A 72,089-nucleotide genomic window follows, 5' to 3' on the forward strand; every position below is an offset into this window, starting at 1 on the left:
AAAATGACACAGACCGTGAACACTACATCAGAGAGTATCATGACAGAGAGGGGGTACACTTGGACCATTACAACATTACTAAGAATCCGGCCAAAAGACAGATTTCAAAACTGTTTTTGAATTCTTTATGGGGAAAATTTGGACAACGACCAGATTTACAAAACACCAGTATTGTGAGAGACCCCAACGAATTATTTAAATACGTGTTTGCCCCATACCACGAGGTCCCGTCTTGTGATTTTATTGATGATGACGATGATTTTATGTGCCTGTGTCACCTGGAAACGGGGAAAAGAGCACTACACACAGCTTTCAAATGTAAATATTTGTATTGCCAGTTTCACCACCGCCTATGCTAGGTTAGAACTGTACTCTCTTCTGGATTCATTACAAGGTCGTTGTTTGTATTATGACACTGATTCAATCATTTATGTAAGCAGGCCAGGACAGTGGGACCCCAAGTTAGGAGATTATCTGGGTCAATTGACAAGTGAGCTGCCTCCGGATCAGCACATTACAGAGTTTGTTGCAACAGCACCTAAATCCTATGGATATAAGCTCTCAGGAGGGAAAGCCTGTATCAAGGTAAAGGGTATCACATTAAACGTGGCTAATAGTGAGAAAATTAATTTCGATAGCCTAAAAGATTTGATACTTGACTATGCGGATAAGTAGGCTGGTGCAAATGGTGAAATAAAAGACATTGCACTGCGGCAACCGGGGATAGTACGTGTTAAACGTGACTGGCACTTTGAGATGAGAACACTGCAAAAGACCGAGAGATAAATTACAGATTACAACGTTAGCTCGACAGATGTATCCAGGCAAATCTCAATATTTTTTGGAAGCTTTTGAAGATGCCACCAAGAAGTATTTTGGATACTTATTTGTCGATGTCATGTCAAAGACCCCTGATGAATACCGTTTAAGGACGGGTCTTTTCCCCCCTGACATCCCGGTGGTTTATGTGTTTAAAAAACAAAGAAAGTAAAAGCCGCTGGTTTTCCAGCGTTGAGCACATTTGCTGTCTGTGACTCTGGCTGTCAGTATGTCACTGCGTATGAAGAGAAAACTGGCTCTCCTGCAGCTGCTGGTTAAAGCCAAGCCGCAACAAGGCCATTCTGTGCGCCGCTGGAAGCGACCTGGTACAGGCCGTGTCAGAAATCGCTCTAAATACACTGAAAGGAAACATCCGCTTGAGCGCTAAACAATTTCAGAAACTCAAGAAAAGTGGCCACATTATAAAAACACTTAGTAAAAAGACAGTGTCTGTTAAGAGAAAGAGAAATCTATTGAATCAGTCTGGGGGGGTTATCAGTAATTTGCTAAGTATTGCCATTCCCCTCATTACCGGCTTACTGACCAGATGAAAATGCAATTCAATGAGAAAATGTATCTAGTACCTCAGAAACAGATGGGCCAAATTAAAGAGGACTTTCCAGTTGAACACGACATCAGAAAAATAGCCACATATAAATTGGATGGTGAAATGAAAGATATTCTGCAAAGCTCTCAATTGGGTGAATATGACAAAGCGCTGCAGAGGTACTTGGCCCTGACGTGGCAGGCAGAATCTGAAAAAGCCACTTTGACTTTGCAGATGCCTGACACCGATACCCCGGCCGAAAAACCGCACACAGAGCCTGTTTTCGATTATATTTTAGACGCTATCCCACAAAGGCAAAATAAAAATGCCGAAATGGTGTCCAACAATTCTATAGCTAGCTGGAATGAGAATGGGGAATTTGTGTACAAGGGGGGCCCTGTTCGTGGGTCTCATGTGATTGATCTGGTTAGGGCTGTCACACAGCCGCACACGCTGGCCACAGGAAGAGCCCCCAAAGGCTGGGGCAGTTTTATGATGGCGATGGCGGAGATTAACATCCCCGGTTCGGTACTGTCTAACAGAATAAACAGGGAGGTGTTGGAGAAACTGAAAACAACACCTACTAGAAACAGTTCTATGTCTATACAGAGAAATCCTATTTCTCCTGAACCAGACTTTGATATTTCGATGGAGGGGGCGGCTGCCCCACCCGAAACACCACAAAGAGACCAGCCAGCTAAAAAGCATCGGCTGTTTGGGAAATTACCATGGCTGTCTCTGTAAAGCGGGTCCTCATGGTTTTATTTTTTGTATTATTATTTTGGTTGTTGTTTGTTTATATATAGGCTATAGAAATACATACATTGATGTTATCTGTAAAATGTTAAATCCTTGTGTGATTCTGATAATAAAAAAAGTATTATTATTATTATTATTATTATTATTATTGTGTTTGTATGTCAAAGAACATTATCAGTGGTGTTTCACTGTTTTAGTTTATTTGGTTTTTGTGTGTGCTGAATAAAAAATGTAACGCGTGATAAACTATGGTGTTTGTATGTATGGATTTATTAACTACATATAAACATAATTCATGTGTATATAATATTTTATTATCAGGTTAGCAGGCGTTACATATATGAGAATGCCACGTCATTAAGCTTAAACGCACACACACAAACATACACACAAGCATTATTCTATCATTCTATAGTGTCTATAGTGTTATTCATACACTGTTCTAACATTGTTTATTTCTGTTCATGACTGATTTAGCAATTATGACAGATCCTAAAATCATGCATTCGGTTACACATCTGACAATTCTCATTTACATGAAGCTTAAACAGATACATAGGTCTCGTTCTCCTGTTATAAATTTTCACAAACTGCATTACTAATTAAATCTTCAGAATACAAATCCAATATCTGATTTTAAGCTAGCTCCTTACAACGCTGTTGTAAAAAATACACACAGTGGTTTCCACATGTTGTGGATAAAGCATCCTGCAACTGTCTGGAGTTAACACTGTTAACACTGAGTTTGTGTTTAAAAAACACATGATTGATTTAGGGAAAAAAGGAGCATTGGGGGGGAATCCGTAAGAATCAAAGAATTCGGCCTTCCCATCTCCTCCTAGATAGATAGCAAGCCAGTGCTCCCCGGGTCGGTCATGCGGATGTGTGTTGATGACGAAACAGGCCGGCCTGTGGACTCCTGACCGTTTGGGGAGCTTGTCAGATGGAAACACACCCAGAAAATAGTCTGTTGTGTAACTGTCCTTAGTCATGATGGCCCCAATCTGTTGCGTATTCATGACCAGAGTATTGAAAGCCACAAGGCAATCGTTTTTCAACTGTAGTCGTAAAGGACTTATCTTAATAATGATTAATGTTAATTTCAACAATGTTGTCAAAAACAGCATACACTATCATGTTCACGGTGGTTGGTAATGGCTGGGCAAAACTAATTTCTGCTCTCAGGTTCCCTGTTTTTATGAGCGAATAGTGCCCAGTGCACTCTTGATCCGGGCTGAGGTTAAATGCAAACAGTGTGTAACCTCTGGCAAACTCCTTACAGTCCACTACCAGAGGCTTGTCTTTGAGGTGCTTTCCGGCTGTTTCCACCAGGTTAAAGTTATCATTTGCGAAATCCGGTTGTAGCGGTTTAGTAGGGATCTGCTCCCCATCTACTTACAGGGCCAGGAAATTAATATCACAATGTTTAAAGTAGAAGGGGTTTATCCACAAAACCAATTGCTATTATTTTAGCCAATTGTCCCAGAAACACATTTTCCTGGTTGCAGACCCTGCTTCCTCTGGCCAGACTGAACACTTTCATATGAACCCGATCTACAGGGTATTTTGCATTAGCCACCTGCAGCACATCGGCATGACCCAGCCTGACAGCGGGGGCCACCCGGACCCTCTTCACAAACACAGCTGCTGAGAGAACCGACAGTTTGAAATCCTCAGCGTTGCTCATGAGACAGAACGCTTCTCTGTTACGGGTGAGTTGAATTTTTATATCAACGCCGTTCAGCACTAATTTGTCTTGAAAAAACATGTCTGCATGAATACAACCCAACAATTCTAGTTTTCGGCTTCCTGCTGTATAGGCCGCTCTATTTCTGAACCCCAGGTTTGTCCCGTTCAGTGCGGTTACTTCATGCTGGCCGGCTGTGTCCTTGACAAAAAGGCCTGCTGAGTACTATGTGTTCAAAGTGCTTTCACTGTAGTTGAGAATGGATTCTATTATAGCCCTGTATGGATAACAGTTGTTGCTCTGGCTAATAAGTCTGTCACCGATTGTGATGTCGACCTGGCTGAAAAGGGAGGCCACGGGGTAATTTACCAGGCCCACCCGATCATCCTGGGCCAGATCAGTGCCATCATGCTTAGTAATTTTACAAGTCAGGTAGATGATCGTGTTGTTCAGATCTAGATAGTCCTCTCCGTTTCCAGTGATGTAGAATTCCAGTGGGGCATTGTCAGAGAGCGCTGTGAGGGGGGGCACCTACACATAGAAACTCTTCTCAATGCTGGTCTGTGTGGGCACCAGCTGAAAAAGGTCCAGTTCAGATTTGGTGCACTCCTCAGAACTGCAGTGAACGAAAGCCATGTTTAAAATATATCCCCGCGATGTTGTTGCCTGGAGCTCCTCTTCTTACCAGCCCCGTTTCTCTTATGATTGTGTTTCTTCTGTATAGTCCTTTTAACAGGGGCCGGCGGTCCTGTGAGCCCCAGTGGTGTCGTTCTTTTCCTTTTAATGCCTCTCCTGACCTTTCGGAGCATGAATTCTACTGGCCACCGCACTTGTAACCTGCCCGACCACATCTTTAGCTATGTTTCTGGCAGCCAATTTGACGTGTGGTTTGACAATTTCTAATCCGCGTCTCAGAAAAGGCATAGCTACCAGCTACCCCCGCACCGTATTGTACTGGCATCCCGGCGAAACCGGGGAGGCCGTTACCCGCCTGATACTTGTAGTAGTTCCTATACATGTGCGGGTCTCCATAGTTTTTAACAATCACCATGATTTAAAAGTGGTTGTATCTAACAGGTTGGAAATGCAACTTCACTATCACCTTGCCGTATGCGAATGTCACATGTCCGTTCTGGTCAGTCTTTATTTCAGTGCTGATGGTGTCGAATTCATCCATGCTCAGGGGGACATAGTGGGGCTTATCATATAACAGCGTAACAAACTTGCCTTCTTCCCCTTTTTTAGGTATACAGCGCAGAAGCGGGGCATACATGTCACCCACTAGTTGGTGTTCAATTATATCGGTATAAACATACATGTGGTTAAAACCCGCTGTAATATCCGCAGGCTGGGGCGATTCCCCCCCCCCCCCCCTTCTCGGGAATGAACCCCAAGACATGTGCTAGCTGGCCCGTGGTAAAAAACAATAAAGTCGAATCCCTGAAAAGCCTCACGCTTCTAATATAGTTGTATTGAAAGTATACCTTGGGCAATGTGGGGACGGCCTTGACAGCATTATTCATGGCTGTTAACAATACATCAATGTTTTTATAGTAGCCTTGTGATATTTCATAATACCAGTTTGTATCGGTTGTCTCAGAATGCAATTCAAAGCTCTGTTTCCTGTCAAACGTATTGATGGTCATGGGGTAGTGCATCTCCACCATCCCTACCTCCCATTTACCTGGTAGATCGATGGATTTGGCTAGATGGTCAGTGAAGTTGGAGCTCTTGTTGTTAGGAAATAGTGTCTCCGAGGCATTACTGGTAAAAGTCAGGTAAAATCCATTTTCACTTATTTTTTATCCTCTCACAACCCCCGGGGCTATGTCTTTCACCTCTGAAGCTTTGATCCAACTATTAAATTTAACTCCCCAACTCAGCCATTTGACTAAAACTTGTTTACCACGGCCACGGCCTCTGGAGTCTAAAATTTTCTGTATTCGATAGACTCTGTCACCATTTGGGTTTATCTTTTGTAACTCTTCGGTGTAAAACTGACCTTTTATGTCGTCACCAGCATAATCTTTTAGTTTGTAAATAGGCCTTAATCCAGGCACACATTTTTTAACTATGAATATTTCATCTGTGAATGTTTGCTCATACCCCTTTTCAAATTTCCCTTTTATTCTCGACACCCTCACATGATCACCTTCTTTAAACTTAAATTTTGAAGGTTTGCTTTTTACAAATGACCCATACACAGTCCTCCACACCCTCAGGGCATTGTCATGGGTGACATCTACTGGTCGTTCCTTGACAGTTCTATGGAATGTGTGATTGTAACTGTGAAACAGCTCTAAAGTACTTCCACATTTTCGATTTTATAGTCCTATTGAATCTCTCTACCACACTGGCTTTCACTTTACTATTTGTCACAAAATGTACAATTTGGTATTGCTTGAGAAGACTTTGAAAACCATGGTTGAGGAATTCTTTCCCCTGATCTGTCTGCAGTTTCTTTGGAACGCGCCCTTGGGTGAATATTCTTTTAAAGGCGGCACACACTTGCTGACCCGTTTTGTTTTTTAATGGTACTGCCCAGGCGTATTTGGACAACACATCTATACAGGTTAGAATGTATTTCATACCGTTGTTGAACTTTGAGAACTGACCCATTTCCACCAGGTCTGCCTGCCATTGCCAGTCAATGTCTTGTACCAGTGTCAAGTTCCTCTTAAACCTCACCCGCGCTGGTCTGTGCACTGTGTATGTATATTGATCCGATAACCATTGTGAAACATGTTCTCTTTTTATACGGTCACCCTTTGCTCTGGCACTTCTCAGCAGTGTATCGAGTCCTCCAAAACGACCGGCTTCTTTAGGCGTATAATAGATCTCTTTTAATCTCTCTTCATGGTTCATTTTCTCGTGATTAATGAATACACCCTTCAACTTAGTAACTTATACCAAATAGTAACACCCAGGTGGCTGAGTGCTTAAGGCATTGGACTTAAGATCTAATAGATGTATGTCTGTGTGGGTTGGAATTCCACTCTGGGTAAGTACTTTTTTGATCAAAACTTTATTTTGTTCTCTTTTTCTAATTTAATTTATTTTATTTTATACCACCCCAAAAACAATCATAAAATATATAACCTAAAATCATCACATGCACATCACTAAACACAGTTTAAAATACTTTTTTATTAAAACTTTATGTTGTTGTTCTCTTCTTATTTTAATGTATTTTATTTTGGTAACAACTTATCGTACCAAACCTAATCATAAAACATAACCTAACACAAATAATAATAAGTTTAAACTCTTAAACATTACACACACACACACACACACACACACACACACACACACATACACCATCAGGGTGAGATGGCGGCGAACACTTGTCAAGATGACCTGTGCCCTTTCCAAAATGCCTGTCATCCTAACAAGATGGAGGTCATCCAAACAAGATGGCTGCCATCCTAACAAGATCACGGTCATCCAAACAAGATGGCTGACAGGAGAGGGTCAAAGGGTAAAACCTGTATTCTTACAAGATGGCTGACTGGAGAGGATCAAAGGGTACAGGGTAAGGAGGAGCTTCCTGGCCCATTGGGCTTCTGGGTAAGGAGGGGCTTCATGGCCCGTGAGGCTTCTGGGTAAGGCGGGTTTCCCAGCCGATGGGGCTTCTGGGTAGGGGCGGGGCCACCTGTCACTTTGACATAAAGTACCATCATTACTACTCTGATGTTAGTACTTGAAATGTGTATTACCAAGCATTGATAAGTCACACAGTGTGGCAACAATCTTGGATTATGCCTCGATTTCTCATAAACCCTTATACTGGCTGATGTGTGCTTTGGTATACAGTATCTTTGGACTGTGTTCTACACATATCCTAAAAGACAATTCCTACATGAAGAAACATAGCAGTAATGAACAAAATATTTTGACTTACTGTACATTTTGTTCAATTTTAAGCCTGCAATAACACACTGTCACCACTGGTAGCAGCATATACCACAAACAGCACTGAGATAAAAAAAAATGAAGCGGCCATCTTGGGCATGTACATCGTAACAACAAAACACTATCAGTCACTTGCAACAGTATTAGAGTGGAAACTATTATTTTAAACACACAGACACTTCTGTCTGCAAATACAAATAGTGTAAATTGAGATGTGTTTAAATTAGGGATCCATGCATCAGTTCCTGGTTAAATAGTTAACGATGCAACACGGGGGCGATTTTGTGCTCTTCTCTCTCAGTGAAATCGTAACTTATGGTGACATGTTGTATACTGAACTGTGCAGAATCGCTGGCTCTATTCAATATAATTGAAAGGGCGAACATAAGACGTTTACTGTGCGAGCTACAATCGAATAAACGGACCTGCTCATTGAGGCGCTTGATATTAGTAATTGGACATATTTCCCGCTTTATGAAAAACATTGCTTTTACAAGCTGGAATTGTACACTGTAAAAAATGTTACATGCAATCTACTTTAAAAAATTATGGTAACATTATTACACATATTTTTTAAGGTTTAGTTTTTTTGCGAAATCTACCCGAATAAATTAAGTAAAATTTCCTAAATTATTTAGTCTATGGCACACAATGAATTTAATTTAATCTTTTTTATTGTATGTTTTCTCACAAATTAATCAAGTAAAATTTACTCATTTGTATTAATTAAAATGACTTAATTATAAAATGTACTGCCTTTTTCAAGTTAAGATAATAATGAATACAAAATGCAGTTTTTGTTGACAAACATGCTTTTATTGTCTTTTTGGACTGTAACCATAAATAACAAATATATATAAAATGTAAGCAGCAGTTTTAAGACATGAAAAAAAAAAGTTTACATTTCCCATGTCATTGAGAAACATCATTTTGTTACACAAAAACATGTGCATACAAATAACAACTTGTAGCAAAATGTATAAAACCATTTATACTAGCTAAAAGATTGTATGAACAACAATCATGTAGAACAGTATCAAACGCTCAATCAGTGCAGTTTTTTTTCCACCAGAACTTGATAATAATGCTTTGTCTCTCAATCTAAGACATGAGTTTGTTTTTAAGTGTTAGTAATTTGGGGGAAAACTTGCACACATCCAGTTCTAAGAAGAGCTTCTGAAAGGCCTCAAATGTGTGCCTCAGTTCTTTCGAGTAGGTGAGGTTTAGTGCATACGTCAGTCCAAGAAAAACAGCACAGGCTCTAGACAGATTTTCCAAGCCAGCCATGACTTGCACCCCCTCCAAGATGATGCTGACGTCCTCCTGATCATCCCTCTTGCAGATGGCAATTTTCATTATTTGCGGCAGGAGATCTTGCTGTACATCTGTATTGTCTCACTGTAAAACAACCATTAAATAAGTATTTTTATCTTGTCTGTCTCTCTATCATTATATATCTGTCCATAATTATAAAGTTTATTTGTGTACGGTTGTAAACAAACATTTTGAAACATTTTTCTTATAACAGCTTAAAATTCTAAATTTCTTTGTAAACACTAAAACAAAAAAATATGTTTCAGTGGACGGCACACACTGTCAAAATAACAAGCTCAAATATAGTTTCACCAATGACAGAGGGTGTATTCAGGGTAAAGAAAAAAAATACATTTGGTGACACCAGTGTAGGGGGGAAAACTGCAAATTAACCATGTTTACATGAGGAATATAGTGCATTCAGAATGTAAAACAGCCCCCACATTAATTCTAATTTTCAGTTTACTTATTCTGATTGTTGGGGTAAAGTTGTTTTCCCAATTATAAAGAATACCTTATCAATTATTTCTTCCTGTGTCTCGGAACTGCCCTGGGACATATGCAAAGAAAATTTCATTCAGGTTCGGGACTGCCCCGAACCACCTATGAAATATTGCTTGTAGATGTATAAAAGGCTGTGTGAAACTTTCAATAAACGAAGATAAACAAACTGACATTGTGTCAGTGACTTTATTTCCCGGGCCTGTCTCCTGCTGAGAGTCTAAACTGTTACTGGAAGCGCTCACTGGGGTGCCTGATTCACTGGGATCCGAAGGGTTGCTTCAACTGAAGCTTTGCACCTTAACACTGATGTTGATCCCAATCTGTAAATGTAACTGGTCCTACTTGCACCGCTCCAAGCAGAATTCGAACCAGCTTCACCGGCATTGGAGGTGGGTGCACTAACAAGGACGCTAAAGATCATAGCCTCTAGCATCAGTCACTGGGGCACCTCTTGAGGCCAAGTGGAGTGAGGTTTACTCACACAGCTCTTACTAGCTGCTCTCTGTTACATATAAATGAAATTACACTCTGCCTTACATCACGCCTTTTGGGTTTGAGGACTGAAAGATATAACCTACTTTTTTTTTTTTGGTTACACTATTTCGATGGTCCACTTTAGACATTCTACTAACTGTAAGTAACTACTCTCATTAGAGTATTAGTAGACTGCAAGTAAACTGTTAGGTTAGGGTTAATAGATTACGTTAACAAGTAGTTGCAAAGTTACTTATACTCAGTAGAATTTCTAAAGTGGACCACCAAAATAAAGTGTTACCTTTCTTAATATAGTGGCTGACAAAAGTCTTATTTGTGTTAAATATTTTCACAGTAGTTTTAGACAATTTAATTGTAAAAAAGTATTGTTCAGGTTCATCCCCTTGGAATTATAAGGTTCTATCTGACATTTTTGACAAAATTGAGTTATTCACATATTCTTATTCTGTGACAACTTATTTACATTATGTGACTTTTTTTTAAGTTGTGTACATTTTTGGACTTTTTATTTAGAAAACAAAAAGGTTCTGTCTACAAAGTTGAACTCAAACTTCGTACTATAAGGTTCTATTTGCGAGCCAATCAGCACTTATCTAATTCTATCTATCTATCTATCTATCTATCTATCTATCTATCTCTCTCTCTTTTGGCTATTCTTTCTCAAGCCAACATCAAACAAACCTTTCAATCCATACTGATCTCTAGAGAGAAAGACATTTTACCTGTCACACTTTTTGTGGAATATTGGATTTTGTTAATTTAAGACACCTGTTTCAACTCATCAGCTCGTCAGAATAGGCATCGACATGAGACAACTAAAATTGAACTAATTCTCTTAAGCCTTAAAATTGCAGAAATGTCCTTAAATAAAAGAGGAAAATGTATCTCTTGGTTCTATTAGTGAAATCTTCTCAATATTTTGTATCAAACACTAAACCACAATTTCATTAATAAAATGTACACATTATTTTTAATTATTACGTAAAAACAATTAGACCCATGATAAATTTTTTACAGTGTATAAAACATTGCATTTACAAGCCATAATTATATATAACGTGCACATCGGTAATCAATGTGACAACCAAATGAAACAGAAATTAAGCTACTAAATGAGGTTCGGATGATTACTGCGAATTGAAAAGCTGCAGCAGTTCTATGCTATACAAGTACACAAATGAGACTTGTAGAATTAAGTGTTTACTCATTTATTATGATACCAGAGCTATTTATATTATTAAACTAATTTAATTAAAAATGATATATTGAAATCAAATCAGGGTAGTTGACTTTTTGAGATTAATACTGGCTTGTACTTCAACATATTTGACCACAAGAGGGGGAACTTCAACATGAAAACTCTTCCGATTTTGTCAAAATTTGCTTTCATCTGATTTATATTATTAGGGGTAAAAAACTTGTAAAAAACACATTTTCTTTAAAGAAAACAAAACACACAGATGACAGTCTGATTTCCCATCAGCTATACAGGCAACAGTATCTGAGGTCGATAGCCCTCCCTTGTGCAGAGGAGCCCAGAAGCCAGCCTTCAAGAGCAAACGAACGAACACTTCGGTGACTGCAAAGTGGGGCCAAGTGGGCTCGTCCTGGAGTTGAACCCAGGGCCTCTCACACCCTCAGCAAGAATCATACCTCTCCTTTGGTGCAGCTCAGGAGTACACGTTCAGCAAAGGTCTCCATAACAAGCCGGCAAACCACATTTCGTCCTCCTCCTCCTCAACAACACACTACATGTCCTCCTCCTCCTCAACAACAACAACAACAACAACAACGAACTTGTAAAATACACATTTTCTTTAAAGAAAACAAAACACACAGATGACAGTCTGATTTCCCATCAGCTATACAGGCAACAGTATCTGAGGTTGAAAGACCTCCCTGGTGCAGAGGAGCACAGAAGCCAAGCATCGAGACAGAACAAACGAATGCTTCAGAGAATGCAAAGCGGGGCCAAGGGGGCTCGTCCGGGAGTTGAACCCGGGACCTCTCGCACCCTAAGCAAGAATCATACCCCTAGACCAACGAGCCAAGTTAACGGAGGGTGTCGCAGTTTCTGCTGGGCAAGCGTGTAACTGCTTTGGGGCAGACCGGGAGACCTACGCTCACTGACTGATAGCATGGACTGTAGCGCTGACATGTCTTTCCAGAATGGTAACGCCATCCCCAGTGAGACAGCACTGAGAGCATGGTTCAGCAGGCCCGCAAACAACTGAAAAGAATGCCTCTCCTTTGGTGCAGCTCAGGAGTACACGTTCAGCAAAGGTCTCCATAACAAGCTGGCAAACCACATTTCGTCCTCCTCCTCCTCAACAACACACTACATGTCCTCCTCCTCCTCCTCAACAACAACAACAACAACGAACTTGTAAAAAACACATTTTCTTTAAAGAAAACAAAACACACAGATGACAGTCTGATTTCCCATCAGCTTTACAGGCAACAGTATCTGAGGTCGATAGCCCCTCCCTTGTGCAGAGGAGCCCAGAAGCCAGCCTTCAAGAGCAAACGAACAAACACTTCGGTGACTGCAAAGTGGGGCCAAGTGGGCTCGTCCTGGAGTTGAACCCAGGGCCTCTCACACCCTCAGCAAGAATCATACCCCTAGACCAACGAGCCAAGTTAACGGAGGGTGTCGCAGTTTCTGCTGGGCAAGCGCGTAACTGCTTTGGGGCAGACCGGGAGACCTACGCTCACTGACTGATAGCATGGACTGTAGCGCTGACGTGTCTTTCCAGAATGGTAACGCCATCCCCAGTGAGACAGCACTGAGAGCATGGTTCAGCAGGCCCGCAAACAACTGAAAAGAATGCCTCTCCTTTGGTGCAGCTCAGGAGTACACGTTCAGCAAAGGTCTCCATAACAAGCCGGCAAACCACATTTCGTCCTCCTCCTCCTCAACAACACACTACATGTCCTCCACCTCCTCCTCAACAACAACAACAACAACGAACTTGTAAAAAACACATTTTCTTTAAAGAAAACAAAACACACAGATGACAGTCTGATTTCCCATCAGCTATACGGGCAACAGTATCTGAGGTCGATAGCCCTCCCTTGTGCAGAGGAGCCCAGAAGCCAGCCTTCAAGAGCAAACAAACAAACACTTCGGTGACTGCAAAGTGGGGCCAAGTGGGCTTGTCCTGGACTTGAACCCAGGGCCTCTCACACCCTCAGCAAGAATCATACCCCTAGACCAACGAGCCAAGTTAACGGAGAGTGTCGCAGTTTCTGCTGGGCAAGCGCGTAACTGCTTTGGGGCAGACCGGGAGACCTACGCTCACTGACTGATAGCATGGACTGTAGCGCTGAAGTGTCTTTCCAGAACGGTAACCGTATCCCCAGTGAGACAGCACTGAGAGCATGGTTCAGCAGGCCCGCAAACAACTGAAAAGAATGCCTCTCCTTTGGTGCAGCTCAGGAGTACACGTTCAGCAAAGGTCTCCATAACAAGCCGGCAAACCACATTTCGTCCTCCTCCTCCTCAACAACACACTACATGTCCTCCTCCTCCTCCTCAACAACAACAACAACAACAACGAACTTGTAAAAAACACATTTTCTTTAAAGAAAACAAAACACACAGATGACAGTCTGATTTCCCATCAGCTTTACAGGCAACAGTATCTGAGGTCGATAGCCCTCCCTTGTGCAGAGGAGCCCAGAAGCCAGCCTTCAAGAGCAAACGAACAAACACTTCGGTGACTGCAAAGTGGGGCCAAGTGGGCTCGTCCTGGAGTTGAACCCAGGGCCTCTCACACCCTCAGCAAGAATCATACCCCTAGACCAACGAGCCAAGTTAACGGAGGGTGTCGCAGTTTCTGCTGGGCAAGCGCGTAACTGCTTTGGGGCAGACCGGGAGACCTACGCTCACTGACTGATAGCATGGACTGTAGCGCTGACGTGTCTTTCCAGAATGGTAACGCCATCCCCAGTGAGACAGCACTGAGAGCATGGTTCAGCAGGCCCGCAAACAACTGAAAAGAATGCCTCTCCTTTGGTGCAGCTCAGGAGTACACGTTCAGCAAAGGTCTCCATAACAAGCCGGCAAACCACATTTCGTCCTCCTCCTCCTCAACAACACACTACATGTCCTCCACCTCCTCCTCAACAACAACAACAACAACAACAACGAACTTGTAAAAAACACATTTTCTTTAAAGAAAACAAAACACACAGATGACAGTCTGATTTCCCATCAGCTATACGGGCAACAGTATCTGAGGTCGATAGCCCTCCCTTGTGCAGAGGAGCCCAGAAGCCAGCCTTCAAGAGCAAACGAACAAACACTTCGGTGACTGCAAAGTAGGGCCAAGTGGGCTCGTCCTGGAGTTGAACCCAGGGCCTCTCACACCCTCAGCAAGAATCATACCCCTAGACCAACAAGCCAAGTTAACGGAGGGTGTCGCAGTTTCTGCTGGGCAAGCGCGTAACTGCTTTGGGGCAGACCGGGAGACCTACGCTCACTGACTGATAGCATGGACTGTAGCGCTGACGTGTCTTTCCAGAATGGTAACGCCATCCCCAGTGAGACAGCACTGAGAGCATTGTTCAGCAGGCCCGCAAACAACTGAAAAGAATGCCTCTCCTTTGGTGCAGCTCAGGAGTACACGTTCAGCAAAGGTCTCCATAACAAGCTGGCAAACCACATTTCGTCCTCCTCCTCCTCAACAACACACTACATGTCCTCCTCCTCCTCCTCAACAACAACAACAGCAACGAACTTGTAAAAAACACATTTTCTTTAAAGAAAACAAAACACACAGATGACAGTCTGATTTCCCATCAGCTTTACAGGCAACAGTATCTGAGGTCGATAGCCCTCCCTTGTGCAGAGGAGCCCAGAAGCCAGCCTTCAAGAGCAAACGAACAAACACTTCGGTGACTGCAAAGTGGGGCCAAGTGGGCTCGTCCTGGAGTTGAACCCAGGGCCTCTCACACCCTCAGCAAGAATCATACCCCTAGACCAACGAGCCAAGTTAACGGAGGGTGTCGCAGTTTCTGCTGGGCAAGCGCGTAACTGCTTTGGGGCAGACCGGGAGACCTACGCTCACTGACTGATAGCATGGACTGTAGCGCTGACGTGTCTTTCCAGAATGGTAACGCCATCCCCAGTGAGACAGCACTGAGAGCATGGTTCAGCAGGCCCGCAAACAACTGAAAAGAATGCCTCTCCTTTGGTGCAGCTCAGGAGTACACGTTCAGCAAAGGTCTCCATAACAAGCCGGCAAACCACATTTCGTCCTCCTCCTCCTCAACAACACACTACATGTCCTCCACCTCCTCCTCAACAACAACAACAACAACAACAACGAACTTGTAAAAAACACATTTTCTTTAAAGAAAACAAAACACACAGATGACAGTCTGATTTCCCATCAGCTATACGGGCAACAGTATCTGAGGTCGATAGCCCTCCCTTGTGCAGAGGAGCCCAGAAGCCAGCCTTCAAGAGCAAACAAACAAACACTTCGGTGACTGCAAAGTGGGGCCAAGTGGGCTTGTCCTGGACTTGAACCCAGGGCCTCTCACACCCTCAGCAAGAATCATACCCCTAGACCAACGAGCCAAGTTAACGGAGAGTGTCGCAGTTTCTGCTGGGCAAGCGCGTAACTGCTTTGGGGCAGACCGGGAGACCTACGCTCACTGACTGATAGCATGGACTGTAGCGCTGAAGTGTCTTTCCAGAACGGTAACCGTATCCCCAGTGAGACAGCACTGAGAGCATGGTTCAGCAGGCCCGCAAACAACTGAAAAGAATGCCTCTCCTTTGGTGCAGCTCAGGAGTACACGTTCAGCAAAGGTCTCCATAACAAGCCGGCAAACCACATTTCGTCCTCCTCCTCCTCAACAACACACTACATGTCCTCCTCCTCCTCCTCAACAACAACAACAACAACAACGAACTTGTAAAAAACACATTTTCTTTAAAGAAAACAAAACACACAGATGACAGTCTGATTTCCCATCAGCTTTACAGGCAACAGTATCTGAGGTCAATAGCCCTCCCTTGTGCAGAGGAGCCCAGAAGCCAGCCTTCAAGAGCAAACGAACAAACACTTCGGTGACTGCAAAGTGGGGCCAAGTGGGCTCGTCCTGGAGTTGAACCCAGGGCCTCTCACACCCTCAGCAAGAATCATACCCCTAGACCAACGAGCCAAGTTAACGGAGGGTGTCGCAGTTTCTGCTGGGCAAGCGCGTAACTGCTTTGGGGCAGACCGGGAGACCTACGCTCACTGACTGATAGCATGGACTGTAGCGCTGACGTGTCTTTCCAGAATGGTAACGCCATCCCCAGTGAGACAGCACTGAGAGCATGGTTCAGCAGGCCCGCAAACAACTGAAAAGAATGCCTCTCCTTTGGTGCAGCTCAGGAGTACACGTTCAGCAAAGGTCTCCATAACAAGCCGGCAAACCACATTTCGTCCTCCTCCTCCTCAACAACACACTACATGTCCTCCACCTCCTCCTCAACAACAACAACAACAACAACAACGAACTTGTAAAAAACACATTTTCTTTAAAGAAAACAAAACACACAGATGACAGTCTGATTTCCCATCAGCTATACGGGCAACAGTATCTGAGGTCGATAGCCCTCCCTTGTGCAGAGGAGCCCAGAAGCCAGCCTTCAAGAGCAAACAAACAAACACTTCGGTGACTGCAAAGTGGGGCCAAGTGGGCTTGTCCTGGACTTGAACCCAGGGCCTCTCACACCCTCAGCAAGAATCATACCCCTAGACCAACGAGCCAAGTTAACGGAGAGTGTCGCAGTTTCTGCTGGGCAAGCGCGTAACTGCTTTGGGGCAGACCGGGAGACCTACGCTCACTGACTGATAGCATGGACTGTAGCGCTGAAGTGTCTTTCCAGAACGGTAACCGTATCCCCAGTGAGACAGCACTGAGAGCATGGTTCAGCAGGCCCGCAAACAACTGAAAAGAATGCCTCTCCTTTGGTGCAGCTCAGGAGTACACGTTCAGCAAAGGTCTCCATAACAAGCCGGCAAACCACATTTCGTCCTCCTCCTCCTCAACAACACACTACATGTCCTCCTCCTCCTCCTCAACAACAACAACAACAACAACGAACTTGTAAAAAACACATTTTCTTTAAAGAAAACAAAACACACAGATGACAGTCTGATTTCCCATCAGCTTTACAGGCAACAGTATCTGAGGTCAATAGCCCTCCCTTGTGCAGAGGAGCCCAGAAGCCAGCCTTCAAGAGCAAACGAACAAACACTTCGGTGACTGCAAAGTGGGGCCAAGTGGGCTCGTCCTGGAGTTGAACCCAGGGCCTCTCACACCCTCAGCAAGAATCATACCCCTAGACCAACGAGCCAAGTTAACGGAGGGTGTCGCAGTTTCTGCTGGGCAAGCGCGTAACTGCTTTGGGGCAGACCGGGAGACCTACGCTCACTGACTGATAGCATGGACTGTAGCGCTGACGTGTCTTTCCAGAATGGTAACGCCATCCCCAGTGAGACAGCACTGAGAGCATGGTTCAGCAGGCCCGCAAACAACTGAAAAGAATGCCTCTCCTTTGGTGCAGCTCAGGAGTACACGTTCAGCAAAGGTCTCCATAACAAGCCGGCAAACCACATTTCGTCCTCCTCCTCCTCAACAACACACTACATGTCCTCCACCTCCTCCTCAACAACAACAACAACAACAACAACGAACTTGTAAAAAACACATTTTCTTTAAAGAAAACAAAACACACAGATGACAGTCTGATTTCCCATCAGCTATACGGGCAACAGTATCTGAGGTCGATAGCCCTCCCTTGTGCAGAGGAGCCCAGAAGCCAGCCTTCAAGAGCAAACGAACAAACACTTTGGTGACTGCAAAGTAGGGCCAAGTGGGCTCGTCCTGGAGTTGAACCCAGGGCCTCTCACACCCTCAGCAAGAATCATACCCCTAGACCAACAAGCCAAGTTAACGGAGGGTGTCGCAGTTTCTGCTGGGCAAGCGCGTAACTGCTTTGGGGCAGACCAGGAGACCTACGCTCACTGACTGATAGCATGGACTGTAGCGCTGACGTGTCTTTCCAGAATGGTAACGCCATCCCCAGTGAGACAGCACTGAGAGCATTGTTCAGCAGGCCCGCAAACAACTGAAAAGAATGCCTCTCCTTTGGTGCAGCTCAGGAGTACACGTTCAGCAAAGGTCTCCATAACAAGCTGGCAAACCACATTTCGTCCTCCTCCTCCTCAACAACACACTACATGTCCTCCTCCTCCTCCTCAACAACAACAACAACAACGAACTTGTAAAAAACACATTTTCTTTAAAGAAAACAAAACACACAGATGACAGTCTGATTTCCCATCAGCTTTACAGGCAACAGTATCTGAGGTCGATAGCCCTCCCTTGTGCAGAGGAGCCCAGAAGCCAGCCTTCAAGAGCAAACGAACAAACACTTCGGTGACTGCAAAGTGGGGCCAAGTGGGCTCGTCCTGGAGTTGAACCCAGGGCCTCTCACACCCTCAGCAAGAATCATACCCCTAGACCAACGAGCCAAGTTAACGGAGGGTGTCGCAGTTTCTGCTGGGCAAGCGCGTAACTGCTTTGGGGCAGACCGGGAGACCTACGCTCACTGACTGATAGCATGGACTGTAGCGCTGACGTGTCTTTCCAGAATGGTAACGCCATCCCCAGTGAGACAGCACTGAGAGCATGGTTCAGCAGGCCCGCAAACAACTGAAAAGAATGCCTCTCCTTTGGTGCAGCTCAGGAGTACACGTTCAGCAAAGGTCTCCATAACAAGCCGGCAAACCACATTTCGTCCTCCTCCTCCTCAACAACACACTACATGTCCTCCACCTCCTCCTCAACAACAACAACAACAACGAACTTGTAAAAAACACATTTTCTTTAAAGAAAACAAAACACACAGATGACAGTCTGATTTCCCATCAGCTATACGGGCAACAGTATCTGAGGTCGATAGCCCTCCCTTGTGCAGAGGAGCCCAGAAGCCAGCCTTCAAGAGCAAACGAACAAACACTTCGGTGACTGCAAAGTGGGGCCAAGTGGGCTCGTCCTGGAGTTGAACCCAGGGCCTCTCACACCCTCAGCAAGAATCATACCCCTAGACCAACGAGCCAAGTTAACGGAGGGTGTCGCAGTTTCTGCTGGGCAAGCGCGTAAATGCTTTGGGGCAGACCGGGAGACCTACGCTCACTGACTGATAGCATGGACTGTAGCGCTGAAGTGTCTTTCCAGAACGGTAACCGTATCCCCAGTGAGACAGCACTGAGAGCATGGTTCAGCAGGCCCGCAAACAACTGAAAAGAGTGCCTCTCCTTTGGTGCAGCTCAGGAGTACACGTTCAGCAAAGGTCTCCATAACAAGCCGGCAAACCACATTTCGTCCTCCTCCTCCTCAACAACACACTACATGTCCTCCTCCTCCTCAACAACAACAACGAACTTGTAAATTACACATTTTCTTTAAAGAAAACAAAACACACAGATGACAGTCTGATTTCCCATCAGCTACACAGCCAACAGTATCTGAGGTTGAAAGACCTCCCTGGTGCAGAGGAGCCCAGAAGCCAAGCATCGAGAGAGAACAAACGAATGCTTCAGAGAATGCAAAGCAGGGCCAAGCGGGCTCGTCCGGGAGTTGAACCCGGGACCTCTCGCACCCAAAGCGAGAATCATACCCCTAGACCAACGTGCCAAGTTATCTGACAGTGTCACAGTTTCTGCTGGGCAAGCGCGTAACTGCTTTGGGGCAGACCGGGAGACCTACGCTCACTGACTGATAGCATGGACTGTAGCGCTGACGTGTCTTTCCAGAATGGTAACGCCATCCCCAGTGAGACAGCACTGAGAGCATGGTTCAGCAGGCCCGCAAACAACTGAAAAGAATGCCTCTCCTTTGGTGCAGCTCAGGAGTACACGTTCAGCAAAGGTCTCCATAACAAGCCGGCAAACCACATTTCGTCCTCCTCCTCCTCAACAACACACTACATGTCCTCCTCCTCCTCCTCAACAACAACAACAACAACGAACTTGTAAAAAACACATTTTCTTTAAAGAAAACAAAACACACAGATGACAGTCTGATTTCCCATCAGCTTTACAGGCAACAGTATCTGAGGTCGATAGCCCTCCCTTGTGCAGAGGAGCCCAGAAGCCAGCCTTCAAGAGCAAACGAACAAACACTTCGGTGACTGCAAAGTGGGGCCAAGTGGGCTCGTCCTGGAGTTGAACCCAGGGCCTCTCACACCCTCAGCAAGAATCATACCCCTAGACCAACGAGCCAAGTTAACGGAGGGTGTCGCAGTTTCTGCTGGGCAAGCGCGTAACTGCTTTGGGGCAGACCGGGAGACCTACGCTCACTGACTGATAGCATGGACTGTAGCGCTGACGTGTCTTTCCAGAATGGTAACGCCATCCCCAGTGAGACAGCACTGAGAGCATGGTTCAGCAGGCCCGCAAACAACTGAAAAGAATGCCTCTCCTTTGGTGCAGCTCAGGAGTACACGTTCAGCAAAGGTCTCCATAACAAGCCGGCAAACCACATTTCGTCCTCCTCCTCCTCAACAACACACTACATGTCCTCCACCTCCTCCTCAACAACAACAACAACAACGAACTTGTAAAAAACACATTTTCTTTAAAGAAAACAAAACACACAGATGACAGTCTGATTTCCCATCAGCTATACGGGCAACAGTATCTGAGGTCGATAGCCCTCCCTTGTGCAGAGGAGCCCAGAAGCCAGCCTTCAAGAGCAAACGAACAAACACTTCGGTGACTGCAAAGTGGGGCCAAGTGGGCTCGTCCTGGAGTTGAACCCAGGGCCTCTCACACCCTCAGCAAGAATCATACCCCTAGACCAACGAGCCAAGTTAACGGAGGGTGTCGCAGTTTCTGCTGGGCAAGCGCGTAAATGCTTTGGGGCAGACCGGGAGACCTACGCTCACTGACTGATAGCATGGACTGTAGCGCTGAAGTGTCTTTCCAGAACGGTAACCGTATCCCCAGTGAGACAGCACTGAGAGCATGGTTCAGCAGGCCCGCAAACAACTGAAAAGAGTGCCTCTCCTTTGGTGCAGCTCAGGAGTACACGTTCAGCAAAGGTCTCCATAACAAGCCGGCAAACCACATTTCGTCCTCCTCCTCCTCAACAACACACTACATGTCCTCCTCCTCCTCAACAACAACAACGAACTTGTAAATTACACATTTTCTTTAAAGAAAACAAAACACACAGATGACAGTCTGATTTCCCATCAGCTACACAGCCAACAGTATCTGAGGTTGAAAGACCTCCCTGGTGCAGAGGAGCCCAGAAGCCAAGCATCGAGAGAGAACAAACGAATGCTTCAGAGAATGCAAAGCAGGGCCAAGCGGGCTCGTCCGGGAGTTGAACCCGGGACCTCTCGCACCCAAAGCGAGAATCATACCCCTAGACCAACGTGCCAAGTTATCTGACAGTGTCACAGTTTCTGCTGGGCAAGCGCGTAACTGCTTTGGGGCAGACCGGGAGACCTACGCTCACTGACTGATAGCATGGACTGTAGCGCTGACGTGTCTTTCCAGAATGGTAACGCCATCCCCAGTGAGACAGCACTGAGAGCATGGTTCAGCAGGCCCGCAAACAACTGAAAAGAATGCCTCTCCTTTGGTGCAGCTCAGGAGTACACGTTCAGCAAAGGTCTCCATAACAAGCCGGCAAACCACATTTCGTCCTCCTCCTCCTCAACAACACACTACATGTCCTCCTCCTCCTCCTCAACAACAACAACAACAACGAACTTGTAAAAAACACATTTTCTTTAAAGAAAACAAAACACACAGATGACAGTCTGATTTCCCATCAGCTTTACAGGCAACAGTATCTGAGGTCGATAGCCCTCCCTTGTGCAGAGGAGCCCAGAAGCCAGCCTTCAACAGCAAACGAACAAACACTTCGGTGACTGCAAAGTGGGGCCAAGTGGGCTCGTCCTGGAGTTGAACCCAGGGCCTCTCACACCCTCAGCAAGAATCATACCCCTAGACCATCGAGCCAAGTTAACGGAGGGTGTCGCAGTTTCTGCTGGGCAAGCGCGTAACTGCTTTGGGGCAGACCGGGAGACCTACGCTCACTGACTGATAGCATGGACTGTAGCGCTGACGTGTCTTTCCAGAATGGTAACGCAATCCCCAGTGAGACAGCACTGAGAGCATGGTTCAGCAGGCCCGCAAACAACTGAAAAGAATGCCTCTCCTTTGGTGCAGCTCAGGAGTACACGTTCAGCAAAGGTCTCCATAACAAGCCGGCAAACCACATTTCGTCCTCCTCCTCCTCAACAACACACTACATGTCCTCCACCTCCTCCTCAACAACAACAACAACAACGAACTTGTAAAAAACACATTTTCTTTAAAGAAAACAAAACACACAGGTGACAGTCTGATTTCCCATCAGCTATACGGGCAACAGTATCTGAGGTCGATAGCCCTCCCTTGTGCAGAGGAGCCCAGAAGCCAGCCTTCAAGAGCAAACGAACAAACACTTCGGTGACTGCAAAGTGGGGCCAAGTGGGCTCGTCCTGGAGTTGAACCCAGGGCCTCTCACACCCTCAGCAAGAATCATACCCCTAGACCAACGAGCCAAGTTAACGGAGGGTGTCGCAGTTTCTGCTGGGCAAGCGCGTAACTGCTTTGGGGCAGACCGGGAGACCTACGCTCACTGACTGATAGCATGGACTGTAGCGCTGACGTGTCTTTCCAGAATGGTAACGCCATCCCCAGTGAGACAGCACTGAGAGCATGGTTCAGCAGGCCCGCAAACAACTGAAAAGAATGCCTCTCCTTTGGTGCAGCTCAGGAGTACACGTTCAGCAAAGGTCTCCATAACAAGCCGGCAAACCACATTTCGTCCTCCTCCTCCTCAACAACACACTACATGTCCTCCACCTCCTCCTCAACAACAACAACAACAACGAACTTGTAAAAAACACATTTTCTTTAAAGAAAACAAAACACACAGGTGACAGTCTGATTTCCCATCAGCTATACGGGCAACAGTATCTGAGGTCGATAGCCCTCCCTTGTGCAGAGGAGCCCAGAAGCCAGCCTTCAAGAGCAAACGAACAAACACTTCGGTGACTGCAAAGTGGGGCCAAGTGGGCTCGTCCTGGAGTTGAACCCAGGGCCTCTCACACCCTCAGCAAGAATCATACCCCTAGACCAACGAGCCAAGTTAACGGAGGGTGTCGCAGTTTCTGCTGGGCAAGCGCGTAACTGCTTTGGGGCAGACCGGGAGACCTACGCTCACTGACTGATAGCATGGACTGTAGCGCTGAAGTGTCTTTCCAGAACGGTAACCGTATCCCCAGTGAGACAGCACTGAGAGCATGGTTCAGCAGGCCCGCAAACAACTGAAAAGAGTGCCTCTCCTTTGGTGCAGCTCAGGAGTACACGTTCAGCAAAGGTCTCCATAACAAGCCGGCAAACCACATTTCGTCCTCCTCCTCCTCAACAACACACTACATGTCCTCCTCCTCCTCAACAACAACAACGAACTTGTAAAATACACATTTTCTTTAAAGAAAACAAAACACACAGATGACAGTCTGATTTCCCATCAGCTACACAGCCAACAGTATCTGAGGTTGAAAGACCTCCCTGGTGCAGAGGAGCCCAGAAGCCAAGCATCGAGAGAGAACAAACGAATGCTTCAGAGAATGCAAAGCAGGGCCAAGCGGGCTCGTCCGGGAGTTGAACCCGGGACCTCTCGCACCCAAAGCGAGAATCATACCCCTAGACCAACGAGCCAAGTTATCTGACAGTGTCACAGTTTCTGCTGGGCAAGCGCGTAACTGCTTTGGGGCAGACCGGGAGACCTACGCTCACTGACTGATAGCATGGACTGTAGCGCTGACGTGTCTTTCCAGAATGGTAACGCCATCCCCAGTGAGACAGCACTGAGAGCATGGTTCAGCAGGCCCGCAAACAACTGAAAAGAATGCCTCTCCTTTGGTGCAGCTCAGGAGTACACGTTCAGCAAAGGTCTCCATAACAAGCCGGCAAACCACATTTCGTCCTCCTCCTCCTCAACAACACACTACATGTCCTCCTCCTCCTCCTCAACAACAACAACAACAACGAACTTGTAAAAAACACATTTTCTTTAAAGAAAACAAAACACACAGATGACAGTCTGATTTCCCATCAGCTTTACAGGCAACAGTATCTGAGGTCGATAGCCCTCCCTTGTGCAGAGGAGCCCAGAAGCCAGCCTTCAACAGCAAACGAACAAACACTTCGGTGACTGCAAAGTGGGGCCAAGTGGGCTCGTCCTGGAGTTGAACCCAGGGCCTCTCACACCCTCAGCAAGAATCATACCCCTAGACCAACGAGCCAAGTTAACGGAGGGTGTCGCAGTTTCTGCTGGGCAAGCGCGTAACTGCTTTGGGGCAGACCGGGAGACCTACGCTCACTGACTGATAGCATGGACTGTAGCGCTGACGTGTCTTTCCAGAATGGTAACGCCATCCCCAGTGAGACAGCACTGAGAGCATGGTTCAGCAGGCCCGCAAACAACTGAAAAGAATGCCTCTCCTTTGGTGCAGCTCAGGAGTACACGTTCAGCAAAGGTCTCCATAACAAGCCGGCAAACCACATTTCGTCCTCCTCCTCCTCAACAACACACTACATGTCCTCCACCTCCTCCTCAACAACAACAACAACAACAACAACGAACTTGTAAAAAACACATTTTCTTTAAAGAAAACAAAACACACAGATGACAGTCTGATTTCCCATCAGCTATACGGGCAACAGTATCTGAGGTCGATAGCCCTCCCTTGTGCAGAGGAGCCCAGAAGCCAGCCTTCAAGAGCAAACGAACAAACACTTCGGTGACTGCAAAGTGGGGCCAAGTGGGCTTGTCCTGGACTTGAACCCAGGGCCTCTCACACCCTCAGCAAGAATCATACCCCTAGACCAACGAGCCAAGTTAACGGAGAGTGTCGCAGTTTCTGCTGGGCAAGCGCGTAACTGCTTTGGGGCAGACCGGGAGACCTACGCTCACTGACTGATAGCATGGACTGTAGCGCTGAAGTGTCTTTCCAGAACGGTAACCGTATCCCCAGTGAGACAGCACTGAGAGCATGGTTCAGCAGGCCCGCAAACAACTGAAAAGAATGCCTCTCCTTTGGTGCAGCTCAGGAGTACACGTTCAGCAAAGGTCTCCATAACAAGCCGGCAAACCACATTTCGTCCTCCTCCTCCTCAACAACACACTACATGTCCTCCTCCTCCTCCTCAACAACAACAACAACAACAACGAACTTGTAAAAAACACATTTTCTTTAAAGAAAACAAAACACACAGATGACAGTCTGATTTCCCATCAGCTTTACAGGCAACAGTATCTGAGGTCGATAGCCCTCCCTTGTGCAGAGGAGCCCAGAAGCCAGCCTTCAAGAGCAAACGAACAAACACTTCGGTGACTGCAAAGTGCGGCCAAGTGGGCTCGTCCTGGAGTTGAACCCAGGGCCTCTCACACCCTCAGCAAGAATCATACCCCTAGACCAACGAGCCAAGTTAACGGAGGGTATCGCAGTTTCTGCTGGGCAAGCGCGTAACTGCTTTGGGGCAGACCGGGAGACCTACGCTCACTGACTGATAGCATGGACTGTAGCGCTGACGTGTCTTTCCAGAATGGTAACGCCATCCCCAGTGAGACAGCACTGAGAGCATGGTTCAGCAGGCCCGCAAACAACTGAAAAGAATGCCTCTCCTTTGGTGCAGCTCAGGAGTACACGTTCAGCAAAGGTCTCCATAACAAGCCGGCAAACCACATTTCGTCCTCCTCCTCCTCAACAACACACTACATGTCCTCCACCTCCTCCTCAACAACAACAACAACAACAACGAACTTGTAAAAAACACATTTTCTTTAAAGAAAACAAAACACACAGATGACAGTCTGACTTCCCATCAGCTATACGGGCAACAGTATCTGAGGTCGATAGCCCTCCCTTGTGCAGAGGAGCCCAGAAGCCAGCCTTCAAGAGCAAACGAACAAACACTTTGGTGACTGCAAAGTGGGGCCAAGTGGGCTTGTCCTGGAGTTGAACCCAGGGCCTCTCACACCCTCAGCAAGAATCATACCCCTAGACCAACGAGCCAAGTTAACGGAGAGTGTCGCAGTTTCTGCTGGGCAAGCGCGTAACTGCTTTGGGGCAGACCGGGAGACCTACGCTCACTGACTGATAGCATGGACTGTAGCGCTGAAGTGTCTTTCCAGAACGGTAACCGTATCCCCAGTGAGACAGCACTGAGAGCATGGTTCAGCAGGCCCGCAAACAACTGAAAAGAATGCCTCTCCTTTGGTGCAGCTCAGGAGTACACGTTCAGCAAAGGTCTCCATAACAAGCCGGCAAACCACATTTCGTCCTCCTCCTCCTCAACAACACACTACATGTCCTCCTCCTCCTCAACAACAACAACGAACTTGTAAAATACACATTTTCTTTAAAGAAAACAAAACACACAGATGACAGTCTGATTTCCCATCAGCTACACAGCCAACAGTATCTGAGGTTGAAAGACCTCCCTGGTGCAGAGGAGCCCAGAAGCCAAGCATCGAGAGAGAGCAAACAAATGCTTCAGAGAATGCAAAGCAGGGCCAAGCGGGCTCGTCCGGGAGTTGAACCCGGGACCTCTCGCACCCAAAGTGAGAATCATACCCCTAGACCAACGAGCCAAGTTATCTGACAGTGTCACAGTTTCTGCTGGGCAAGCGCGTAACTGCTTTGGGGCAGACCGGGAGACCTACGCTCACTGACTGATAGCATGGACTGTAGCGCTGACGTGTCTTTCCAGAATGGTAACGCCATCCCCAGTGAGACAGCACTGAGAGCATTGTTCAGCAGGCCCGCAAACAACTGAAAAGAATGCCTCTCCTTTGGTGCAGCTCAGGAGTGCACGTTCAGCAAAGGTCTCCATAACAAGCCGGCAAACCACATTTCGTCCTCCTCCTCCTCAACAACACACTACATGTCCTCCACCTCCTCCTCAACAACAACAACAACAACAACAACGAACTTGTAAAAAACACATTTTCTTTAAAGAAAACAAAACATACAGATGACAGTCTGATTTCCCATCAGCTATACGGGCAACAGTATCTGAGGTCGATAGCCCTCCCTTGTGCAGAGGAGCCCAGAAGCCAGCCTTCAAGAGCAAACGAACAAACACTTCGGTGACTGCAAAGTGGGGCCAAGTGGGCTCGTCCTGAAGTTGAACCCAGGGCCTCTCACACCCTCAGCAAGAATCATACCCCTAGACCAACGAGCCAAGTTAACGGAGGGTGTCGCAGTTTCTGCTGGGCAAGCGCGTAACTGCTTTGGGGCAGACCGGGAGACCTACGCTCACTGACTGATAGCATGGACTGTAGCGCTGAAGTGTCTTTCCAGAACGGTAACCGTATCCCCAGTGAGACAGCACTGAGAGCATGGTTCAGCAGGCCCGCAAACAACTGAAAAGAATGCCTCTCCTTTGGTGCAGCTCAGGAGTACACGTTCAGCAAAGGTCTCCATAACAAGCCGGCAAACCACATTTCGTCCTCCTCCTCCTCAACAACACACTACATGTCCTCCACCTCCTCCTCAACAACAACAACAACAACAACAACGAACTTGTAAAAAACACATTTTCTTTAAAGAAAACAAAACACACAGATGACAGTCTGATTTCCCATCAGCTATACGGGCAACAGTATCTGAGGTCGATAGCCCTCCCTTGTGCAGAGGAGCCCAGAAGCCAGCCTTCAAGAGCAAACGAACAAACACTTCGGTGACTGCAAAGTGGGGCCAAGTGGGCTTGTCCTGGACTTGAACCCAGGGCCTCTCACACCCTCAGCAAGAATCATACCCCTAGACCAACGAGCCAAGTTAACGGAGAGTGTCGCAGTTTCTGCTGGGCAAGCGCGTAACTGCTTTGGGGCAGACCGGGAGACCTACGCTCACTGACTGATAGCATGGACTGTAGCGCTGAAGTGTCTTTCCAGAACGGTAACCGTATCCCCAGTGAGACAGCACTGAGAGCATGGTTCAGCAGGCCCGCAAACAACTGAAAAGAATGCCTCTCCTTTGGTGCAGCTCAGGAGTACACGTTCAGCAAAGGTCTCCATAACAAGCCGGCAAACCACATTTCGTCCTCCTCCTCCTCAACAACACACTACATGTCCTCCTCCTCCTCCTCAACAACAACAACAACAACAACGAACTTGTAAAAAACACATTTTCTTTAAAGAAAACAAAACACACAGATGACAGTCTGATTTCCCATCAGCTTTACAGGCAACAGTATCTGAGGTCGATAGCCCTCCCTTGTGCAGAGGAGCCCAGAAGCCAGCCTTCAAGAGCAAACGAACAAACACTTCGGTGACTGCAAAGTGGGGCCAAGTGGGCTCGTCCTGGAGTTGAACCCAGGGCCTCTCACACCCTCAGCAAGAATCATACCCCTAGACCAACGAGCCAAGTTAACGGAGGGTATCGCAGTTTCTGCTGGGCAAGCGCGTAACTGCTTTGGGGCAGACCGGGAGACCTACGCTCACTGACTGATAGCATGGACTGTAGCGCTGACGTGTCTTTCCAGAATGGTAACGCCATCCCCAGTGAGACAGCACTGAGAGCATGGTTCAGCAGGCCCGCAAACAACTGAAAAGAATGCCTCTCCTTTGGTGCAGCTCAGGAGTACACGTTCAGCAAAGGTCTCCATAACAAGCCGGCAAACCACATTTCGTCCTCCTCCTCCTCAACAACACACTACATGTCCTCCACCTCCTCCTCAACAACAACAACAACAACAACGAACTTGTAAAAAACACATTTTCTTTAAAGAAAACAAAACACACAGATGACAGTCTGACTTCCCATCAGCTATACGGGCAACAGTATCTGAGGTCGATAGCCCTCCCTTGTGCAGAGGAGCCCAGAAGCCAGCCTTCAAGAGCAAACGAACAAACACTTTGGTGACTGCAAAGTGGGGCCAAGTGGGCTTGTCCTGGAGTTGAACCCAGGGCCTCTCACACCCTCAGCAAGAATCATACCCCTAGACCAACGAGCCAAGTTAACGGAGAGTGTCGCAGTTTCTGCTGGGCAAGCGCGTAACTGCTTTGGGGCAGACCGGGAGACCTACGCTCACTGACTGATAGCATGGACTGTAGCGCTGAAGTGTCTTTCCAGAACGGTAACCGTATCCCCAGTGAGACAGCACTGAGAGCATGGTTCAGCAGGCCCGCAAACAACTGAAAAGAATGCCTCTCCTTTGGTGCAGCTCAGGAGTACACGTTCAGCAAAGGTCTCCATAACAAGCCGGCAAACCACATTTCGTCCTCCTCCTCCTCAACAACACACTACATGTCCTCCTCCTCCTCAACAACAACAACGAACTTGTAAAATACACATTTTCTTTAAAGAAAACAAAACACACAGATGACAGTCTGATTTCCCATCAGCTACACAGCCAACAGTATCTGAGGTTGAAAGACCTCCCTGGTGCAGAGGAGCCCAGAAGCCAAGCATCGAGAGAGAGCAAACAAATGCTTCAGAGAATGCAAAGCAGGGCCAAGCGGGCTCGTCCGGGAGTTGAACCCGGGACCTCTCGCACCCAAAGTGAGAATCATACCCCTAGACCAACGAGCCAAGTTATCTGACAGTGTCACAGTTTCTGCTGGGCAAGCGCGTAACTGCTTTGGGGCAGACCGGGAGACCTACGCTCACTGACTGATAGCATGGACTGTAGCGCTGACGTGTCTTTCCAGAATGGTAACGCCATCCCCAGTGAGACAGCACTGAGAGCATGGTTCAGCAGGCCCGCAAACAACTGAAAAGAATGCCTCTCCTTTGGTGCAGCTCAGGAGTACACGTTCAGCAAAGGTCTCCATAACAAGCCGGCAAACCACATTTCGTCCTCCTCCTCCTCAACAACACACTACATGTCCTCCACCTCCTCCTCAACAACAACAACAACAACAACGAACTTGTAAAAAACACATTTTCTTTAAAGAAAACAAAACACACAGATGACAGTCTGACTTCCCATCAGCTATACGGGCAACAGTATCTGAGGTCGATAGCCCTCCCTTGTGCAGAGGAGCCCAGAAGCCAGCCTTCAAGAGCAAACGAACAAACACTTTGGTGACTGCAAAGTGGGGCCAAGTGGGCTTGTCCTGGAGTTGAACCCAGGGCCTCTCACACCCTCAGCAAGAATCATACCCCTAGACCAACGAGCCAAGTTAACGGAGAGTGTCGCAGTTTCTGCTGGGCAAGCGCGTAACTGCTTTGGGGCAGACCGGGAGACCTACGCTCACTGACTGATAGCATGGACTGTAGCGCTGAAGTGTCTTTCCAGAACGGTAACCGTATCCCCAGTGAGACAGCACTGAGAGCATGGTTCAGCAGGCCCGCAAACAACTGAAAAGAATGCCTCTCCTTTGGTGCAGCTCAGGAGTACACGTTCAGCAAAGGTCTCCATAACAAGCCGGCAAACCACATTTCGTCCTCCTCCTCCTCAACAACACACTACATGTCCTCCTCCTCCTCAACAACAACAACGAACTTGTAAAATACACATTTTCTTTAAAGAAAACAAAACACACAGATGACAGTCTGATTTCCCATCAGCTACACAGCCAACAGTATCTGAGGTTGAAAGACCTCCCTGGTGCAGAGGAGCCCAGAAGCCAAGCATCGAGAGAGAGCAAACAAATGCTTCAGAGAATGCAAAGCAGGGCCAAGCGGGCTCGTCCGGGAGTTGAACCCGGGACCTCTCGCACCCAAAGTGAGAATCATACCCCTAGACCAACGAGCCAAGTTATCTGACAGTGTCACAGTTTCTGCTGGGCAAGCGCGTAACTGCTTTGGGGCAGACCGGGAGACCTACGCTCACTGACTGATAGCATGGACTGTAGCGCTGACGTGTCTTTCCAGAATGGTAACGCCATCCCCAGTGAGACAGCACTGAGAGCATTGTTCAGCAGGCCCGCAAACAACTGAAAAGAATGCCTCTCCTTTGGTGCAGCTCAGGAGTGCACGTTCAGCAAAGGTCTCCATAACAAGCCGGCAAACCACATTTCGTCCTCCTCCTCCTCAACAACACACTACATGTCCTCCACCTCCTCCTCAACAACAACAACAACAACAACAACGAACTTGTAAAAAACACATTTTCTTTAAAGAAAACAAAACATACAGATGACAGTCTGATTTCCCATCAGCTATACGGGCAACAGTATCTGAGGTCGATAGCCCTCCCTTGTGCAGAGGAGCCCAGAAGCCAGCCTTCAAGAGCAAACGAACAAACACTTCGGTGACTGCAAAGTGGGGCCAAGTGGGCTCGTCCTGAAGTTGAACCCAGGGCCTCTCACACCCTCAGCAAGAATCATACCCCTAGACCAACGAGCCAAGTTAACGGAGGGTGTCGCAGTTTCTGCTGGGCAAGCGCGTAACTGCTTTGGGGCAGACCGGGAGACCTACGCTCACTGACTGATAGCATGGACTGTAGCGCTGAAGTGTCTTTCCAGAACGGTAACCGTATCCCCAGTGAGACAGCACTGAGAGCATGGTTCAGCAGGCCCGCAAACAACTGAAAAGAATGCCTCTCCTTTGGTGCAGCTCAGGAGTACACGTTCAGCAAAGGTCTCCATAACAAGCCGGCAAACCACATTTCGTCCTCCTCCTCCTCAACAACACACTACATGTCCTCCTCCTCCTCAACAACAACAACGAACTTGTAAAATACACATTTTCTTTAAAGAAAACAAAACACACAGATGACAGTCTGATTTCCCATCAGCTACACAGCCAACAGTATCTGAGGTTGAAAGACCTCCCTGGTTCAGAGGAGCCCAGAAGCCAAGCATCGAGAGAGAACAAACGAATGCTTCAGAGAATGTAAAGCAGGGCCAAGCGGGCTCGTCCGGGAGTTGAACCCGGGACCTCTCGCACCCAAAGCGAGAATCATACCCCTAGACCAACGAGCCAAGTTATCTGACAGTGTCACAGTTTCTGCTGGGCAAGCGCGTAACTGCTTTGGGGCAGACCGGGAGACCTACGCTCACTGACTGATAGCATGGACTGTAGCGCTGACGTGTCTTTCCAGAATGGTAACGCCATCCCCAGTGAGACAGCACTGAGAGCATGGTTCAGCAGGCCCGCAAACAACTGAAAAGAATGCCTCTCCTTTGGTGCAGCTCAGGAGTACACGTTCAGCAAAGGTCTCCATAACAAGCCGGCAAACCACATTTCGTCCTCCTCCTCCTCAACAACACACTACATGTCCTCCTCCTCCTCCTCAACAACAACAACAACAACAACGAACTTGTAAAAAACACATTTTCTTTAAAGAAAACAAAACACACAGATGACAGTCTGATTTCCCATCAGCTTTACAGGCAACAGTATCTGAGGTCGATAGCCCTCCCTTGTGCAGAGGAGCCCAGAAGCCAGCCTTCAAGAGCAAACGAACAAACACTTCGGTGACTGCAAAGTGGGGCCAAGTGGGCTCGTCCTGGAGTTGAACCCAGGGCCTCTCACACCCTCAGCAAGAATCATACCCCTAGACCAACGAGCCAAGTTAACGGAGGGTATCGCAGTTTCTGCTGGGCAAGCGCGTAACTGCTTTGGGGCAGACCGGGAGACCTACGCTCACTGACTGATAGCATGGACTGTAGCGCTGACGTGTCTTTCCAGAATGGTAACGCCATCCCCAGTGAGACAGCACTGAGAGCATGGTTCAGCAGGCCCGCAAACAACTGAAAAGAATGCCTCTCCTTTGGTGCAGCTCAGGAGTACACGTTCAGCAAAGGTCTCCATAACAAGCCGGCAAACCACATTTCGTCCTCCTCCTCCTCAACAACACACTACATGTCCTCCACCTCCTCCTCAACAACAACAACAACAACAACGAACTTGTAAAAAACACATTTTCTTTAAAGAAAACAACACACACAGATGACAGTCTGACTTCCCATCAGCTATACGGGCAACAGTATCTGAGGTCGATAGCCCTCCCTTGTGCAGAGGAGCCCAGAAGCCAGCCTTCAAGAGCAAACGAACAAACACTTTGGTGACTGCAAAGTGGGGCCAAGTGGGCTTGTCCTGGAGTTGAACCCAGGGCCTCTCACACCCTCAGCAAGAATCATACCCCTAGACCAACGAGCCAAGTTAACGGAGAGTGTCGCAGTTTCTGCTGGGCAAGCGCGTAACTGCTTTGGGGCAGACCGGGAGACCTACGCTCACTGACTGATAGCATGGACTGTAGCGCTGAAGTGTCTTTCCAGAACGGTAACCGTATCCCCAGTGAGACAGCACTGAGAGCATGGTTCAGCAGGCCCGCAAACAACTGAAAAGAATGCCTCTCCTTTGGTGCAGCTCAGGAGTACACGTTCAGCAAAGGTCTCCATAACAAGCCGGCAAACCACATTTCGTCCTCCTCCTCCTCAACAACACACTACATGTCCTCCTCCTCCTCAACAACAACAACGAACTTGTAAAATACACATTTTCTTTAAAGAAAACAAAACACACAGATGACAGTCTGATTTCCCATCAGCTACACAGCCAACAGTATCTGAGGTTGAAAGACCTCCCTGGTGCAGAGGAGCCCAGAAGCCAAGCATCGAGAGAGAGCAAACAAATGCTTCAGAGAATGCAAAGCAGGGCCAAGCGGGCTCGTCCGGGAGTTGAACCCGGGACCTCTCGCACCCAAAGTGAGAATCATACCCCTAGACCAACGAGCCAAGTTATCTGACAGTGTCACAGTTTCTGCTGGGCAAGCGCGTAACTGCTTTGGGGCAGACCGGGAGACCTACGCTCACTGACTGATAGCATGGACTGTAGCGCTGACGTGTCTTTCCAGAATGGTAACGCCATCCCCAGTGAGACAGCACTGAGAGCATTGTTCAGCAGGCCCGCAAACAACTGAAAAGAATGCCTCTCCTTTGGTGCAGCTCAGGAGTGCACGTTCAGCAAAGGTCTCCATAACAAGCCGGCAAACCACATTTCGTCCTCCTCCTCCTCAACAACACACTACATGTCCTCCACCTCCTCCTCAACAACAACAACAACAACAACAACGAACTTGTAAAAAACACATTTTCTTTAAAGAAAACAAAACATACAGATGACAGTCTGATTTCCCATCAGCTATACGGGCAACAGTATCTGAGGTCGATAGCCCTCCCTTGTGCAGAGGAGCCCAGAAGCCAGCCTTCAAGAGCAAACGAACAAACACTTCGGTGACTGCAAAGTGGGGCCAAGTGGGCTCGTCCTGAAGTTGAACCCAGGGCCTCTCACACCCTCAGCAAGAATCATACCCCTAGACCAACGAGCCAAGTTAACGGAGGGTGTCGCAGTTTCTGCTGGGCAAGCGCGTAACTGCTTTGGGGCAGACCGGGAGACCTACGCTCACTGACTGATAGCATGGACTGTAGCGCTGAAGTGTCTTTCCAGAACGGTAACCGTATCCCCAGTGAGACAGCACTGAGAGCATGGTTCAGCAGGCCCGCAAACAACTGAAAAGAATGCCTCTCCTTTGGTGCAGCTCAGGAGTACACGTTCAGCAAAGGTCTCCATAACAAGCCGGCAAACCACATTTCGTCCTCCTCCTCCTCAACAACACACTACATGTCCTCCTCCTCCTCAACAACAACAACGAACTTGTAAAATACACATTTTCTTTAAAGAAAACAAAACACACAGATGACAGTCTGATTTCCCATCAGCTACACAGCCAACAGTATCTGAGGTTGAAAGACCTCCCTGGTTCAGAGGAGCCCAGAAGCCAAGCATCGAGAGAGAACAAACGAATGCTTCAGAGAATGTAAAGCAGGGCCAAGCGGGCTCGTCCGGGAGTTGAACCCGGGACCTCTCGCACCCAAAGCGAGAATCATACCCCTAGACCAACGAGCCAAGTTATCTGACAGTGTCACAGTTTCTGCTGGGCAAGCGCGTAACTGCTTTGGGGCAGACCGGGAGACCTACGCTCACTGACTGATAGCATGGACTGTAGCGCTGACGTGTCTTTCCAGAATGGTAACGCCATCCCCAGTGAGACAGCACTGAGAGCATGGTTCAGCAGGCCCGCAAACAACTGAAAAGAATGCCTCTCCTTTGGTGCAGCTCAGGAGTACACGTTCAGCAAAGGTCTCCATAACAAGCCGGCAAACCACATTTCGTCCTCCTCCTCCTCAACAACACACTACATGTCCTCCTCCTCCTCCTCAACAACAACAACAACAACGAACTTGTAAAAAACACATTTTCTTTAAAGAAAACAAAACACACAGATGACAGTCTGATTTCCCATCAGCTTTACAGGCAACAGTATCTGAGGTCGATAGCCCTCCCTTGTGCAGAGGAGCCCAGAAGCCAGCCTTCAAGAGCAAACGAACAAACACTTCGGTGACTGCAAAGTGGGGCCAAGTGGGCTCGTCCTGGAGTTGAACCCAGGGCCTCTCACACCCTCAGCAAGAATCATACCCCTAGACCAACGAGCCAAGTTAACGGAGGGTGTCGCAGTTTCTGCTGGGCAAGCGCGTAACTGCTTTGGCGCAGACCGGGAGACCTACGCTCACTGACTGATAGCATGGACTGTAGCGCTGACGTGTCTTTCCAGAATGGTAACGCCATCCCCAGTGAGACAGCACTGAGAGCATGGTTCAGCAGGCCCGCAAACAACTGAAAAGAATGCCTCTCCTTTGGTGCAGCTCAGGAGTACACGTTCAGCAAAGGTCTCCATAACAAGCCGGCAAACCACATTTCGTCCTCCTCCTCCTCAACAACACACTACATGTCCTCCTCAACAACAACAACGAACTTGTAAAATACACATTTTCTTTAAAGAAAACAAAACACACAGATGACAGTCTGATTTCCCATCAGCTACACAGCCAACAGTATCTGAGGTTGAAAGACCTCCCTGGTGCAGAGGAGCCCAGAAGCCAAGCATCGAGAGAGAGCAAACGAATGCTTCAGAGAATGCAAAGCAGGGCCAAGCGGGCTCGTACGGGAGTTGAACCCGGGACCTCTCGCACCCAAAGCAAGAATCATACCCCTAGACCAACGAGCCAAGTTATCTGACAGTGTCGCAGTTTCTGCTGGGCAAGCGCGTAACTGCTTTGGGGCAGACCGGGAGACCTACGCTCACTGACTGATAGCATGGACTGTAGCGCTGACGTGTCTTTCCAGAATGGTAACGCCATCCCCAGTGAGACAGCACTGAGAGCATTGTTCAGCAGGCCCGCAAACAACTGAAAAGAATGCCTCTCCTTTGGTGCAGCTCAGGAGTACACGTTCAGCAAAGGTCTCCATAACAAGCCGGCAAACCACATTTCGTCCTCCTCCTCCTCAACAACACACTACATGTCCTCCTCCTCCTCCTCAACAACAACAACAACAACGAACTTGTAAAAAACACATTTTCTTTAAAGAAAACAAAACACACAGATGACAGTCTGATTTCCCATCAGCTATACAGGCAACAGTATCTGAGGTCGATAGCCCTCCCTTGTGCAGAGGAGCCCAGAAGCCAGCCTTCAAGAGCAAACGAACAAACACTTCGGTGACTGCAAAGTGGGGCCAAGTGGGCTCATCCTGGAGTTGAACCCAGGGCCTCTCACACCCTCAGCAAGAATCATACCCCTAGACCAACGAGCCAAGTTAACGGAGGGTGTCGCAGTTTCTGCTGGGCAAGCGCGTAACTGCTTTGGGGCAGACCGGGAGACCTACGCTCACTGACTGATAGCATGGACTGTAGCGCTGAAGTGTCTTTCCAGAACGGTAACCGTATCCCCAGTGAGACAGCACTGAGAGCATGGTTCAGCAGGCCCGCAAACAACTGAAAAGAATGCCTCTCCTTTGGTGCAGCTCAGGAGTACACGTTCAGCAAAGGTCTCCATAACAAGCCGGCAAACCACATTTCGTCCTCCTCCTCCTCAACAACACACTACATGTCCTCCTCCTCCTCCTCAACAACAACAACAACAACGAACTTGTAAAAAACACATTTTCTTTAAAGAAAACAAAACACACAGATGACAGTCTGATTTCCCATCAGCTTTACAGGCAACAGTATCTGAGGTCGATAGCCCTCCCTTGTGCAGAGGAGCCCAGAAGCCAGCCTTCAAGAGCAAACGAACAAACACTTCGGTGACTGCAAAGTGGGGCCAAGTGGGCTCGTCCTGGAGTTGAACCCAGGGCCTCTCACACCCTCAGCAAGAATCATACCCCTAGACCAACGAGCCAAGTTAACGGAGGGTGTCGCAGTTTCTGCTGGGCAAGCGCGTAACTGCTTTGGCGCAGACCGGGAGACCTACGCTCACTGACTGATAGCATGGACTGTAGCGCTGACGTGTCTTTCCAGAATGGTAACGCCATCCCCAGTGAGACAGCACTGAGAGCATGGTTCAGCAGGCCCGCAAACAACTGAAAAGAATGCCTCTCCTTTGGTGCAGCTCAGGAGTACACGTTCAGCAAAGGTCTCCATAACAAGCCGGCAAACCACATTTCGTCCTCCTCCTCCTCAACAACACACTACATGTCCTCCTCAACAACAACAACGAACTTGTAAAATACACATTTTCTTTAAAGAAAACAAAACACACAGATGACAGTCTGATTTCCCATCAGCTACACAGCCAACAGTATCTGAGGTTGAAAGACCTCCCTGGTGCAGAGGAGCCCAGAAGCCAAGCATCGAGAGAGAGCAAACGAATGCTTCAGAGAATGCAAAGCAGGGCCAAGCGGGCTCGTACGGGAGTTGAACCCGGGACCTCTCGCACCCAAAGCAAGAATCATACCCCTAGACCAACGAGCCAAGTTATCTGACAGTGTCGCAGTTTCTGCTGGGCAAGCGCGTAACTGCTTTGGGGCAGACCGGGAGACCTACGCTCACTGACTGATAGCATGGACTGTAGCGCTGACGTGTCTTTCCAGAATGGTAACGCCATCCCCAGTGAGACAGCACTGAGAGCATTGTTCAGCAGGCCCGCAAACAACTGAAAAGAATGCCTCTCCTTTGGTGCAGCTCAGGAGTACACGTTCAGCAAAGGTCTCCATAACAAGCCGGCAAACCACATTTCGTCCTCCTCCTCCTCAACAACACACTACATGTCCTCCTCCTCCTCCTCAACAACAACAACAACAACGAACTTGTAAAAAACACATTTTCTTTAAAGAAAACAAAACACACAGATGACAGTCTGATTTCCCATCAGCTATACAGGCAACAGTATCTGAGGTCGATAGCCCTCCCTTGTGCAGAGGAGCCCAGAAGCCAGCCTTCAAGAGCAAACGAACAAACACTTCGGTGACTGCAAAGTGGGGCCAAGTGGGCTCATCCTGGAGTTGAACCCAGGGCCTCTCACACCCTCAGCAAGAATCATACCCCTAGACCAACGAGCCAAGTTAACGGAGGGTGTCGCAGTTTCTGCTGGGCAAGCGCGTAACTGCTTTGGGGCAGACCGGGAGACCTACGCTCACTGACTGATAGCATGGACTGTAGCGCTGAAGTGTCTTTCCAGAACGGTAACCGTATCCCCAGTGAGACAGCACTGAGAGCATGGTTCAGCAGGCCCGCAAACAACTGAAAAGAATGCCTCTCCTTTGGTGCAGCTCAGGAGTACACGTTCAGCAAAGGTCTCCATAACAAGCCGGCAAACCACATTTCGTCCTCCTCCTCCTCAACAACACACTACATGTCCTCCTCCTCCTCCTCAACAAGAACAACAACAACAACGAACTTGTAAAAAACACATTTTCTTTAAAGAAAACAAAACACACAGATGACAGTCTGATTTCCCATCAGCTATACAGGCAACAGTATCTGAGGTCGATAGCCCTCCCTTGTGCAGAGGAGCCCAGAAGCCAGCCTTCAAGAGCAAACGAACAAACACTTCGGTGACTGCAAAGTGGGGCCAAGTGGGCTCGTCCTGGAGTTGAACCCAGGGCCTCTCACACCCTCAGCAAGAATCATACCCCTAGACCAAAAAGCCAAGTTAACGGAGGGTGTCGCAGTTTCTGCTGGGCAAGCGCGTAACTGCTTTGGGGCAGACCGGGAGACCTACGCTCACTGACTGATAGCATGGACTGTAGCGCTGAAGTGTCTTTCCAGAACGGTAACCGTATCCCCAGTGAGACAGCACTGAGAGCATGGTTCAGCAGGCCCGCAAACAACTGAAAAGAATGCCTCTCCTTTGGTGCAGCTCAGGAGTACACGTTCAGCAAAGGTCTCCATAACAAGCCGGCAAACCACATTTCGTCCTCCTCCTCCTCAACAACACACTACATGTCCTCCTCCTCCTCAACAACAACAACGAACTTGTAAAATACACATTTTCTTTAAAGAAAACAAAACACACAGATGACAGTCTGATTTCCCATCAGCTACACAGCCAACAGTATCTGAGGTTGAAAGACCTCCCTGGTGCAGAGGAGCCCAGAAGCCAAGCATCGAGAGAGAACAAACGAATGCTTCAGAGAATGCAAAGCGGGGCCAAGCGGGCTCGTCCGGGAGTTGAACCCGGGACCTCTCGCACCCTAAGCGAGAATCATACCCCTAGACCAACGAGCCAAGTTATCTGACAGTGTCGCAGTTTCTGCTGGGCAAGCGCGTAACTGCTTTGGGGCAGACCGGGAGACCTACGCTCACTGACTGATAGCATGGACTGTAGCGCTGAAGTGTCTTTCCAGAACGGTAACCGTATCCCCAGTGAGACAGCACTGAGAGCATGGTTCAGCAGGCCCGCAAACAACTGAAAAGAATGCCTCTCCTTTGGTGCAGCTCAGGAGTACACGTTCAGCAAAGGTCTCCATAACAAGCTGGCAAACCACATTTCGTCCTCCTCCTCCTCAACAACACACTACATGTCCTCCTCCTCCTCCTCAACAACAACAACAACAACAAGGAACTTGTAAAAAACACATTTTCTTTAAAGAAAACAAAACACACAGATGACAGTCTGATTTCCCATCAGCTATACAGCCAACAGTATCTGAGGTCGATAGCCCTCCCTTGTGCAGAGGAGCCCAGAAGCCAGCCTTCAAGAGCAAACGAACGAACACTTCGGTGACTGCAAAGTGGGGCCAAGTGGGCTCGTCCTGGAGTTGAACCCAGGGCCTCTCACACCCTCAGCAAGAATCATACCCCTAGACCAACGAGCCAAGTTAAGGGAGGGTGTCGCAGTTTCTGCTGGGCAAGCGCGTAACTGCTTTGGGGCAGACCGGGAGACCTACGCTCACTGACTGATAGCATGGACTGTAGCGCTGAAGTGTCTTTCCAGAACGGTAACCGTATCCCCAGTGAGACAGCACTGAGAGCATGGTTCAGCAGGCCCGCAAACAACTGAAAAGAATGCCTCTCCTTTGGTGCAGCTCAGGAGTACACGTTCAGCAAAGGTCTCCATAACAAGCCGGCAAACCACATTTCGTCCTCCTCCTCCTCAACAACACACTACATGTCCTCCTCCTCCTCAACAACAACAACGAACTTGTAAAATACACATTTTCTTTAAAGAAAACAAAACACACAGATGACAGTCTGATTTCCCATCAGCTACACAGCCAACAGTATCTGAGGTTGAAAGACCTCCCTGGTGCAGAGGAGCCCAGAAGCCAAGCATCGAGAGAGAACAAACGAATGCTTCAGAGAATGCAAAGCGGGGCCAAGCGGGCTCGTCCGGGAGTTGAACCCGGGACCTCTCGCACCCTAAGCGAGAATCATACCCCTAGACCAACGAGCCAAGTTATCTGACAGTGTCGCAGTTTCTGCTGGGCAAGCGCGTAACTGCTTTGGGGCAGACCGGGAGACCTACGCTCACTGACTGATAGCATGGACTGTAGCGCTGAAGTGTCTTTCCAGAACGGTAACCGTATCCCCAGTGAGACAGCACTGAGAGCATGGTTCAGCAGGCCCGCAAACAACTGAAAAGAATGCCTCTCCTTTGGTGCAGCTCAGGAGTACACGTTCAGCAAAGGTCTCCATAACAAGCCGGCAAACCACATTTCGTCCTCCTCCTCCTCAACAACACACTACATGTCCTCCTCCTCCTCAACAACAACAACGAACTTGTAAAATACACATTTTCTTTAAAGAAAACAAAACACACAGATGACAGTCTGATTTCCCATCAGCTACACAGCCAACAGTATCTGAGGTTGAAAGACCTCCCTGGTGCAGAGGAGCCCAGAAGCCAAGCATCGAGAGAGAACAAACGAATGCTTCAGAGAATGCAAAGCGGGGCCAAGCGGGCTCGTCCGGGAGTTGAACCCGGGACCTCTCGCACCCTAAGCGAGAATCATACCCCTAGACCAACGAGCCAAGTTATCTGACAGTGTCGCAGTTTCTGCTGGGCAAGCGCGTAACTGCTTTGGGGCAGACCGGGAGACCTACGCTCACTGACTGATAGCATGGACTGTAGCGCTGAAGTGTCTTTCCAGAACGGTAACCGTATCCCCAGTGAGACAGCACTGAGAGCATGGTTCAGCAGGCCCGCAAACAACTGAAAAGAATGCCTCTCCTTTGGTGCAGCTCAGGAGTACACGTTCAGCAAAGGTCTCCATAACAAGCTGGCAAACCACATTTCGTCCTCCTCCTCCTCAACAACACACTACATGTCCTCCTCCTCCTCCTCAACAACAACAACAACAACAAGGAACTTGTAAAAAACACATTTTCTTTAAAGAAAACAAAACACACAGATGACAGTCTGATTTCCCATCAGCTATACAGCCAACAGTATCTGAGGTCGATAGCCCTCCCTTGTGCAGAGGAGCCCAGAAGCCAGCCTTCAAGAGCAAACGAACGAACACTTCGGTGACTGCAAAGTGGGGCCAAGTGGGCTCGTCCTGGAGTTGAACCCAGGGCCTCTCACACCCTCAGCAAGAATCATACCCCTAGACCAACGAGCCAAGTTAAGGGAGGGTGTCGCAGTTTCTGCTGGGCAAGCGCGTAACTGCTTTGGGGCAGACCGGGAGACCTACGCTCACTGACTGATAGCATGGACTGTAGCGCTGAAGTGTCTTTCCAGAACGGTAACCGTATCCCCAGTGAGACAGCACTGAGAGCATGGTTCAGCAGGCCCGCAAACAACTGAAAAGAATGCCTCTCCTTTGGTGCAGCTCAGGAGTACACGTTCAGCAAAGGTCTCCATAACAAGCCGGCAAACCACATTTCGTCCTCCTCCTCCTCAACAACACACTACATGTCCTCCTCCTCCTCAACAACAACAACGAACTTGTAAAATACACATTTTCTTTAAAGAAAACAAAACACACAGATGACAGTCTGATTTCCCATCAGCTACACAGCCAACAGTATCTGAGGTTGAAAGACCTCCCTGGTGCAGAGGAGCCCAGAAGCCAAGCATCGAGAGAGAACAAACGAATGCTTCAGAGAATGCAAAGCGGGGCCAAGCGGGCTCGTCCGGGAGTTGAACCCGGGACCTCTCGCACCCTAAGCGAGAATCATACCCCTAGACCAACGAGCCAAGTTATCTGACAGTGTCGCAGTTTCTGCTGGGCAAGCGCGTAACTGCTTTGGGGCAGACCGGGAGACCTACGCTCACTGACTGATAGCATGGACTGTAGCGCTGAAGTGTCTTTCCAGAACGGTAACCGTATCCCCAGTGAGACAGCACTGAGAGCATGGTTCAGCAGGCCCGCAAACAACTGAAAAGAATGCCTCTCCTTTGGTGCAGCTCAGGAGTACACGTTCAGCAAAGGTCTCCATAACAAGCCGGCAAACCACATTTCGTCCTCCTCCTCCTCAACAACACACTACATGTCCTCCTCCTCCTCCTCAACAACAACAACAACAACGAACTTGTAAAAAACACATTTTCTTTAAAGAAAACAAAACACACAGATGACAGTCTGATTTCCCATCAGCTATACAGCCAACAGTATCTGAGGTCGATAGCCCTCCCTTGTGCAGAGGAGCCCAGAAGCCAGCCTTCAAGAGCAAACGAACGAACACTTCGGTGACTACAAAGTGGGGCCAAGTGGGCTCGTCATGGAGTTGAACCCAGGGCCTCTCACACCCTCAGCAAGAATCATACCCCTAGACCAACGAGCCAAGTTAACGGAGGGTGTCGCAGTTTCTACTGGGCAAGCGCGTAACTGCTTTGGGGCAGACCGGGAGACCTACGCTCACTGACTGATAGCATGGACTGTAGCGCTGAAGTGTCTTTCCAGAATGGTAACGCCATCCCCTGTGAGACAGCACTGAGAGCATTGTTCAGCAGGCCCGCAAACAACTGAAAAGATTGCCTCTCCTTTGGTGCAGCTCAGGAGTACACGTTCAGCAAAGGTCTCCATAACAAGCCGGCAAACCACATTTCGTCCTCCTCCTCCTCAACAACACACTACATGTCCTCCTCCTCCTCCTCAACAACAACAACAACAACAACGAACTTGTAAAAAACACATTTTCTTTAAAGAAAACAAAACACACAGATGACAGTCTGATTTCCCATCAGCTTTACAGGCAAGAGTATCTGAGGTCGATAGCCCTCCCTTGTGCAGAGGAGCCCAGAAGCCAGCCTTCAAGAGCAAACGAACAAACACTTCGGTGACTGCAAAGTGGGGCCAAGTGGGCTCGTCCTGGAGTTGAACCCAGGGCCTCTCACACCCTCAGCAAGAATCATACCCCTAGACCAACGAGCCAAGTTAACGGAGGGTGTCGCAGTTTCTGCTGGGCAAGCGCGTAACTGCTTTGGGGCAGACCGGGAGACCTACGCACACTGACTGATAGCATGGACTGTAGCGCTGAAGTGTCTTTCCAGAACGGTAACCGTATCCCCAGTGAGACAGCACTGAGAGCATGGTTCAGCAGGCCCGCAAACAACTGAAAAGAATGCCTCTCCTTTGGTGCAGCTCAGGAGTACACGTTCAGCAAAGGTCTCCATAACAAGCCGGCAAACCACATTTCGTCCTCCTCCTCCTCAACAACACACTACATGTCCTCCTCCTCCTCCTCAACAACAACAACAACAACAACAACAACGAACTTGTAAAAAACACATTTTCTTTAAAGAAAACAAAACACACAGATGACAGTCTGATTTCCCATCAGCTATACAGCCAACAGTATCTGAGGTCGATAGCCCTCCCTTGTGCAGAGGAGCCCAGAAGCCAGCCTTCAAGAGCAAACGAACGAACACTTCGGTGACTACAAAGTGGGGCCAAGTGGGCTCGTCATGGAGTTGAACCCAGGGCCTCTCACACCCTCAGCAAGAATCATACCCCTAGACCAACGAGCCAAGTTAACGGAGGGTGTCGCAGTTTCTACTGGGCAAGCGCGTAACTGCTTTGGGGCAGACCGGGAGACCTACGCTCACTGACTGATAGCATGGACTGTAGCGCTGAAGTGTCTTTCCAGAATGGTAACGCCATCCCCTGTGAGACAGCACTGAGAGCATTGTTCAGCAGGCCCGCAAACAACTGAAAAGATTGCCTCTCCTTTGGTGCAGCTCAGGAGTACACGTTCAGCAAAGGTCTCCATAACAAGCCGGCAAACCACATTTCGTCCTCCTCCTCCTCAACAACACACTACATGTCCTCCTCCTCCTCCTCAACAACAACAACAACAACAACAACGAACTTGTAAAAAACACATTTTCTTTAAAGAAAACAAAACACACAGATGACAGTCTGATTTCCCATCAGCTTTACAGGCAACAGTATCTGAGGTCGATAGCCCTCCCTTGTGCAGAGGAGCCCAGAAGCCAGCCTTCAAGAGCAAACGAACAAACACTTCGGTGACTGCAAAGTGGGGCCAAGTGGGCTCGTCCTGGAGTTGAACCCAGGGCCTCTCACACCCTCAGCAAGAATCATACCCCTAGACCAACGAGCCAAGTTAACGGAGGGTGTCGCAGTTTCTGCTGGGCAAGCGCGTAACTGCTTTGGGGCAGACCGGGAGACCTACGCACACTGACTGATAGCATGGACTGTAGCGCTGAAGTGTCTTTCCAGAACGGTAACCGTATCCCCAGTGAGACAGCACTGAGAGCATGGTTCAGCAGGCCCGCAAACAACTGAAAAGAATGCCTCTCCTTTGGTGCAGCTCAGGAGTACACGTTCAGCAAAGGTCTCCATAACAAGCCGGCAAACCACATTTCGTCCTCCTCCTCCTCAACAACACACTACATGTCCTCCTCCTCCTCCTCAACAACAACAACAACAACAACGAACTTGTAAAAAACACATTTTCTTTAAAGAAAACAAAACACACAGATGACAGTCTGATTTCCCATCAGCTTTACAGGCAACAGTATCTGAGGTCGATAGCCCTCCCTTGTGCAGAGGAGCCCAGAAGCCAGCCTTCAAGAGCAAACGAACGAACACTTCGGTGACTACAAAGTGGGGCCAAGTGGGCTCGTCATGGAGTTGAACCCAGGGCCTCTCACACCCTCAGCAAGAATCATACCCCTAGACCAACGAGCCAAGTTAACGGAGGGTGTCGCAGTTTCTACTGGGCAAGCGCGTAACTGCTTTGGGGCAGACCGGGAGACCTACGCTCACTGACTGATAGCATGGACTGTAGCGCTGAAGTGTCTTTCCAGAATGGTAACGCCATCCCCTGTGAGACAGCACTGAGAGCATTGTTCAGCAGGCCCGCAAACAACTGAAAAGATTGCCTCTCCTTTGGTGCAGCTCAGGAGTACACGTTCAGCAAAGGTCTCCATAACAAGCCGGCAAACCACATTTCGTCCTCCTCCTCCTCAACAACACACTACATGTCCTCCTCCTCCTCCTCAACAACAACAACAACAACAACAACGAACTTGTAAAAAACACATTTTCTTTAAAGAAAACAAAACACACAGATGACAGTCTGATTTCCCATCAGCTTTACAGGCAACAGTATCTGAGGTCGATAGCCCTCCCTTGTGCAGAGGAGCCCAGAAGCCAGCCTTCAAGAGCAAACGAACAAACACTTCGGTGACTGCAAAGTGGGGCCAAGTGGGCTCGTCCTGGAGTTGAACCCAGGGCCTCTCACACCCTCAGCAAGAATCATACCCCTAGACCAACGAGCCAAGTTAACGGAGGGTGTCGCAGTTTCTGCTGGGCAAGCGCGTAACTGCTTTGGGGCAGACCGGGAGACCTACGCACACTGACTGATAGCATGGACTGTAGCGCTGAAGTGTCTTTCCAGAACGGTAACCGTATCCCCAGTGAGACAGCACTGAGAGCATGGTTCAGCAGGCCCGCAAACAACTGAAAAGAATGCCTCTCCTTTGGTGCAGCTCAGGAGTACACGTTCAGCAAAGGTCTCCATAACAAGCCGGCAAACCACATTTCGTCCTCCTCCTCCTCAACAACACACTACATGTCCTCCTCCTCCTCCTCAACAACAACAACAACAACAACGAACTTGTAAAAAACACATTTTCTTTAAAGAAAACAAAACACACAGATGACAGTCTGATTTCCCATCAGCTTTACAGGCAACAGTATCTGAGGTCGATAGCCCTCCCTTGTGCAGAGGAGCCCAGAAGCCAGCCTTCAAGAGCAAACGAACAAACACTTCGGTGACTGCAAAGTGGGGCCAAGTGGGCTCGTCCTGGAGTTGAATCCAGGGCCTCTCACACCCTCAGCAAGAATCATACCCCTAGACCAACGAGCCAAGTTAACGGAGGGTGTCGCAGTTTCTGCTGGGCAAGCGCGTAACTGCTTTGGGGCAGACCGGGAGACCTACGCACACTGACTGATAGCATGGACTGTAGCGCTGAAGTGTCTTTCCAGAACGGTAACCGTATCCCCAGTGAGACAGCACTGAGAGCATGGTTCAGCAGGCCCGCAAACAACTGAAAAGAATGCCTCTCCTTTGGTGCAGCTCAGGAGTACACGTTCAGCAAAGGTCTCCATAACAAGCCGGCAAACCACATTTCGTCCTCCTCCTCCTCAACAACACACTACATGTCCTCCTCCTCCTCCTCAACAACAACAACAACAACAACGAACTTGTAAAAAACACATTTTCTTTAAAGAAAACAAAACACACAGATGACAGTCTGATTTCCCATCAGCTTTACAGGCAACAGTATCTGAGGTCGATAGCCCTCCCTTGTGCAGAGGAGCCCAGAAGCCAGCCTTCAAGAGCAAACGAACAAACACTTCGGTGACTGCAAAGTGGGGCCAAGTGGGCTCGTCCTGGAGTTGAACCCAGGGCCTCTCACACCCTCAGCAAGAATCATACCCCTAGACCAACGAGCCAAGTTAACGGAGGGTGTCGCAGTTTCTGCTGGGCAAGCGCGTAACTGCTTTGGGGCAGACCGGGAGACCTACGCACACTGACTGATAGCATGGACTGTAGCGCTGAAGTGTCTTTCCAGAACGGTAACCGTATCCCCAGTGAGACAGCACTGAGAGCATGGTTCAGCAGGCCCGCAAACAACTGAAAAGAATGCCTCTCCTTTGGTGCAGCTCAGGAGTACACGTTCAGCAAAGGTCTCCATAACAAGCCGGCAAACCACATTTCGTCCTCCTCCTCCTCAACAACACACTACATGTCCTCCTCCTCCTCAACAACAACAACGAACTTGTAAAAAACACATTTTCTTTAAAGAAAACAAAACACACAGATGACAGTCTGATTTCCCATCAGCTACACAGCCAACAGTATCTGAGGTTGAAAGACCTCCCTGGTGCAGAGGAGCCCAGAAGCCAACCTTCAAGAGCAAACGAACAAACACTTCGGTGACTACAAAGTGGGGCCAAGTGGGCTCATCCTGGAGTTGAACCCAGGGCCTCTCACACCCTCAGCGAGAATCATACCCCTAGACCAACGAGCCAAGTTAACGGAGGGTGTCGCAGTTTCTGCTGGGCAAGCGCGTAACTGCTTTGGGGCAGACCGGGAGACCTACGCACACTGACTGATAGCATGGACTGTAGCGCTGAAGTGTCTTTCCAGAACGGTAACCGTATCCCCAGTGAGACAGCACTGAGAGCATGGTTCAGCAGGCCCGCAAACAACTGAAAAGAATGCCTCTCCTTTGGTGCAGCTCAGGAGTACACGTTCAGCAAAGGTCTCCATAACAAGCCGGCAAACCACATTTCGTCCTCCTCCTCCTCAACAACACACTACATGTCCTCCTCCTCCTCAACAACAACAACGAACTTGTAAAATACACATTTTCTTTAAAGAAAACAAAACACACAGATGACAGTCTGATTTCCCATCAGCTACACAGCCAACAGTATCTGAGGTTGAAAGACCTCCCTGGTGCAGAGGAGCCCAGAAGCCAAGCATCGAGAGAGAACAAACGAATGCTTCAGAGAATGCAAAGCGGGGCCAAGCGGGCTCGTCCGGGAGTTGAACCCGGGACCTCTCGCACCCTAAGCGAGAATCATACCCCTAGACCAACGATCCAAGTTAACGGAGGGTGTCGCAGTTTCTGCTGGGCAAGCGCGTAACTGCTTTGGGGCAGACCGGGAGACCTACGCTCACTGACTGATAGCATGGACTGTAGCGCTGAAGTGTCTTTCCAGAACGGTAACCGTATCCCCAGTGAGACAGCACTGAGAGCATGGTTCAGCAGGCCCGCAAACAACTGAAAAGAATGCCTCTCCTTTGGTGCAGCTCAGGAGTACACGTTCAGCAAAGGTCTCCATAACAAGCCGGCAAACCACATTTCGTCCTCCTCCTCCTCAACAACACACTACATGTCCTCCACCTCCTCCTCAACAACAACAACAACAACAACAACGAACTTGTAAAAAACACATTTTCTTTAAAGAAAACAAAACACACAGATGACAGTCTGATTTCCCATCAGCTATACAGCCAACAGTATCTGAGGTCGATAGCCCTCCCTTGTGCAGAGGAGCCCAGAAGCCAGCCTTCAAGAGCAAACGAACGAACACTTCGGTGACTACAAAGTGGGGCCAAGTGGGCTCGTCCTGGAGTTGAACCCAGGGCCTCTCACACCCTAAGCGAGAATCATACCCCTAGACCAACGAGCCAAGTTAACGGAGGGTGTCGCAGTTTCTGCTGGGCAAGCGCGTAACTGCTTTGGGGCAGACCGGGAGACCTACGCTCACTGACTGATAGCATGGACTGTAGCGCTGAAGTGTCTTTCCAGAACGGTAACCGTATCCCCAGTGAGACAGCACTGAGAGCATGGTTCAGCAGGCCCGCAAACAACTGAAAAGAATGCCTCTCCTTTGGTGCAGCTCAGGAGTACACGTTCAGCAAAGGTCTCCATAACAAGCCGGCAAACCACATTTCGTCCTCCTCCTCCTCAACAACACACTACATGTCCTCCTCCTCCTCAACAACAACAACGAACTTGTAAAATACACATTTTCTTTAAAGAAAACAAAACACACAGATGACAGTCTGATTTCCCATCAGCTATACAGCCAACAGTATCTGAGGTCGATAGCCCTCCCTTGTGCAGAGGAGCCCAGAAGCCAGCCTTCAAGAGCAAACGAACGAACACTTCGGTGACTACAAAGTGGGGCCAAGTGGGCTCGTCCTGGAGTTGAACACTAGGCCTCTCACACCCTCAGCAAGAATCATACCCCTAGACCAACGAGCCAAGTTAACGGAGGGTGTCGCAGTTTCTGCTGGGCAAGCGCGTAACTGCTTTGGGGCAGACCGGGAGACCTACGCACACTGACTGATAGCATGGACTGTAGCGCTGAAGTGTCTTTCCAGAACGGTAACCGTATCCCCAGTGAGACAGCACTGAGAGCATGGTTCAGCAGGCCCGCAAACAACTGAAAAGAATGCCTCTCCTTTGGTGCAGCTCAGGAGTACACGTTCAGCAAAGGTCTCCATAACAAGCCGGCAAACCACATTTCGTCCTCCTCCTCCTCAACAACACACTACATGTCCTCCACCTCCTCCTCAACAACAACAACAACAACAACAACGAACTTGTAAAAAACACATTCTCTTTAAAGAAAACAAAACACACAGATGACAGCCTGATTTCCCATCAGCTATACGGGCAACAGTATCTGAGGTCGATAGCCCTCCCTTGTGCAGAGGAGCCCAGAAGCCAGCCTTCAAGAGCAAACGAACAAACACTTCGGTGACTGCAAAGTGGGGCCAAGTGGGCTCGTCCTGGAGTTGAACCCAGGGCCTCTCACACCCTCAGCAAGAATCATACCCCTAGACCAAAAAGCCAAGTTAAGGGAGGGTGTCGCAGTTTCTGCTGGGCAAGCGCGTAACTGCTTTGGGGCAGACCGGGAGACCTACGCTCACTGACTGATAGCATGGACTGTAGCGCTGAAGTGTCTTTCCAGAACGGTAACCGTATCCCCAGTGAGACAGCACTGAGAGCATGGTTCAGCAGGCCCGCAAACAACTGAAAAGAATGCCTCTCCTTTGGTGCAGCTCAGGAGTACACGTTCAGCAAAGGTCTCCATAACAAGCCGGCAAACCACATTTCGTCCTCCTCCTCCTCAACAACACACTACATGTCCTCCTCCTCCTCCTCAACAACAACAACAACAACAACGAACTTGTAAAAAACACATTTTCTTTAAAGAAAACAAAACACACAGATGACAGTCTGATTTCCCATCAGCTTTACAGGCAACAGTATCTGAGGTCGATAGCCCTCCCTTGTGCAGAGGAGCCCAGAAGCCAGCCTTCAAGAGCAAACGAACAAACACTTCGGTGACTGCAAAGTGGGGCCAAGTGGGCTCGTCCTGGAGTTGAACCCAGGGCCTCTCACACCCTCAGCAAGAATCATACCCCTAGACCAACGAGCCAAGTTAACGGAGGGTGTCGCAGTTTCTGCTGGGCAAGCGCGTAACTGCTTTGGGGCAGACCGGGAGACCTACGCACACTGACTGATAGCATGGACTGTAGCGCTGAAGTGTCTTTCCAGAACGGTAACCGTATCCCCAGTGAGACAGCACTGAGAGCATGGTTCAGCAGGCCCGCAAACAACTGAAAAGAATGCCTCTCCTTTGGTGCAGCTCAGGAGTACACGTTCAGCAAAGGTCTCCATAACAAGCCGGCAAACCACATTTCGTCCTCCTCCTCCTCAACAACACACTACATGTCCTCCTCCTCCTCAACAACAACAACGAACTTGTAAAAAACACATTTTCTTTAAAGAAAACAAAACACACAGATGACAGTCTGATTTCCCATCAGCTACACAGCCAACAGTATCTGAGGTTGAAAGACCTCCCTGGTGCAGAGGAGCCCAGAAGCCAACCTTCAAGAGCAAACGAACAAACACTTCGGTGACTACAAAGTGGGGCCAAGTGGGCTCATCCTGGAGTTGAACCCAGGGCCTCTCACACCCTCAGCGAGAATCATACCCCTAGACCAACGAGCCAAGTTAACGGAGGGTGTCGCAGTTTCTGCTGGGCAAGCGCGTAACTGCTTTGGGGCAGACCGGGAGACCTACGCACACTGACTGATAGCATGGACTGTAGCGCTGAAGTGTCTTTCCAGAACGGTAACCGTATCCCCAGTGAGACAGCACTGAGAGCATGGTTCAGCAGGCCCGCAAACAACTGAAAAGAATGCCTCTCCTTTGGTGCAGCTCAGGAGTACACGTTCAGCAAAGGTCTCCATAACAAGCCGGCAAACCACATTTCGTCCTCCTCCTCCTCAACAACACACTACATGTCCTCCTCCTCCTCAACAACAACAACGAACTTGTAAAATACACATTTTCTTTAAAGAAAACAAAACACACAGATGACAGTCTGATTTCCCATCAGCTACACAGCCAACAGTATCTGAGGTTGAAAGACCTCCCTGGTGCAGAGGAGCCCAGAAGCCAAGCATCGAGAGAGAACAAACGAATGCTTCAGAGAATGCAAAGCGGGGCCAAGCGGGCTCGTCCGGGAGTTGAACCCGGGACCTCTCGCACCCTAAGCGAGAATCATACCCCTAGACCAACGATCCAAGTTAACGGAGGGTGTCGCAGTTTCTGCTGGGCAAGCGCGTAACTGCTTTGGGGCAGACCGGGAGACCTACGCTCACTGACTGATAGCATGGACTGTAGCGCTGAAGTGTCTTTCCAGAACGGTAACCGTATCCCCAGTGAGACAGCACTGAGAGCATGGTTCAGCAGGCCCGCAAACAACTGAAAAGAATGCCTCTCCTTTGGTGCAGCTCAGGAGTACACGTTCAGCAAAGGTCTCCATAACAAGCCGGCAAACCACATTTCGTCCTCCTCCTCCTCAACAACACACTACATGTCCTCCACCTCCTCCTCAACAACAACAACAACAACAACAACGAACTTGTAAAAAACACATTTTCTTTAAAGAAAACAAAACACACAGATGACAGTCTGATTTCCCATCAGCTATACAGCCAACAGTATCTGAGGTCGATAGCCCTCCCTTGTGCAGAGGAGCCCAGAAGCCAGCCTTCAAGAGCAAACGAACGAACACTTCGGTGACTACAAAGTGGGGCCAAGTGGGCTCGTCCTGGAGTTGAACCCAGGGCCTCTCACACCCTAAGCGAGAATCATACCCCTAGACCAACGAGCCAAGTTAACGGAGGGTGTCGCAGTTTCTGCTGGGCAAGCGCGTAACTGCTTTGGGGCAGACCGGGAGACCTACGCTCACTGACTGATAGCATGGACTGTAGCGCTGAAGTGTCTTTCCAGAACGGTAACCGTATCCCCAGTGAGACAGCACTGAGAGCATGGTTCAGCAGGCCCGCAAACAACTGAAAAGAATGCCTCTCCTTTGGTGCAGCTCAGGAGTACACGTTCAGCAAAGGTCTCCATAACAAGCCGGCAAACCACATTTCGTCCTCCTCCTCCTCAACAACACACTACATGTCCTCCTCCTCCTCAACAACAACAACGAACTTGTAAAATACACATTTTCTTTAAAGAAAACAAAACACACAGATGACAGTCTGATTTCCCATCAGCTATACAGCCAACAGTATCTGAGGTCGATAGCCCTCCCTTGTGCAGAGGAGCCCAGAAGCCAGCCTTCAAGAGCAAACGAACGAACACTTCGGTGACTACAAAGTGGGGCCAAGTGGGCTCGTCCTGGAGTTGAACACTAGGCCTCTCACACCCTCAGCAAGAATCATACCCCTAGACCAACGAGCCAAGTTAACGGAGGGTGTCGCAGTTTCTGCTGGGCAAGCGCGTAACTGCTTTGGGGCAGACCGGGAGACCTACGCACACTGACTGATAGCATGGACTGTAGCGCTGAAGTGTCTTTCCAGAACGGTAACCGTATCCCCAGTGAGACAGCACTGAGAGCATGGTTCAGCAGGCCCGCAAACAACTGAAAAGAATGCCTCTCCTTTGGTGCAGCTCAGGAGTACACGTTCAGCAAAGGTCTCCATAACAAGCCGGCAAACCACATTTCGTCCTCCTCCTCCTCAACAACACACTACATGTCCTCCACCTCCTCCTCAACAACAACAACAACAACAACAACGAACTTGTAAAAAACACATTCTCTTTAAAGAAAACAAAACACACAGATGACAGCCTGATTTCCCATCAGCTATACGGGCAACAGTATCTGAGGTCGATAGCCCTCCCTTGTGCAGAGGAGCCCAGAAGCCAGCCTTCAAGAGCAAACGAACAAACACTTCGGTGACTGCAAAGTGGGGCCAAGTGGGCTCGTCCTGGAGTTGAACCCAGGGCCTCTCACACCCTCAGCAAGAATCATACCCCTAGACCAAAAAGCCAAGTTAAGGGAGGGTGTCGCAGTTTCTGCTGGGCAAGCGCGTAACTGCTTTGGGGCAGACCGGGAGACCTACGCTCACTGACTGATAGCATGGACTGTAGCGCTGAAGTGTCTTTCCAGAACGGTAACCGTATCCCCAGTGAGACAGCACTGAGAGCATGGTTCAGCAGGCCCGCAAACAACTGAAAAGAATGCCTCTCCTTTGGTGCAGCTCAGGAGTACACGTTCAGCAAAGGTCTCCATAACAAGCCGGCAAACCACATTTCGTCCTCCTCCTCCTCAACAACACACTACATGTCCTCCTCCTCCTCAACAACAACAACGAACTTGTAAAAAACACATTTTCTTTAAAGACAACAAAACACACAGATGACAGTCTGATTTCCCATCAGCTATACAGCCAACAGTATCTGAGGTCGATAGCCCTCCCTTGTGCAGAGGAGCCCAGAAGCCAGCCTTCAAGAGCAAACGAACGAACACTTCGGTGACTACAAATTGGGGCCAAGTGGGCTCGTCCTGGAGTTGAACCCAGGGCCTCTCACACCCTCAGCAAGAATCATACCCCTAGACCAACGAGCCAAGTTAACGGAGGGTGTCGCAGTTTCTGCAGGGCAAGCGCGTAACTGCTTTGGGGCAGACCGGGAGACCTACGCTCACTGACTGATAGCATGGACTGTAGTGCTGAAGTGTCTTTCCAGAATGGTAACGCCATCCCCTGTGAGACAGCACTGAGAGCATTGTTCAGCAGGCCCGCAAACAACTGAAAAGAATGCCTCTCCTTTGGTGCAGCTCAGGAGTACACGTTCAGCAAAGGTCTCCATAACAAGCCGGCAAACCACATTTCGTCCTCCTCCTCCTCAACAACACACTACATGTCCTCCTCCTCCTCAACAACAACAACGAACTTGTAAAATACACATTTTCTTTAAAGAAAACAAAACACACAGATGACAGTCTGATTTCCCATCAGCTACACAGCCAACAGTATGTGAGGTTGAAAGACCTCCCTGGTGCAGAGGAGCCCAGAAGCCAAGCATCGAGAGAGAACAAACGAATGCTTCAGAGAATGCAAAGCGGGGCCAAGCGGGCTCGTCCTGGAGTTGAACCCAGGGCCTCTCACACCCTCAGCAAGAATCATACCCCTAGACCAACGAGCCAAGCTAATAGGCAATATTGCATGTTCTCCTGGGCAAGCACATAACTGCTTGAGGCAGACCCTCACCTGATCACCACATGTGGTTACACTTTAAGAAGGGGTGAGTTTAAGGTCATCGGTAACATCACAAAGGTTGGCAGCATTTTACATGAATATGTAAAGTTAAAAACACACACTACATGTAAATAAGCCATACTACTTGTTTAGTGTATGTAAGCTCGTTCTGTAATCATACATCATCCATACTAGTATTTAATAATTGAATTAACTATACACAAACTACTTGGTCAATTCACTCTTGTTACCGTGTAATTACAGTGCAAGTAAATTGTAATAATTGTAGCGTTGTATATTGGGCCATATTTTACATGTAACTATATATTTCATATTTGTCCAATTAATGTACATTTGTTTTTTTTGTTTTTTAGCTGGTACCAAAACATTGGACTCTGGAACTAAAAGGTCGGAAATTGGAAGAACTATTAATGACAAATGAATGACCGCTGATACAAGTAAATAGTGTTTCCTCAAATCTAAAGTGAGACCTTTTTGAATGAATCTGTAATACATGCCCTAAACAGAATGAGAACATGGATCCATCATGCCTTGTTACCACTGTGCAGGCTGGTGGTGGTGGTGTAATGGTGTGGGGGATGTTTTCTTGGCACACTTTATGCCCCTTAGTGCCAATTGGGCATCGTTTAAATGCCACGGCCTACCTGAGCATTGTTTCTGACCATGTCCATCCCTTTATGACCACCATGTACCCATCCTCTGATGGCTACTTCCAGCAGGATAATGCACCATGTCACAAAGGTCGAATCATTTCAAATTGGTTTCTTGAACATGACAATGAGTTCACTGTACTAAACTGGCCCCCACAGTCACCAGATCTCAACCCAATAGAGCATCTTTGGGATGTGGTGGAACGGGAGCTTCGTGCCCTGGATGTGCATCCCACAAATCTCCATCAATTGCAAGATGCTATCCTATCAATATGGGCCAACATTTCTAAAGAATGCTTTCAGCACCTTGTTGAATCAATGCCACGTAGAATTAAGGCAGTTCTGAAGGCAAAAGGGGGTCAAACACCAAGTGAGTACCAAGTGAAATCTATTAAAGTATTGAAGTATCCCAATGTTTTAAGTTACACTTCATGTATACATGTGTTTGGAAGTTTATCCAAATATATTCTACCAGTATATTTAGAATGCAACATTTTTGCAGTCTAATATATTCACAGTATACAATACATGCAATATGAGATTGTTGTGTATTTAGCAGTATACTAAATGTATATTATAAGGGGACATATATGTATGCATTTTTATATATTTAGTATAAAATACATGTGTAGATGTTACAGTATATTTGCATATAATTATAGATATATTAAAAACAAGTTTACATATAATTCTGAATATACTTAAGTTATATTAAGCAATATTTGTATTGTATAATATAGTGTATTTGACCATATTTCTGTATCAAGTGACAGTGCAATTGATATTTAAAAGAATATTTTCACCATATATTATAAAATGGTATGCACATTTATAAAACATATTAATACATTAAAATACATTTCATATTTCAGAATAATATATATTTTTAAATATTTTATTTTTGTAAGGGTATCTTCCATAAATGCAGTTTTACCAAACAAAGGAAAACCAGGAAAGGTTGGTGGAGGAGATTACGCAGTTTTGGCAGCCCATTCTGAAACCCACTGCAGAATATATTCTGGCAGGAGGTCTGATTAAAATACTGGAAAATCTTCAATCAAAGTCAAGAAATGTGTCAAAAGGCTTCCAGTTTCCTTTCCTGCCATGAGAAGTATGCTGATTTCAGAACCTCTATGAAGTAGATTCCTTATTTTTCAAAAAATAAGTAATGGTTATTTTTTTCATTGTTTCCTCAATATATTAATAATAAACTGTTTTATTTTTTTCTGCAAAATAAGTAAAGTTTACTTATTTATTTCTGGTTCCTGTTTTTTTTTTTTTTAAATAAGTAATGGTTATTTATTTTTATCTTTCTTGTTTATTACTTTTTCTGTGAATTCTGATTCTAGTAGTATGAAGAAATAAGTAATAGTTACTCATTCCTTATTTCTGTTTCCCTGTTTTTTCACAAAATAAGTAATGGTTATTTCAAAAATCCCTGTTTACAAATGTAAGGACTTATAGGACAACAGCATTACATACAGATAGATAACATACATTAGTTATTATGGTAACAAGTGTCCATTATAAACAATCTATTAACAAATTATTGATTATGTTATTGTTATATGATTATTACAAATTATAAATATATTAGACATTTTTATTTAAACATTTTTGCTATACTATGTAGTTTGCATGTTCTCCCCGTGTCCACGTGGGTTTCCTCCCACCGTCCAAAGACATGTGGGTTAGGTTAATTGGCTTCTCTAAATTGCCCTGTATGTGGGTGTGTCTGCGTGTGTGTGTGTGTGTGTGTGTGTGTTGCCCAGCGATGGACTGGGGTCCCGTCCTGGGTGTATTCCTGCCTTGTGCCCTTTGCCTGCCGGGATCAGTGCTCGGCGACCTTCGCCAGGATAACTGGTTTCAAAAATGGATGGATAATAGCAGCAATTAACTGGCATGGCAGTTAATGATAATAGATTGATATCGATGTGCAAATGTCATGTTATTATACCCTTTATTAAATATGTTATTAAATACCTTAAAACATATTATAGCAAAAAAGTTTAAAAATGTCTAATATATTTATAATTTGTAAAATTAATCATATAATAATAACATAACATGTTAATAGATTGTTTATAATGGACACTTAAAATAAAGCATTACCATTATTCTTAATACATGGATACAAGATAATCAACAACATGGGAGGGCTTGAGAATCTGCTATGGCTTTGTGCAAGGAAATTTGGCACTGAATAAATGTTGGCTACAGCAAACATGCGCTGCTGTACAGGCTGACAGAGACACTGTGATGCATTTCTTCAATGAGTGATGCTTACTTAATCTTTATTTCCATTTCCCAGTTTAAGGACACTTATCTCTACAGCATTACTTCAGTAGTTCACGCAGCCCCCTATAGAAGTCAGCGGAAGATGTAGTGATTGAAGTAATGGAGGTATCTTGGCCTGTACACACTTGGCAGAGGGAACGACAGCCTGGCCATGGAACACCTACCCCCAGCTCCATCTTGAGATTAGCGAGAGGCAGCAGTGATGCAGCGCTATGGAGCCTACAGCGCAGGGAAGGGACTTAATGCGTGGTATCTCTGATGTAGTGCTTGTGTGTTTTTCAGGTCTTTTCTATAATGTGCTTTCTGTATTGTCATAAACCCCTGGCACTTTTTGTCACTGTTACTCTATATTGTTTTGCATTACATTCATAAAGAAAATAAAACGAAAAATCTCTAATAGTGTGTGTCTCAATGGTTGTGTTTGTTCATACATCGATAAAAAACGTTTGGAAATACTATGAAAAGTAAAATGTAGATAACAAATAAGTAATCATAAGTTATTTCTGTGTCCTATTCTGTAAAAAATAAGAAATGATTAGTCCTACTTATTAAGTGGTCACTGAACAGTGTGCTCTCTGTCAAAAGCCAGCTTTTGGGCTCCTCTGCACAAGAGGGCTTTTGACCTCAGATGCTGTTGCCTGTGCAGCTGAAGGGAAATCAGACTGTCATCTGTGTGTTTTTCTATAAAACAAATGTGTATTATGCAAGTTTGTTGTGGTTGTTGAGGAGGAGGAGGAGGAGGAGGAGGACGACATGTAGTGTGTTGTTGAGGAGGAGAACTTTGTGAAGCCACTTGTTCAGTTGGCCCGTTGGTCTAGGAGTATGATTCTCACTTAGTGTGCGAGAGGTCCTGTGTTCAACTCCTGAACGAGCCCTAGGGCATGAAGCCGTCTGGTTTCGTGGCTGGTGACGGTAGTCTTCTTGGGGTTGCTTTCCTCTACCTGCTTTCGCATTATTGTTGATCTGCACTGTGAAGTGCTGTTAAATGAGTTTTGAATCATTTGGCTGAATCTGAGCAGATAACATAGCCCTAAACATTTCAGAATTCATCCTGCTGCTTTTGTCAAAAGTCAACCAGTTCTCTTGACAGCCATACATGCCCTTACCATAACACTACCTTCACCATGTTTCACAGATGAGGTGGTATGCTTCAGATCATGAGCAGTTCCTTCCCTTCTCCATACTCTTCTCTTCCCATCATTCTGGTACAAGTTGATCTTTGTCTCATCTGTACATAAGATGTTGTTCCAGAACTGTACAGGGTTCTTTAGATGTTTTTTGCCAAACTCTAATATGGTCTTCCCATTTCCTGTTTAAATACAGAGGGTTTACCACAAGATGTACTCTGGTGAAGTGTTCTCTTGATTGTTGACATTGACACAGATACGCCTACCTCCTGGAGGGTATTCTTGATCTAGCCAACTGTTGTGAAGGGGTTTTCCTCACCAGGGAAAAAATTCTGTCATCCACCACAGTTGTTTTCCGTGGTGTTCCTGGCCTTTTGGTGTTCCTGCGCTCACCAGTACGTTCTTATTAGTGGATTTGGCCACACCTAATGTTTTTGCTCTCTGATTGGTTTGTTTTGATATCTAAGGCAAAACACCCCAAGAACAAGCAGGATCTAAAGACAGCTGTAGTGCAGGCCTGGCATAGCATCACCAGGGAAGAAACCCAGCATCTGGTGATGTCTATGGGTTCCAGACTTCAGGCAGTCATTGACTGCAAAGGATTTGCAACTGATAGGGAGAAATTTTACTCCCTCAATAAACAGGCGGACAAGGAATACTCAGGACCCGATTTAACTGAAATAATACCAAAATAGTTTATTCAGCTACAACTAAGTGCTCTGGAGATGGTCAGTCAGCAAGACACATCTAAGGTTTTTCTAAAGAACATGCTATCATATACAAGATGACTCCCTTTGGTTGCTGGGCAACTGGATGACGTCAATGATGTACCCCAAACTTGATCACAGACTTCTCCTTTGTCTTCTGTTTTCTCTATAGCCTTGGATGAAAATGTTTTTCTAAAAATCAGCTACACAGAACTACTGCACCTGTCCTCTGCGGAGCAATACACAAAGCTTAAATTCATACATGGGTTACACAATCTTACTGCAACAATGGTGCAAATATATTTGGCATTCGGACAGGCCACTGTCCCGCATCACAACCAAGTATTGAAACTCACAATTTAATTAATGATTATGTTAGTTTGTCCAAATACTTTTGAGCCCCTAAAATTGGGGGGACCACATAAAAATTGGTTTAATTCCTACACCATTCACCCGATTTGGATGTAACTACCCTCCAATTAAAGATGAAAGTCTACACTTAAAGCACATCTTGATTGTTTCCTTTCCAATCCATTGTGATGGTGTACAGAGCCAAATTGACAATTGGGTCTGTCCAAATATTTATGGACCGGACTGTATACCTGTAACGAAGGACTGCCATGGCGGGGAACCCAGGTGCGGAGTGAGAGGTGGTCAGAAACAGGCTGTGGTCAATGCCGGCAAACCGTAATGTCCAGGGAAATCCACAAGTCCTGGTCGATAAGACAAGCAGGGGGTCAATGATCAGGCAAACAGGCTGGTAGGGAGAATACGGGAATTGGTGGAGGAACACGTGGAGGTTGTAAACAATCAATAACAAAAGGATACAAGACTTAGCAGTGAATTAAAGTCACAGAGGGGTTTATATGTGTAGCAGAGAGGAGCAGAGGACGGTGAAGGAGGGTGCTGGTCCAATGGGAGTTCGAGGATGATAGAACAAGTGCACATGGTGCCGAGGAATGTTAAGTGGCTGATTGCTGGGGAATGTGAGGGTTTAGAATTCCGGTGATGCTGACCTCTGCAGGGGAGCTTGTGAATTGCGGGATGTGTGGGATACAACAGTGACAATACCACTTGTTATTGTGTGTTTGAGTTTACTTGCATGGATTGTCTATTCATGTCAATATTAAAATTCCAAAGCATAACATTTATTCACAACATGCTTTAGTGTTAAATGTTTGATATGGCAGCACATATAAAGGTGTATACAGCTCTGGAAAAAATTAAGAGACCAGTGCACAATTATCAGTTTCTCTGGTTTTACTATTTATAGGTATATGTTTTGGTAAAATGAACATTTTTGTTTTATTCTATAAACTGCTGAAAACATTTTTCCCAAATTCCAAATAAAAATATTGTCATTTAGAGCATTTATTTGCAGAAATTTACAACTGGACAAAATTACAAAAAAGATGCAGTGTTGTCAGACCTCAAATAATGCAAAGAAAATAAGTTCATATTAATTTTTAAACAACATAATACTAATGTTTTAACTTACAAAGTGTTCAGAAATTAATATTTGGTGATTTTCAATCAAAGCATTCATGCGTCTTGGCATGCTCTCCACCAGTCTTTCACATCGCTGTTGGGTGACTTTATGCCACTCCTGGCGCACAAATTCAAGCAACTCGGCTTTGATTGATGGCTTGTGACCATCCATCTTCCATCCATCACATTCCAGAGGTTTTCAATGGGGTTCAGGTCTGGAGATTGGGCTGGCCATAACAGGGTCTTGATCTGGTGGTCCTCCATCCACACCTTGATTGACCTGGCAGTGTGGTGGCATGGTGGTTAGCACTGCTGCCTCACCGGTACAGGGGTCTGGGGTTTGAGTCCTGGCTTGGGGGCTTGTCTGTGTGGAGTTCACATGATCTACCTCTGTGTGGGTTTCCTATGGGCACTTCAGTTACCAGTTCTGTGAGAAGAGTGCAAATCTAAACAAACAAGAAGGTTCTTGAGTTTCAACTTCACTGCTGCAACTGGTCTGTAATTCTGTGAGGCAAGAATGATAAAAATAAAATCTGTAACCTTTGTAAGGTATGCATATTCCATGTTTTTACTGGTAATGGATTTTATGTAATTACAGTCACTGACTCCCTCAGCTGTGCTTGGGTGGCCTTCTTCTCCTCAGTCCTCATCCTCCTCAATCTCTCTGCAGAATTTGACACTGTCGATCACTCCATCCTCCTCTCCTGCCTCGCTGACCTTGGAATCTCTGAACTGCTCTCACCTGGTTCTACTCCTACCTCAGCGACGGGACCTACCAAGTGACATGGCGAGGTTCCTCATCCACGCCCCAACCTCTCCTCACAGGTGTAACCCAAGGCTCCATTCTGGGTCCCCTCTTGTCCTCTCTCTACACTCACTCCCTGGGCCCCCTCATTGCATCCCATGGTTTCTCTTACCATTTTTACACAGATGATGCCCAGATCTTCCTGTCTTTTCCCTCCTCCGACATTCTCATCCCCTCTTGCATCTCTTCCTGCTTGTCTGCTATCTCTGCCTGGATGCACTCACACCACCTCAAGCTCAACCTCTCCAAATCTTTTTTACATTCCGTTAATTCCTTTAGAAATCAGGATAAATTGGGTAAAACCAGAAAAGCATCTAATTAATTCTCATTCAGGAGTCAACATAAAAAAACAGAAAAGAAACAGAAAACCATCCTGAGGTTCTGTGACACCGAAGAAGGTTTCCTACTGTTCACAGAGAAAGGGGAGCAATTGCTTGCCCCAGTGGAGGACCTTCTACGGCAGATGGGATTGAAGACTGTGGAGGAGATCGAACAGCTTCTCCCTGTAGTAGCAGACATAACTATCCAAAGTAAAAAAAAAATGCAATCAATCTATTGCAATTAGCAATGAGGAGTAGCATTTAGTGCTATTGTTTGGCTCCAAACCAGAAGCCTATTGGATGATGTGTTATTTTAAATAAGTATGTATAATATAAAAATAGTAACAGACTGATTTGTTTTTTTGTATACACGTATTTTACTGTTTTAGTTTTTAATTTACTTTTTTTTAATTAAGTTAATTACATGCAATTAAATGTGTGTGTATATATATGTTTCCAATTTTGTTTACTTTTTAACAAAATTAAAGTGTTCCGAAGCCCAACCCTGCAGCAACACCAGTCTATCACAAGGCAACTCTAATTATCTCTAATTAAGGACACAAGTCTAACACAGGGTAACTCTAATTCTAATGTTTGTTATATTTCTTTTTGATAATTTTCAAGATAAGAAAATGTACAAACAAATGATATATGCCAATATTCAGTAAATAATTATCCATTAAGTTTAATCTGAGGATTTTTACAGCTTTTCTTCTACCCCCAAAATTCCAACTCCTGTTACAACTTTGGTAGAAACATAGTATACATACCAGCCAATTAATTCCCTATATTATCCTTATCTAATAGCCTTAGCTTATTTTCCTTAAACACCTTTTTCAAATCGTTTAACGTTTCGATTATTTTCAAGCTACTAGTAGCTTACTACTGTTAACAATAACTTACATGTACTTATAGTAACTTACATACTGTAGCATTGGGGGGGCATTTTATTGGTTATTATGAATTATTATTTATTATTTTGTTTTGTAAGGATAAGGGTGTCTGCCAAGAGATAAATAATAATAATAATTTAATTATTGAAACAGCGATACACAGCAGACCGACACTGTACACACTGCCGGTTTTTCTGCCGCTCACGCTTGGCTGCCTGAAGAGCTGGAGTCTCTGGCCTGCGCCCCCTCCTCCCCTGTCTGCTGGCCAGGAGCCGTAAGTGTCCATCCTCATTTCTGATGCCAATGTAGTATTTTCAGCGGGGGAAAACAAGTAGCCCACAAATCGTTTGCTTACTTGCTGCTAGATTTATTGAAGAAAAAAACTAAAAAAACTAAGAAAAAACTAAGCGCCTCTTGCCCAGAAGAAGTTCACACAGTTCCAGGTGTTGCTCCGCACACGTGGTCACCAACTCTAAAACCCCTGCACACACCCTAATAAACCCCAGCTACCTTACCTAAATTAGCATAACACATTTTTAAATAAATTAAACTGAGCACTTTATCTCCGTTGTTACACATACATAGTATTAATAATTATACTGTTCTTACCATATGTAAATCCTGCAATAAATCATTCCCCAGCGTGAAGTAATTTTCACAAAACGAAATCCAAATATAAATTTTTGCTAGTCTTTAGATGTGCCCAGCAAATGTAGTCTGTAACTCTAAGTTAAAACTTTAATAACACTCATGTATTACAATCAAACTTGAAAAATAGGGCATCCAAAACAGGAATGTCACAAAATGTTGTATCACTATATTAAAATAATATCATATGAAAGCTGTTGGGACTGAGGGACGGAAGCTCAGTTCGTTAGCTTTGCCCCTCATATTAGGAATTGGGGGTGCACAAAATGTACTAATTTATGTTTAATCTTAATTGTAAACTACTGTAAATAAATGAATAAACATATCAAGAGGGCTTCCTTTGATCTACTGGCAGAGGTCTGGTCTCATAGTTCTCAAAGCAACTGTTGATCAATAATGATGAGGTGACCTCTCCAGCCACAGATTAGCCACAGAAATCTTGAAGGAGATGCTGGGAGTGTCAGAACAGCCTTGCTAAAATTTGCTTGCTTGACAATTAATACAATTGGCTCTGTTGACATGTTTTTCAATCATTAATATAAAACATTATACAGTTTATACAAAACATTAATACCGGCTCTTCAAAAAGTTTTACATTTATATTTATAAATGTTATTTTGTATACTGGTAAGTTAGCCTTGATTGGTCTTTGTTCACATATTTTTCTTTTTAAGCTGTCAAAAGCAAAATATTCCATACCTCTGTTTTGGATAGCGTACAGTTGCTAATAATAATACAAACCATACATTTCATTACAATAACACACACACATATATATTAAGGCTGTCAGTCCATTCAAATATTTGATCGGTTAATCAATGGGCAATTGCTGATTAATCGGGCACTTATTAAAATAAAAACAACGCTGTAACATTAATGGTAAAATATATATATATAGGAATATATATTTAAAAAACACCAAATCATTATAATAAGCAAACTAAATTATAATTGCTACAGCAAATGGGTGCTCACAAATTATACTGTAAACTACACTGCTCTTGTAAGAAAAGCATTGCATGCAAATGAAACAGAAAACCTTTCCTTGTCTTCAATATTTTCTTACAAATCGAGTTTGAATCCAAAGTTTAGTTTCCCATTAGCGGCTTGTGACCCTGTAGATTGTGTGCTGATACTGTACACGTGATGTGATCTTTTGCATGATATGCCTTTATAATTTAACTCTAGAAGTGCACGGCTGGTCAGTTTGACTGATTTAATTTGAATTACTATGTGTTCCTGAATACACTATGGATACCAATTCCTGACTTTTCCTAAATATATGTATTAAATATGCCTACAGCATTTTAGCTGCATAAACGCAAATAAAGTTTTTTATTTGATCATTATTATACTATAGTTTTGGCTCTTGTAGGTAGTTTGAAATGTCGGTGCTTCTAGTGTGTACTGTATAATAGCCAGTCATTATAATAGACATTTTTAATTTGTTTAAATCTGCTTGATATATGATCTTTTAAGAACTATACTGTGATGATTATATATATATATATATATATATATATATAAATATACTGTGTCATTTATGTTGTTGTAACTTACCATTACATATAGTGTGCCTTCCAGATGTATGCATACCCCTGATTCAATGTAACAAAAATAGTTTTAGCAAAGAAAAGAGAACAATGATGTTTTTTGTTTGTTTTTGTTTTGTTTAAATACATGCACACATGAAACAATGTAGGACTATCAGTGTTAGATATCGCAAAAATATTAAAGTACAAGTTTTGAACAAATATGCAAATATGTTTTTGCGAAGTACAGTACTGAAACTAGTATTGCTTTCATTAATTTCTGCAACAAATGCTGAGTGTACACTTGCATAGATGTGAGTGAAGCCATCTTCTTTTTGCCAATGTACAGCATGGCAGAAGCTGCCATAACTAAATATTCCTATACATATTTACACTCTTGATCTTGCTTTTCTCTTTCAAAACTCAAAACTTCACCATGTAGTCTCGCTCCTAAACACCCTTTATATAGCATGCAATTGCATCACGATTTAATCTGTATTCACCTGATTAAATCATGCAATTTCATGCATTCGGATTTCATGAAATCCAACGAAATTGAACACATTCGGATTCCATAGAAATTTCATAGTGTATCACAAAGCTCTTTACAAGAAAATATAGTTAATTAAATATTAAAACTACAATTAAGATAGACAATAAAACAATACAATTATACTATAGTACTTACTACAGTAGTACAACAAATACTGTAGGACACTGTTGTATACCACACTAAACTTTTATACTATGGTATACTGAATAATGTGTGACATACGATAGTACACTGTTATACTATAGTATACTCTTGTTACGTGATATACTATAGTATCTTGTAATGTACTATAGTGCCTCCTACGGTACTTAGACAAATATTGAACTACCCTGTTGTATACTATAGTTTACTGTAGTACCTTGTGATGTACTATAGTACTTAATATATTACATGTACACTGAAACATACTGCTTACTGTACTTCCACAATGTTTCTCATGGAACTTTAGCATTCTAGTTATAAATAATATCATCATTATTATTATGCTTTTACTTTGTATTGCCTACAGGTCTTACACATACTAGTACAGACTGTTACCGAGGGTCTGGTGGAGAGAAAATGGCCACCTATTCCTTAAGAAAATCATATTAATAAATATATCTTCACTTCAGACATTTGTGACATTGCTATATTTAAAACAATTTATACAAATAACAGAATTAAGATAAAATTGTGGTGCAGTTCCCCTTAAAGTTTAAGCAAAATTTATTTTAGCAAATACATTGTTTATTCATTACTTGAATCGCTTCACATTACATAAATAAATGAATAAATGTAGTAGTGTTGACATAAAAAAATGTCCATTTGAACATGTATTTATGTATTAATGTATTGATTATTTTCACTGTAATTAAAATTTAAAACAAATTCGCAGTGAAAATAATAAATAAATGTTGAAATAAATAAATACATGTTCTAATAAATACATGGAGATTTATTTATTATTGTATTTAATTCAAAATCTGTTTATTTATCCATCTATTTATTTCCACATTAATTCATGTATTTATTATTTTCTCCATGTATTTATTTTTAATTTTGTCATGGATAGTATGGAGGATAATTTGTGCCAAAATGTAAAAAAAAAAACCAACAATGTATAAATAAATAAATAAATATGTAGATAGTAAAGACGTTAATTCCGTTCGGAACTTAAAATGGTGTCCAGACTGTTCCTATTGCACAGACCTCCTGATGTGCCTTGTCCTAATGGATAATTTCTGTAATGGATAATTTAATCGCTGGATCTATAGAGTTGAACATAAGACAACATACGGACATACGGACATACTCGGTCAGGCGCAATAGTAAAAACTAATTGGAGCTATTTGCTCCTTAGTGATATACTTTGCTTTTCCAGCTGTAAATATATATAACGCATACATCAGAAATCAACGTGATAACTATATGAAACACCAGGTATGCAACTAAATAAGCTTGAGAAGGTAAATGGAAAAATGGAGAGCAGCAGCAATCTAAAGCTACTTAAATGGTTAGATTGTGTTTTAAAGTACACAAAATGAAACTTAGAGAATAAACTGTTTACTACTATATTATGATATTAGAAGTATTGATGGTACTACTAATGTAATTAAATTGATACATTTCAATCAAATAAGTGTAGTTGGTTTATTGAGATTGAAATGGCTTGTTCCTTAAAATATTAGACCACAAGAGGGGGAACTTGACCTTGAATACTCTACTTACCAAAACCTTTAAGCAACAATTGTTGTCAACATGTGTCTTCATCTGATTCATATTTTTATGAGTCTGAAGCCATACATTTCTCGACTCCAAGCACCTGGAAGCCTCAAAAGTTGGGGGCCAAGCAACGAAGTTGCTGGAACCCTATTGTTATTGTTAGGATTATTATTTTTCCGCAGTATCTTTTCAAAAGCCTATAAAAACCAACGCTTGATGAAAACTCATGAAACTTCATACAGTGATAGATGGCTATGTAGTACTATGCCATATTCAATATGGAGGCCATATGTCACATGGTCTGGTGGCCATAGTGGCTTAAGTGACACATTTTGGAAAATATACAAAAATCTTCTTCTCCGAAACCGCAGACGGGACAGATGTGAAACTTGGTGTGTGATGTTATGTTATGGCCTAAATTCAGATTTGTTCAAAACAAGTCAATAAGTCATATTGTTTGGCAGCCATATTGGATTGGCCAAGAATCTTCAAAGATCTTCATCTCCGAAATGGTTGGTCTGATTGATATGAAATTTTGTACACGTGACCTTGGCTAGCTCCTCTATCAGATTTGTTCAAGGCAAGTTGATTGAGAAAACAAAATGGCCGCCATGAGCCAATCAAATTTCAGAGATGGTCAAGTTGCAAATAAATGCATATGGTGCAGTATGGAACTATGTTAGAATGTATTGGACTGATTGTTACTTGACAGAATTGATCCCATAAGCAATGTGGTGGTCACTGGTCATTATTATTATTATTATACTTATTTTTTCTTCTCTTCCACCAGAATATGTTCAAATGCCTATAACTTTTGAACCGCAGTCTAAAAAGTCACCAGACTTTGAATGGATGTAGGGGTCTATGGCATGGTCACTAGATCGCAAAATGGCGGCATAATGTCACATGGTTTGGTAGCCATCTTGATTGTAGTCCAGGCAAAAAATTACAGTTTTCAAACATAGTTTTCTCAGGAACGGGAAAGATATTGTACATATTGCGCTTATGAGTAGTAATGATGGCACTTTATGTCAAAGTGTCAGGTGGCCCCACCCCTACCCAGAAGCCCCATGGGCTGGGAAGCCCCGCCTTACCCAGAAGCCCCACGGGCCAGGAAGCCCCTCCTTACCCAGAAGCCCCACGGGCCAGGAAGCCCCTCCTTACCCTGTACCCTTTGATCCTCTCCAGTCAGCCAACTTGTTAGGATACAGGTTTTACCCTTTGACCCTCTCCTGTCAGCCATCTTGTTTGGATGACCGTAATCTTGTTAGGATGACAGCCATCTTGTTTGGATGACCTCCATCTTGTTAGGATGACAGGCATTTTGGAAAGGGCACAGGTCATCTTGACAAGTGTTTACTGCCATCTCACCCTGATGGTGTATGTGTGTGTGTGTGTAATGTTTAAGAGTTTAAACTTATTATTATTTGTGTTAGGTTATGTTTTATGATTAGGTTTGTTATGATAAGTTGTTAGCAAAATAAAATACATTAAAATAAAAAGAGAACAACAACATAAAGTTTTAATAAAAAAGTATTTTAAACTGTGTTTAGTGATGTGCGTGTGATGATTTTAGGTTATATATTTTATGATTATTTTTGGGGTGGTACAGTTTTGGAAAAATAAAAGAGAAAGAAAAGGTATAGACATTCAAAATATGAGACTCAGTAAAATATATTTCAATGTCAATATTTTATTGTGACAGCTCTAAAAATGACAACAAGGCATCAAGTCAGATGTAGACAGTGAGATTAGATACTGACTCGGGTGACCAATGATCCCGCTTCCCCAACACCTACAGCAGCCAGGAAGAAACAACTGAACTGTACTGCACTAGCTACTCCCTCTACTTGTTTTTTGGCCAGGGCAGTGACACTATTCTGTCTAGCACAGTGTAGAAATTGGGTTTGGTCATGATAGGGATAGTATTTCCAAAAGAACTGTGCAGAACTTTTTGGACAGATGTAAAAGCAGATTCACCAGGATGTGTCTCTTTATACAGCATTCTCTTGAGCACATTGGGGAGGGACGCCACTGTTTTTTCAACATCAGCAACTAGCGATTTCACATCAGAATTACCAGTATCATACAAATCACCAAAATTGTGAGCTATTAGAGTGAGGATGACATCTTCAAACATAGATTCCTCAAACATACGTAAACGTAATTCCAGGGGCCCCGGGGGTTTCTTTCTCTGAAAAAATATATGAATTAATATAATGTCTTATTGCACAGAAAAGCAGAGCAGACACAAACAGTATTTTATTTATGTTTGTAAAACACTTGATAAGCCTTGTTTTTTATAACCTTCTCAACTATTTGCATTACTTTCTCATCCACACTTTCTAACAAGTCACTAAACCATCTTGAAGGTAGAGTGCATGTTTCAGAGAAAAGCACGCAGTAAGACAGCCCGCTACTGTAAAAAGAGGTAAGCAGACAAATAGCACAGTTAACCCCACTCCGAGTGTGCATAAAGAGATAGACAGGTCAGGTGAACAAATACCCTGTACAGGCATTCAGACCTCTGATGATTCTAGGGCCCTGTTGTTTAGTAAAATATGTCACATTTGTTGGCAACTGGTAGAAGATTTACACACAGCTCATAGAAAAATACATGTTTTGACAAATGTGGTAAAACAAAAAGGGTATAACATCGAGTTTGCTGAATCGTCACACTGTGAGTGAAAACCGCAATTAACAAATAATGAAACAAGTAAGACACAAAGACACTCGGTCTGCACGTATCACGGCAGTACTGATAAAGAATATTAATGTAGCCAAAAGAATGCTGCGTAGGCTTAAATCTAGAATGGATGTGTCACAATTAGCAGGATCACAGACACCATTACAGCACAGTGGCGGTTGATGACCACCCAGCAAACTTGGAAATTCAGGAATATATTGATTTGATTGTGTCTGATGAATTAGCATTAGAAGCTGATAATAATAACCAACCAGACTTGGAAATTCAGGAATATATAGATTTGCACGTGTCTGATGGGTAAGCATTAGAAGCGAATGATAATGATAATCAGATTGGGGGTGGTGATGTAGCAATGTTAGAGGTGAATAATGAAAATGCTGAACAAATGGTTGAGGGTGGTGATGGCGGGGACCCGCCTCGGGTGTTTTTGGAGCGTATTCGTCACTATGACCGGGAACTTAACAGGTTCCGGGGAATGGAGTTTTATGAAGAATTCAGGTTTGTGAATCTGGATCTGGTAGAATCGTACTGGTGCTGCGCAAGGGCTGTTAAATGAAATATCACACAATGTGGGTCCTAATGATTTTGTACAGCTTAGACTGAGCTCGGGGTCATTAAATAATGCTTTCTGTTAGAGGAGGCAACATTTGGGGGAGCTGGATGAAACAGATTTCCTAGAGAGCATAGCTAATTTACTGCAAAGTCACACCGAAATCCTAATATGCAAGGTGGGGTACGGAGACGTATAAAAGGTATTTTGTTTTGCAAGATAATAGACAAGAAAAGGGCATGCCTCACTGATTTCAAAAACCAAGGTAACAATTTATGTTTTGCCACCAGTGTGTACCGCCTGTGGAAAGGGAAAGAATGCACAGATGTTTGTTTTACTTCACAAACAGCATTACTACGGGGTTTTAAACATCAGAACATTTATAGGTGTTAACTATTTCTGTGATTATTGCCACGCAGTATATGGGCATAAAAATTGTCACACGTGTCGGAATTTGTGCAGAGCGTGTTTAGACCCCCACTGTTTTGAGGTTAAAGAGACCATCACCAGATGCGATGTATGTAAAATATTCTGTAGAGGTGGTGTCTGTCTCAGGAGACACAAGGCTAAAGCTGCCACCAAAGAGATTCAGTGTGTTCAACACTTTTACTGTACAGAGTGCTGGACTTTTCTCCCAATAATGCACACTTGCGAAGAAAAGCTCTTTCCGTGCTGTAAAAGTGTTATCCAGACACCTGACAATCATGTATGCTACATGAGCGTAATAAACATCCCCAAACAATCGGAAAAATACATTTTCTTTGATTTTGAATGCATGCAAGAAACAGGACACACATCCCAAATTATGTTTATGCCTCACACATAAACAACAAATGCACATGGGAGTTTTATGGGGATTCTTGCTTATCTGACTTTGTGAAATGTTTCATTGACACGTGTTTTAAAAACTACACTTTTATTTCACACAATGGTAAAGGCTATGATAACTACTTGGTCATTAGAGAGCTCATACGTGAAAAGGTTGCTACACACTTCATCACACAAGGAGGTAAAATTATGTGCATGACAGTGACCGCTCTGAACATCAGGTTCATTGATTCATTACATTTCTTGCCTCTGAAACTGAGCAATATGCCAAAAGCAATGGGGTTTGAGGGTGAGAAAGGCCATTTCCCACACTTCTTTAACACGGTCGCAAAC

The 72,089-nt window shown here is 45.8% G+C and overlaps 13 non-coding genes across 13 annotated transcripts; all 13 read right to left on the minus strand.

Moving 5' to 3' along the window:
* Positions 1-19,673: 19,673 nt before the first annotated feature.
* Positions 19,674-19,745, minus strand: trnap-ugg (transfer RNA proline (anticodon UGG)). The gene has a single exon. It is a non-coding gene; the product is annotated as a tRNA-Pro (tRNA).
* Positions 19,746-21,425: 1,680 nt separating this feature from the next.
* Positions 21,426-21,497, minus strand: trnap-ugg (transfer RNA proline (anticodon UGG)). Its single transcript has one exon. It is a non-coding gene; the product is annotated as a tRNA-Pro (tRNA).
* A 2,267-nt stretch (positions 21,498-23,764) lies between these two features.
* trnap-ugg (transfer RNA proline (anticodon UGG)) lies at positions 23,765-23,836 on the minus strand. The gene has a single exon. It is a non-coding gene; the product is annotated as a tRNA-Pro (tRNA).
* A 2,866-nt stretch (positions 23,837-26,702) lies between these two features.
* Positions 26,703-26,774, minus strand: trnap-ugg (transfer RNA proline (anticodon UGG)). Its single transcript has one exon. It is a non-coding gene; the product is annotated as a tRNA-Pro (tRNA).
* Positions 26,775-29,646: 2,872 nt separating this feature from the next.
* Positions 29,647-29,718, minus strand: trnap-ugg (transfer RNA proline (anticodon UGG)). Its single transcript has one exon. It is a non-coding gene; the product is annotated as a tRNA-Pro (tRNA).
* Positions 29,719-30,814: 1,096 nt separating this feature from the next.
* On the minus strand, positions 30,815-30,886 carry trnap-ugg (transfer RNA proline (anticodon UGG)). The gene has a single exon. It is a non-coding gene; the product is annotated as a tRNA-Pro (tRNA).
* A 1,099-nt stretch (positions 30,887-31,985) lies between these two features.
* On the minus strand, positions 31,986-32,057 carry trnap-ugg (transfer RNA proline (anticodon UGG)). Its single transcript has one exon. It is a non-coding gene; the product is annotated as a tRNA-Pro (tRNA).
* Positions 32,058-33,743: 1,686 nt separating this feature from the next.
* Positions 33,744-33,815, minus strand: trnap-ugg (transfer RNA proline (anticodon UGG)). The gene has a single exon. It is a non-coding gene; the product is annotated as a tRNA-Pro (tRNA).
* Positions 33,816-34,914: 1,099 nt separating this feature from the next.
* Positions 34,915-34,986, minus strand: trnap-ugg (transfer RNA proline (anticodon UGG)). The gene has a single exon. It is a non-coding gene; the product is annotated as a tRNA-Pro (tRNA).
* A 4,588-nt stretch (positions 34,987-39,574) lies between these two features.
* Positions 39,575-39,646, minus strand: trnap-agg (transfer RNA proline (anticodon AGG)). Its single transcript has one exon. It is a non-coding gene; the product is annotated as a tRNA-Pro (tRNA).
* Positions 39,647-40,742: 1,096 nt separating this feature from the next.
* Positions 40,743-40,814, minus strand: trnap-agg (transfer RNA proline (anticodon AGG)). The gene has a single exon. It is a non-coding gene; the product is annotated as a tRNA-Pro (tRNA).
* Positions 40,815-41,320: 506 nt separating this feature from the next.
* Positions 41,321-41,392, minus strand: trnap-agg (transfer RNA proline (anticodon AGG)). The gene has a single exon. It is a non-coding gene; the product is annotated as a tRNA-Pro (tRNA).
* Positions 41,393-42,488: 1,096 nt separating this feature from the next.
* Positions 42,489-42,560, minus strand: trnap-agg (transfer RNA proline (anticodon AGG)). The gene has a single exon. It is a non-coding gene; the product is annotated as a tRNA-Pro (tRNA).
* Between the last annotated feature and the right edge of the window lie 29,529 nt (positions 42,561-72,089).

Source organism: Amia ocellicauda, chromosome 2 (assembly GCF_036373705.1).
Source record: "Amia ocellicauda isolate fAmiCal2 chromosome 2, fAmiCal2.hap1, whole genome shotgun sequence".
Lineage (NCBI taxonomy): Eukaryota > Metazoa > Chordata > Actinopteri > Amiiformes > Amiidae > Amia > Amia ocellicauda.